Source organism: Melospiza georgiana, chromosome 1 (assembly GCF_028018845.1).
Source record: "Melospiza georgiana isolate bMelGeo1 chromosome 1, bMelGeo1.pri, whole genome shotgun sequence".
In the NCBI taxonomy this organism is placed as follows: domain Eukaryota; kingdom Metazoa; phylum Chordata; class Aves; order Passeriformes; family Passerellidae; genus Melospiza; species Melospiza georgiana.
The window spans coordinates 4,894,853-4,955,800 of record NC_080430.1 but is presented as its reverse complement, the minus strand read 5'-3'; the positions used below and the strand labels follow the sequence as shown (position 1 = coordinate 4,955,800).

At 43.3% G+C, this 60,948-nt stretch overlaps 2 protein-coding genes across 2 annotated transcripts; one reads left to right on the top strand and one right to left on the bottom strand.

The window, feature by feature from the left end:
* The first annotated feature begins 252 nt into the window (after window positions 1-252).
* On the top strand, window positions 253-11,065 carry ACAA1 (acetyl-CoA acyltransferase 1). The gene is made up of 12 exons (XM_058037810.1): window positions 253-441; window positions 1,253-1,346; window positions 1,595-1,652; window positions 2,456-2,535; window positions 2,982-3,024; window positions 4,500-4,598; window positions 5,093-5,173; window positions 7,172-7,362; window positions 7,452-7,631; window positions 8,382-8,437; window positions 8,908-9,053; window positions 9,956-11,065. The coding sequence occupies exons 1-12, from the start codon at window positions 253-255 to the stop codon at window positions 10,029-10,031; spliced, it is 1,293 nt and encodes a 430-aa protein (XP_057893793.1). The 3' UTR covers window positions 10,032-11,065.
* Window positions 11,066-11,354: 289 nt separating this feature from the next.
* DLEC1 (DLEC1 cilia and flagella associated protein) lies at window positions 11,355-44,836 on the bottom strand. Its single transcript, XM_058037798.1, has 38 exons — window positions 44,579-44,836; window positions 43,610-43,750; window positions 42,902-43,058; window positions 42,169-42,279; window positions 41,110-41,261; window positions 40,643-40,860; window positions 40,321-40,402; window positions 39,840-39,927; window positions 38,872-39,045; window positions 37,981-38,117; window positions 36,988-37,080; window positions 36,646-36,736; window positions 35,602-35,764; window positions 33,732-33,924; window positions 32,369-32,427; window positions 31,707-31,881; window positions 30,364-30,457; window positions 30,010-30,140; window positions 29,543-29,701; window positions 28,597-28,736; window positions 28,200-28,353; window positions 26,983-27,093; window positions 25,800-25,930; window positions 25,274-25,459; window positions 25,115-25,173; window positions 23,530-23,681; window positions 22,920-23,023; window positions 21,781-21,851; window positions 21,002-21,147; window positions 19,840-19,974; window positions 18,507-18,629; window positions 17,370-17,464; window positions 17,190-17,274; window positions 16,454-16,663; window positions 15,405-15,566; window positions 14,316-14,469; window positions 13,605-13,725; window positions 11,355-12,035 (listed from the first exon to the last, which is right to left on the bottom strand). Exons 1-38 carry the CDS (start codon window positions 44,834-44,836, stop codon window positions 11,927-11,929), a joined length of 5,124 nt encoding a protein of 1,707 aa, XP_057893781.1. The 3' UTR covers window positions 11,355-11,926.
* Window positions 44,837-60,948: the final 16,112 nt, after the last annotated feature.

Below are 60,948 nucleotides of genomic sequence, written 5' to 3'. Positions count from 1 at the left end.
CACCTCTTTTTCCCCTCCTCTATTTTTCTTGTTTCCATTTTTTCCCTTTTCCCCTCCTTTTTTCCTTCATTTCCCCCTTTTTATTTTTTGTTTCTCTTGGGCCGTTTTGCGGACGGAGCTCGGTTTGACCGGGGGGCGGTGCCATGTAAATGAGGTGGGCGGGGAATGCAAATGAGCAGGAGGATTGTCCCAGCCCCGTATGTAAATGAGGGGGCGGGCTCATGCAAAGCAGCGAGGCGCTCCCGTGACAAGATGGCGGCGGCGGCGCGGCGGGCTCAGCTGGTGCTGGGGCACTTGGCCGGGGCCGCGCCGGGCCCGGTGGCCGCCCCCAGGGCCGTGCCGTGCTCCGGGGGCCCCCCGCGGGCCGCCAGCCCCGACGATGTGGTGGTGGTGCACGGCCGCAGGACCGCCATCGGCCGCGCCCGCCGCGGCGGCTTCAAGGTACGGCCCGGGGGATCCCGCCCTGCCCGCCGGGTGCCCTCAGGGGCTTGGCATCCCTGCTGGGAAAGGGCTGCTCCCTTCTCCGCCTCCCCTCCTGGGTGCTGGGCCCCTGTTTGGCCCCCAGACACCGCTGCTGTGCTGTGGGAGAGTCTGAATCCCAGCGCTGTGTGATGGTTTTAATGCTGGGGGTGGCGGCGCCAGTGGCATCCCCCGAAGGAGCCGGGCGTTGTGTCCCCCCAGCTCCCCTGGCAGCGGTCACAGCCCGCTGTCACCTGCCCTGCCACGGTGTCCCTCACCTGCACGGCTTGGCACGGACCTGCCACCCTTCTGGAACCTGCTTCTCCCAGGGTGACATTCACAGGGTGCTGGGGAAGAACACGGTGCCAGGCTGAGCCCAGAGGGTGCTGCTCGTTCCTTGTCACCCTCCCGAACAGGTCTCCTCATGCTGGCAGTGCTCCCCAGCAGCTGAGGGGTCAGCCCTGCTTCTTTCACAAAACAAATGGAACTTCCATTCACTGGGTCTTGCCACATAAATCTCTGTAGCTGTGTGATTTTGAAGGCCCTGCAGAGCATGCTCCTATAAATCCAAGAAAGGTGAGAAAGCAGCCTCTGTGTTGCAGTGCCTGAAGGAAACCTGGGGTAAAGCCATGCAAATAATTGTGCTGTGGTAGGGAAACAACCACAGTGAGCTAAGGAGTGGAGTAAAGCTGCCTTAGCACCGCAGGCCAGCCCTCTGAAGTGCTCTGAAGCTGAACTGGTGACAGGGCACTTACTGGTGGTCACTGGTGGTGCTGATGCCCTGTGCTTTTAGGACACAACACCTGATGAGCTGCTGGCTGCTGTGATGACAGCTGTCCTTCAGGATGTCAACCTCCGTCCTGAGGTGCTGGGAGACATCTGTGTGGGTGAGTGCCAGCCTCTGCCTGGTGAAACCCCTGCTCTGGGCAGCTCTGTGGGACAGGCTCCCCATGTGGGATACTCACACGTCTCATGAAGCTGGGTTAGTGTGTAACATTAGGTTTTCATGCCTGTCCTGTTGGTGTGGGGCTCTGACCTGGTGCTGGGCAGTACTGAGCTGTGGTGATGGGAGCATCCCTTCAGTGCCTGTGAGGGGAGTGCAGCCAATTGACTGGAATTGTGTCTTTGCACTCAGGGAATGTGCTGCAGCCTGGAGCTGGTGCCTTGATTGCAAGAGTTGCACAGTTTCTAAGGTAAGCTCTCAGCCAGACTGAAGTTCTTGCTCTCCTCAGTGAGCCATGGAGCAGCACAGGTCAGAGATTGCAGTGGGGCTCATGCACTCTCAGGAGTTACAGCAAATCCCCTTTTGCCTAGAAACTGGACTTTGCTCGAGCTCTGAGTGCTGATGGCAAAGAGACAGGGAGGCAGGTGAAGCTGTTTGATCTGTTTGTGCTGCCTGTGTTGGGCTTCTCAGAGGCACACGATGTTCTGTGGGCTCCCAGCTGCACTCTGAGGCTGCACCTCTCTCTGCTGGTCCCCAAACCATGGATGGGCTCAGACCTTTCTGTCTTTGCTCAGTGCTGGTCAGTGGCTTGTACTGAGCTGGATCCCAGATATTTCTGCTGGATCCCAGATTCCAAATATTTCAGTCAATTTCTGTTGCCAGTGTTTGCTTCAATCACTGCACAACTACCACTTTAGAGAGGTGCAGGCACAGCTTGCCATAATTTATGAATATTACAGAACTTTTTAGGGTTTCTGGCCTGGGTCAGAGCTCAGGATCTCCAGGGCAGGGTCTTGCTTACTGAGCACCTTCTGAAGACAGACCCATGGGGAAACAGCACTTGGAGCCACTTGGAATTGAAGTGAGGAAATTATCTTTGCACTTTGCTTTCCCTTGGTGCAGGACCAAATAGATCAAGAGCTGGATAAAGGGATCTGCCTGGAACTTGAGGGTTAAAGTTTAATCAGGTGGATAAATGCACTCTTTAGAGCTTTGGGTTGTTGTTGTTTGTTTTTATCACTGAGTCTTTGCCAACATTGCCTTGTTTTCCAGTGGCATTCCAGAGACAGTGCCGTGCTCCAGTGTGAACAGGCAGTGCTCCTCCGGGCTGCAGGCCATTATCAACATAGCTGGTAGGTGTTGTGGGCACTGCATCAGACTCAATCCACCCAGAGCCTGTCCCACCCCAAGGGCTCATTCCTCCTGTCCTCCAGTGTCTCTGAGCAGTAAAACACTGATAATGTCTTGTGCTGTAGGGAGTTTGCAGTGTGGTGTTGTTTAAATACTTCTATATCCTCGAGTGGCCAAGTTTATCCCTAGAGAAGGGACTTGGTTTTCTGGGGATAAGTTCCACCATCACTTCCATATCAGGCAGCTCCCAGAAGAATCCTTCCAGCTCTCTCTGGCCCCATGTTAGCCTTCAGCCCCATCAGCTCCTTGGCTGTCCCTCTGGCAGGCAGGAGGGTGAGGAAATGCCCATTTGGCTGTTGTGGGTGCTCAGGTGTTTGGAAGCTGCAGCTGGGCTGGAAATACTTTTGCTGCTGCTGCCAGTAAGAACATTTATGCACTGCTGTTACAGGTGGCATCCGAAACGGAGCGTATGACATTGGCTTGGCCTGTGGGTAAGGAAGGATTTTCACAGTGCTTGCTTAGCCTGAAGGTAACACTGTCCCTGTGCAATAGCCTGCCAAAAAATTAGCTTTATAGCTAATCTGCAATTAACTAGCCTCTTGAAAGACCAGCAGCTCTCTTGGATGAAGAAATTAATATCCTATGTGTGCTAATCAGTGTTCTGCAGACTTACAGGATCTGTCCTGTGCTGGACAGATGAGCTGTTCTGTGCTTCAGTCCTAACATCACAAGCTGTGTTCATTTTTTGGAGGATTATGTAAACTTTAGGTTGGTTTTGGGGAAATACTAGTGACCACATACACATTGACTTAGAAGGAGGAGTGAAAAAAAACTATTCAGTAATCTTGAGGCCAAAATACTGGGTTTCTCTTTTTTTATAACTTGATGACTCTAATCTTTCATTAATTATTACTGCACACAGTAATGTCCACCAAGATGTTGTGCTTAAAGGGACTGATGGCCTTTGCACCCCTGGCTGTGCCAGACACTGGGTTTGGCTGGGGGAAGCTCTCTGGCCTCTGCCCTGCAGAAGACATACAATCCATAAATTACAAATAGCTTTTGGGAGCTGGGTTTATCCCAAGTCTTACTCTTCCACAGAGTGGAGAAACCCTGGATTCAAGCACAAAAAACAGTAGCTGGGGTTTCCCTTACTTAAAACCCAGTCCTGTGCCTTCCTTCAGGAGCAGATGCAGCTGAAGTCAGTGATGGAGTCTCCCATCTTAGAGCTAGTTTAAATTGCTGATAGCACTTAGTACAAGCTGCCTTACTTTCTGCTTGCCTTTCATTTTCCAGGAGTAGTTTCTTTGTTATTTATTCTTCATGAAGGTATTTGTGTGGTGCAGAGTAGAATTCAAACTCTCTTCCCATTGTGGGCTTCATGATCTAGACTGACCTTACAAAAGCTCATGAGTCTTAACTGATGGCTTTGTATTTCTGCAGTAAATTTGAGTATCTTCAATGTGTTAATTCATTTGTGGGTCAAAGATTGCACCCTGTGGGATCCATGTCTGAAATTCTTTCTATTGCAAAACACAAATGGTGCAACTCACTGAAATCTCTTTGCCATGGTTTGCTCAATACTTCTTTTTCTACTGCCAACCTGTTCTTAAGATCTGAATGGTATTTTTATGTCTGTTGGCAATCTCACTGAAAACTCCAGCCTTTGAACCTCATTATGTTTCAGGACAAATGTGCCAGAATCATAGCAATTCCTTCCTAACTGTGGAAACACAAAAAATTAACTGCTGACATTGATATCCCGTTCTAGTGAAACAAGAACCAATTGAATCTCACAATCTGTTTTCATTTCATAATAATTCTTAAATTGATGATTAAAGAGCTTCTGCCTCAGCCAGTTCCTAATTAGCAGCTGTGTTTCTGTGGGATAATGGGAAAGCATGTTGTCAGGATACTGAGTTTTGATCAGTCTTAATGGAGCATTTCAAATTTTTCTTGTGTTTAGAGTGGAAACAATGTCCCTCAGAAGTGCAAATAACCCTGGTGATATCAGTTCCAACATGATGGATAACCCCAAAGCTCGAGATTGCCTTATTCCTATGGGGTAAGTATTTCCCCTTGCCACAGTTTAAGAGTTTTATAGATGCTCTGTCTCCTCAGTGACACCACAGTTACAAATCAGCCTGAAGGTGGTGAGCTTGGAGCTGTGTGTGTTGGCATCCTTGGCTGTGGTGGAAGATTAATGATGTGAAATGGAGGTGAATCAACAACTCTGATCAAAGATTTTCTTGTCTTAAGCTCAGTGGCTTGTTGAGCAAGGAGAACAGATTTGAACCTTGTTCTGGTCCTAGATTGGATTCAGGATTAATTTCTGCCAGCAGTTCTGAGTTGAGAAGGCAGCAGTTGGCTTTCAATGTGGCCATTCCTGCTTTTACAAGTGTGAGTGTCAGTTTGTATGACTCCAAGGACAATATTGTGTTTAATCCTATTTTGGCTTTCAAGCTAAAGCCATTGCTTATACCTCGTGTGATCTCAGTAGAAGCCAGTGCAGCTCCATGAGAGGGGTCCTTGCATTAACTCTGTGATGTTTTTCCCCAGAATCACCTCAGAAAATGTGGCAGAGAAGTTTGGAGTTTCCCGGAAGAAGCAAGATGCCTTTGCCTTGGCTTCCCAACAGAAGTAAATGCTGGTTTTGTTAGTCTTTTGGGGTTTTTTAACCTTTTAGTTAAGAAATAAGAACAGCTAGAAAACACACTGCTACTTCCTGGTGAAGTGCAGCCTTTGTGTTGCCTTCCAGTCCTTAACAGTGAGCAAAGAGGCCTGAGGGATCCAACTGAAATGCAGAGCAGGGTTGTGGGTGATGGGGGAACTGGAGTCCAGAGCTGTGCTGGGATTGTGGGACTGATCTCACAGACCCTGAACAGTGAGTGCCCTGCTTGTTCCAGCATCCAAAGGTCCCTGCTCATGGCAGTAAGGGTGGAACTGGATGATCTTTAAGGTCCCTTCCAACCCAGACCATTCTGTTTCTGTGACAAACCTCAGGGAGGTTTCTGGAACCAGTGCCTGGTGAGGTATTTTCACAGTGGCTTTGGCTCAGGATCACTGGAACCTGAACGTGGGAGCAGCAGGAGGAGGAGCCTTTCCCATGAGGGAATATTTGAGTGTGGCTGTTGGTAGGGAACTGCTGAGCTTGTGAGAAGAGTGGCTTGTCCTCAGTGCAGGTGTTTGGCTCTGAGGGAGTCCAGTCCTAGCTCTGATAACCTTCCCCTGGGTTAAATCACTGCCAAAATCAACTGACCCCAGAATCCACGGGGCTGTGCTGCCAGAGCAGTGGCAGGTGATAAAGTTCCTGCCATCAAAGAGTTAAACTTGCTTTCAGAGCTCTGTTCAAGCATCAGCCTGGTCCAGTTATTTATCTAACACAGGAAGCCACTGCACAGGGTAGTTAACCTTTAAATTCCGGCCCTGCTGCTCAGGGAACTTGGCATGCCAGCCTTTCTCACTGCCATGGAGCTGATAACCAGCAGGGTTTGTGAATGTGATCCTCAGCTCACATGAGGCAAGGGGTGACTTTCTGGCCTTGGTCTCAGGATATCTGTGGAGTTACTGACCTGTCCTTCAGCACTTTGCTACAACTCTCACTTACCTGGGAGCATTGAATATTTTCATTTTTTATGGGTAAAAGTGCAAAGTGATAAGGAGGTAAAACAAGCTTTTAGTCTCCAATTTGTATTCTCTGAAGTATTTACCTCTGGAAGGTAAATCTAAATAAGCTCTGCTTTGAAGAGGTTATTTAGATTTTTAAAATATCTTGGTGATAGGAAAGATTAAATCTACATGGCTTGAGCTAATTCAGGTTTAGTTAATTGTTGACTGCTGCTAGTTTAGGGCTCATTTGTTCTCTTACAGTTGTGGTGTGGCTGTACCCCTGAAAAAAATAAAACTTCATGTTGGGCGGTGGTGCTGGTCAGTCAGGCACAGATGTTGATGGGAACAGAATGGGGATATTGCTCTGAAATGAGGGATCCTGTGACCCAGATTTAGGGACAATGCCCATAATGTTGATGCAGAGGTAAAAAGTTTGTCTTTCCATGAATGGAAGTAAGAATTTGCCTGTTGTCTTCACCACCACTAAGGGACAAGGTACCAAATCCTCTTGTATTTGTGGGGTTCCCAGAGGAAGGAAGGAATGATGAATCTAACTTTATGTTTTTAGAAGGCTAATTTATTATTTTATGATACTAGAATATATTAAAGAATATTGTACTAAACCATACTAAAGAATATAAAAGGATACAGACAGAGGGCTAAAAGATATTAATGAAAACTCCTGACTCTTTCCAGAGCCCTGACACAGCCTGACTGTGATTGGTCATTAAGTCAAAACAATTCACATGAAATCAATGAAACAACCACCTGTTGATAAACAATGCCTAAACACATTCCAAAGGAGCAAAACACGGGAGAAACAAATGAAATAATATTGTTTTCCTTTTTCTCTGAAGCTTCTCAGCTTCCCGGAGAAGAATCCCAGGCAAGGAGATTTTTCTAAAAAATATGACAGTAACAAAATCCCACCTTAGTTCATTCTCTGTCTAACTGCTTTCCTTCACTTTAGTTCTCTTGCACTTCACCCCCAAAATATTTTAACCTTTCATACTCTTTTTGTTTTACCAGAGCAGCAAAAGCTCAGCAGATGGGACTGTTTAAAACAGAGATTGTTCCAGTGAAGACCACTGTTGCAGATAGTGATGGCAACAAAAAAACAATCACTGTGCACCAAGATGAAGGGATCAGACCCTCCACAACACTGGAAGGCTTGGCAAAGCTGAAACCTGCCTTCAAAGAGGATGGAAGCACTACAGCAGGTGAGCTCAGCTGTTCCATTTGTGCTGTTGCTCTGGTTTAGCTGCCTTTTTCTGGAACAAAAAGCATGTTAACAGGTCTGTTCCCACAGGGAATGCCAGCCAGGTCAGCGATGGAGCAGCTGCTGTTCTCCTGGCAAAACGCTCCAAGGCAGCACAGCTGGGCCTGCCAGTGCTGGGGGTGCTGAGGTCCTTTGCTGTGGTGGGAGTGCCACCTGATGTGATGGGCATAGGGCCAGCCTATGCCATCCCTGTTGCTGTGGAAAAGGCAGGTGAGAACCAGCTGCTGTTCAGGCAAAGCAGATCAGACTCCTTGCACTGAGATTTAAGCTTATATTATTCAAGCTTGTGCAGCTGTTGGCCCCAGGAACAGTGAAGTTAAATCTGAAAGTGTAAAAAAGGTCCTGCCTCAGATTGTTGGAATGCCTTTCCCTTGTACTGGTGTGTAAATTGTCATTCAGTCACCTTTGAGGAGCTCAGGAGTAAATCCCTGCACAGACTCAACAAGAGCTGACATGTGGCAAGGGATTCAGTGCTCAGTGCTGTTTTCTCTATTATGGCCAATGTGTAGGGGGTGGTTTTGTGTTTGGTTTTTGATGGATTTTTCTCTGTACAGTTTTGTCATCTCACTTAGGTTTTTTACCACACTCATTGGATTAAAGAGCTTTATTGGCTGATGGGCTGATTTAGCCTGGCCTGGCTACAGTCCCATGCCTGCCTGGAGCTTTATCTTTCACTCTCCAAACCCTTCAATCCTTAATCCCTCTGCAGAGAAACCACACTTAATCTGAGGAAACCTGGCAGACTCAGTGGCACAGTGCCATGAGCTGGGATGTTTTGCAGTCTTTAGACACTGCTGTACATAAACTTGTTCAAGTGCAGATACCCCACATGGAGCTGAGCTCTTTCTTAGATGGAGTAGAACTGGAATTCATAGAGGAGGCTGTCAGGCAGTTGCTCTCTTTGATATAGTCATGAGGCAAAAATATCTCCTTTTAACTCCTGGCTTTTCTGGCCCATAGGTCTGACTCTGAATGACATTGATATATATGAAATTAATGAAGCCTTTGCAAGCCAGGTGAGTGAGCATCATGTTTGTGTTGCTGCATTGCTTGGCAACTGAATGTATTTCAGCTCGGTCTCCAGGTTAAGATTATTAACTTGTTCCACATATTACATCTTCAGCCAAATGTAATAACATGTGCAGACTATTTTCCTTTTCCTTCAAATAAAAATGACCAGGACATTGCTTATACAGCTTAATCTTGGGGAAAAAAAAGTCCACTAAGTAAGAATTGGCTATTGTGCTCTCATACCAACTTGCAACATCTGTTTCATCAGGTCTGTGATTTATTGTCAGGTTGTCTGAATGTGTGTGGGCTCAGTTTGAGATGAGTGAACAGTTTTAGCTCACTTGTCTGCCTTGGATCAGTTCCCCTCCTGAGAACGATGGTCTGGCTGGGCTCAGGCCTCTGACCTGCAGGAGCAGAGCTGAGAACTAAGGAAGACAAGAGCACCTCCATGAAATCACTCCCTGTGTCTTTGCAGGCTGTGTACTGTGTGGAGAAGCTGGGCATCCCCATGGAGAAGGTGAACCCCCTGGGAGGAGCCATAGCCCTGGGACACCCCCTGGGCTGCACCGGCGCCCGCCAGGTCGTCACTCTGCTCAATGAACTGAAGCGCAGAGGGAAGAGGTGAGTGCTCACACCAGCACTGGCCTCACCTGCTGCCTCTGCAGCTCCCACAGGCTCAGGGCTCACCAGTTTGTATTGGAATAAGGCTCCCAATATTCCCAGTTAGATTGTGCCTGGGCCAGTCTGACCCTCGCTGCTGGGCCAAAGGCAGCAGCTGTGGTGTATCACCCCAGAGATACCTTGGCTTGCTGGAGATTGCAGCTGGGCACTGAACAAGTCCAGGCTTGTTAGGAACCCCGTTTACCTCAGGAGGAAGGGCTTCAGGCGATGGTGAAGAGAAAAAGGAGAGGATTCTGCTGGAGGGTTTAATGTCCAGAGGTTTATTCCATGGTTCCAGAGGTCTGAACGTGAGCAACTGCTCCAACAGAACCCCAGACCGCATGGTCTGATCACCTTTTAAGCTCAGGGACAGGGGAGGGGAGGTACAGGTGAGCACCAACCAGGTGAGAGGGGCAGGGTCTCAGGGGAAGATGACACCAGACAGGCCAATGACCCCTGGGCATGGGGGCATCCTTTGAACTTGACCAACCACACGACGCCCTGCTGGAATGTTCAGCCTGATTGACAGGACTCACTCAGCATGGGGGCAAGGGGGAAGGGAGAGAGGCACAGGCACACCTGGGGAAATGACCTGGAAGGCCAAAATGGGACATTACAGCACACCACAACAAGTTTGGGTTAAGCTTTCTCCATCCCCTGGATGAGGTAACTGTCCCTTTGGGTTAAGCTTTCTCCATCCCGTCGTTGGCTTCGAACCTGAATTCCCCAGGGCTCTCCTAGCAAAACAGGAGAGCAGTAGACAGCTCATATTTATTGTATTCTTTATTTTTATTTTTTCCTTGGATGATGTAAAGCTGAGCTGTGTTTTTCTTTCCCTTAATTCCACGTGCTCTTTGTTTCAGAGCCTATGGAGTCGTGTCCATGTGCATTGGAACTGGCATGGGAGCTGCAGCCGTGTTCGAGTACCCGGGGAAGTGAAGTGAAGTGAGCTCCAGGGCTGACACAACACCACCACAGCTCCCTCTCTGCCTTCCCCAGGCATGGCAAGTGATTGCCACTGAAATCAAGTGGGTTCTGGGATTTGTTACTAGATCTACACATTTTAGGCAGAAATTGTGAAGTAGAATTAATGGTGCAGTTCTGCAAAGAAGGTGAGGAAATGCAAAACTGGCACGTGGCTTCCTGACATAACTAATTAGCTCAGCTGAAATTCAACTACAGCCTGTGGTGAGATGATTATGAATGATGTGGTGATTATTTTAAATTTAATTGATCTTTTTACTCTGTGAATATTACCAAAGGGTAATAGTTCATGGGACAGTATTTTTGTATGACAAATTGGCAAAAAGAGTCACTCAAAACGAAGACATCAGTCCAGGTGGAAAGACTTTTCCAGCATTTCCTTAAAAGGTTTCACCATTTTGTAAGAAGTTTAAAAGAGCTTGTTTTGAAGCAAAGACTTGACATCCTTGCCTTTACAACTGTGTCAGAAGTTGTCTGTGTCTGAAATTGTCCCTACACTGGAGGATGGGCTGTAGCTCACTGCTGGTGCAGCTGCTCTGAAGCCTCTCTCCAGTGGGAGAAAGTGGAAGGACTGAACATAATTTCCACAGGAAATGCCTGAATGGAAAGGTTCTGGTGAATTGCTAGAAGACAGGATTTGGCTGTGGCCATTCCTTCTTTTACATGTCTGAGTGTCAGTTTGTGTGACTCCAAGGACAATCTTGTGCTTAATCATATTTACCTACCTAACATAAAGCAAAGAGCAGCATTACATTTACTGCAGGCACATGAACATCAGTGACAGCTCAGTCCTTCAGTGCTAATACAAACATGTTCTATCTTGTGTCTTTTGTCATCCCTTATTTCTTCTCCTATCTGCACAGAAAGATCACTGAAACTCAGCTTGAAAAAGAAATGTACTCGTTGCTGCTTTGAATTTGTAACAAACTGAAGTTCTTTGTCCTGACTTTTGTTTTTGCACTTAATAATACAATTGGGTTCTTGCAATACAATTGTTTCCTTTTTATGATGATTTTTAGTTGAAGGTCATCATGAGTTAGAGCTCTCTGATATTTTCACAATCCCATGCTGTAACCTGTCTCACCCAGCAATCACACAGGTCCTGTCTTAGAGCCAAAACATTGAATTATTTAGAGGGAATAATGAGCCATTTATAAAAGCCTTTTATTTCATGGAAGTGGAAAATTTAACAAACTCAGAAGTGGGAATTCCAGTGACCTTTAGCTAAAATAATACTAAAATAGTTTAAAGAGAAGTGAGAGTAAATGGGAACCATGTGGGGGGAAAGAATGAAAATGAAGAAGGGTTCCTCCCTCTGTTGCTGAAGGGGATGTTCTCAAGGCCCAAGCATGATGAAACACACAGGTTGGTAATTTTCCAAGGAGACCAGGGAAAGTTCTCTCTTCCCTTTTTCATGTAAGGCACTGAGAAAATAGCCTGGGAAATGCTGGCCTATTCACCAATTCTTGTTTTATTATGTGTCAATGTCCATTTTAATGTCAAACAAATAAATGAGGCAAAACAAAAGCTACTTTAAGGTATGAATAGTCTTTAGCTGTGATTCAAGGTATGCTGGGCTCTGCAGAGGGCTTTGGCCTGACTTACACAGCTGCTTTGCAATTTAAAACCTTGTGCTGTGCCTAAAGCTGAGCTTATCACAGCAATAAAAGTAAAAGTACAGAGTGTGATTATGACTGGTTAAGGTACCAGGAGAATTTCTTTCCTCATAACCTGAATTTTCATTCTGCTAAAATGAAATTTTAGTCCCTACTAAAAACAGAAGTAGATGAAAATACAGGCTCAGCTGCTGGCACATCTGCATCCAACCTGTTACCTTGACATTGTCCTGCTTAATGCACCTTCCCACAGTGCACTCCCCTCCCTCTGAGGTGCAGCTTGCAAGGCTTCTCTTCCAGCATTCCAGAAATGGTCACAATTGCTTCATAGTCAGTGTTGCTCCTACAATGCACAGCAAAAAGTTCAGTTACAGCTACATGCAGCCCTGTGTTTAGGGATGAGAAGAAAAGGGGACAGTGGTGTCCTAAGAATGCTCAGGTCACTAATGTTAGTGCCAAGTGCACAGGGCTGTGTTCCATGGGTACAAGGTGTTGGAAAAGGATCTTCAGCTCTGTGCCTGAAGACATTGGATTCATGTTTTGCAAGAATGAGAATATCATCCTACTTGGGAAATTCTGGTTTAGGTGAATAAATGAAATGAAGCTCTGCTGGGAGCAAACACCTGCACTGCCTTGATGGGACAACTCCTCCCTGTGACAAAGTTTGAAGGGAAAAGTTTCTGTCACTCCTCTTGAGACAAGGGGCAGGCAGTGGAGTCCAAACTGTAAATTAACATCAAAAAGGTTACAACAACTCTAGTTTTGCACTAAGTTGAAGAGCATTATTTGCCCAAGGCTAATGCCACTCAGTGCTCCTGTGGAGGATTTCTCTGTGCCCAAGTGCCAGCTGTTGTAAGGGCCTGAAGCAAATGCCTGTTCTACCAGTCTTTGTTTTTTCCTTCTCATAAAACAATTCCCCTGCAGAAAGACCACTGAAGTGGGGAGGTGAATTATTAAAATCACCTCACACCTTGCATATAATTATCTCCTACTGCCACATTGATCCCACACTCTGCTGTGTTGGGAATTCTTCCTATGGAGCCCCACAGATGAGCTGGTTGCTAAACAGAAACATCTTTGCTTTCTGGTATTTCCAGGCATTTTCAGCCATGCTGGTTAGTGTATTTGTCAGACAAAAAGAAATGCTTCAGGCATATTCAGCAGAATTCCAGAAAAATTTAGGCAGCCAGGACCCTGGGGAGGCTTCTGGACCACCATGCTCCTCTAAGTAGGGACAGTTTAGTGCAGCTGCTCAAGGCTCCATCCCACTGCAGCATCAGTGGCTCCAGTGATGGAAAACACTGGGTTGTGTTCCAAGGAGATGGGAGTTATGGCAATAACTCACCTACAGCTTGCTTGAAATTTCCCTGTCAGCAGTTTTCAGAGCTCACTGAAATCACTAGGATAGACTTACTCTAACTTGCTGCCACCCTGTGATAACCTCCAAAAATACTTTGTAATGAAAAATTATTTTTTTAAATGAGTTGCATCTCCCTAATCAGAACAAAGAAATTTAAATCTTTTGGTCATCATATAATCATGGAATGTTTTGAGTTGGAAAAGACAGCAAACCTCATCTTGTTCCAAGCCCCTGCCCTGGGCAGGAAAACCTTCCACAAGAACAGGTTGCCCAAAGCCTCATCCAGCCTGGCCTTAATTCCAGAGATGGGGCAGCCACAGCTTCCCTGGGCAGCCTTCACCACCCCCACAGGGCAAAGTTCTTTCTCATCTAACCCTGCCCTCTGGCAGTGTGCAGCCACTCCCCCTTTCCCATCACTTTGTCCCAGGTCCCTCTCCAGCTCTCCTGGAGCCCCTTTAGGGGCTCTGAGGCTCCCCAGAGCCTTCTCCAGGCTGAGCAAGCCCAGCTCTCTGTGAAGAGCACAATTTCAGTCACAATTACAGTTAACTGTACCTTGCAGCAAAGCTGATCTGCAGAATCTCTCTGGTAGGTGCCTCCCCTTCACGTGCCTCCAAAATGCCTTTGGTTGGGAAGATGGAAAATACCTGCATGGCCTTAGGGCTTTTCTGTTCATCTGCAGTGGAAGGGGCAAATGTCAAACAAAGCCATCCAACACCCTCTAACTGTACAGCAAGCAGCACTCATGGCAATGCTCCTCTTTGCTGAGCAACTAACACATCATGTCTCACACTGTCAGGGTTTCTGTGCATGTGCCCAGACTCTGCTTTCATCTTCTCATCAAGGGCAGTGATCAGTGGTCTCCACACTGAAATAATAAGGCCCTGATCTTCTTTCCTCTGGAATCTGTTATTAACATCTATTATTAACAGCATTAGGCTCATGCTGAAACAACCCATGAGGAGCTGCTGGTTCTTGTTGCCCCTCAGGACTGATTTATAAATGAGCAGAGCATGTCCAAGCATTGTGAGGGCTGAGACTCAGTCTTTTGGTTAGATGTGGAGTAACTGCTGAAATCAGTAGTGGTACTGATAATATTGTGAAAAAAAGGAGGGGAAAGAGAGGAAGGAAAAAGGCCACATCAGTGAGAACAAAAGCAAACCATGTTTGCACCCAGGATCATCACATTTTGCCCCTATATTGAGTGAGTGCATGCAGTCTTAGTGAAACTCTGTAACAAGGAAATCAATTGCAAAACCAGAATACCCAGGAAAGCAGTCCAGTAGCTCCTGCAGCCACTCCTGTTATACAGGAAGACATGTTCTGTCTTGGTCTGTGCAACAAAGCAGCTCTGGAAATCAACCCTGTCACAGGAGAGCTCCAGGACTGGAACAGTGAGGTAGGCAGTCACTGGGACCAGCTGCAAAACAGGGGAAAGGGAAAAGAGAATAAAACCCACCTGAGTTTTACAGAGCTTTAGTAATTCCTGCTCTAGCTGGATCATTCTTAACCCCAACCACTGAATCAAGAATGATTGTTCTGTGTTCTTTCACAATAGAGTCAATTCCCATTCTACAGCCTTGAGTGAATGAAGTTGTTGCTTGTGTGTTACTTTTTTGGGACAGGTTTTCAAACCAGACTCTGTGGTCTTAATGAAGTAACACAGAGTGAACATTCTCATTTGTTTTTAGGGTTTTCTGTGGAGTTGCAGACATTACAGCATCTCCTGGTCCCTCAGGACTGTGTATGGCCCACTGTGAGTCATTCAGTTTGTGCAGATTGCCCAAGGTTATGATTCACTTGACTGTATCTTAGGTATGGTGCTCAGTCTCACACAGGTCCTGCCTCAGAGATACCTGGTGTGAAAGGAACACAGGAGTGCCTGCAGTGTGCTGGGTGTTGCAGGCTGGGAAGGGGTTACAGATTTCTGACTGGAAGGGATCAGTTTTTACATGCACCTGGCCTTTGACCACACTGCAGGAGCTCAATGGACTCAGGAGCCTTTCCAGAAGCCCTTGGTTGCTGCAGGAGGCATTGCCTGGTGACTCAGGCATGGCTTGTTCCCTGAGACAGCCCTGACTGCTGTCTCAGAGTCATCCTGAGACTGGGTGTGTGGTGCTTTGAGTGTCACCCGGGCTGCCATGCAGAGCTGGGGTACCAGGGTGTGACCCCAACCTGCACAGCCCACCTGGGAATCACCTGCAGAATCAGCAGAGAGCAGCCCCACAGCCATTTACCTCCCTGGATGACCCCATTTACTCCAGAGTAATTCAAGGCTGAGTAAATCCTAATCCCAGTCAGAGATGCTGCTGAAACAGCCCTTTCCCAGGCCCCAGAGCCCTGTCCTGACCTCACCTGGGTAGTGCAGTTACTGTGCTCAATGACCAGATTTTGATGAAACTTCAGCTTTCTCTCTCCACTCTCCAGCTGGAGCACTTGGCATCCAGGAAGCAGCTGGGTCTCTGGCAAATGCTGATACCTGAGTAACTCCAGACTTGTGTGGAATGACACTTGCACCTGTGGGAAGAGAAATCCTGATGACCATCACATAAGATGACAACTGTGGGCAGGAAATCCAAAGTACACAAAGGCCCAGGCACACATTTTCCCACTGGAACCCAAAGGTGTCATGCCAGCAGCCAAATTCCCACTGGAACAAAGCAATACAATTAAAGAAAAAAACCACAGCTATTTCCTGTGAATGCAGTACACAGAGATGGAGTGTAAAGGGGAACAGCTGATCTCTGAACCACAGGGGAGAAACAGCCTCTAGCAAGCCAAAGGTTTTGAGTTCCTGAGGGTACAAATACCACATTCCCAAAGCTGTCAGACATCTAAATTCTCTTTCTTCCCCCACAAGCAGAATTGAGATGTGTGTGTCAAAATGAACACAGCAAAATGAGAAGCACACTTCAAAAATGGAACAGTTACTCATTCTTTGCAGGTTACCTAATTCTCTACTCTGGGACTTCATTTCCTTTAATGTAATTTGTACACCCAAAACTAATCAAATTTTCCTCTCCTTGCACTGCCCACATCCAATTTAAGGAAATGAGGGAAGACTGCAGTCCTTGGAAATCTTTTAATTTGTCCAACATATATATGGCTATTGATTTAAGTGAGCTGCAAACCCACAGGGTTTTCTGCAAGAGTTTGCAACAGGTCAGAGTTGATGGGAAAAGCACATCAGGAACAGAAAAAAGATTATTTGCAGAAAAAAAACCTGCACCTGCAATGTAGGAGGCAAAATGGCAGTAATTAGCATTTGCTAATACAGCACTATTTCCCCTGAAACTGGGAGATTTCTATACCAGTTGTGTTTTTCTGTGGTTCCTCCAGGCCACACTAACACACCAATTACTAAACTCTCTAATCTGGCACAGGATTATTATTTTTGAGCCTACCAGCATGTTTTGCTGTGGATAAAGTACATGTTGCAGTTGCTGTTTCCTTTCCTCCTTCTTGCTGTGGGATGTTTCTGTGCTCTTTTTGGGATCTGAGCTGCAGAGGCTGAAGGGCATAGAGGGTGTAGACAGAAAGAGCCTGAAGTACAGCCGGACCTTGGTACAATTCATGAGTTTCAAACTCTGAGTAATTACTGCATCTGTCAAAACCTGGGGGAGAAATGATTCAGAACTGGTCAGTTTTAACTCCCTGGAGAGGTCTGTGTTGCTCTGTTTGGTAATGGTAAAATCTGAAGGATTTTACCCCAAAGCAACCCACTATTTTCTACCTGCGTTACTCAACATTTCTTGAGTGAAAAGCCAAAATAAAAGTAACATAATAAAGTCTAAGTTTTCAAATGCCAAGGGTCACCCAACTGAAGTGACTCATTTTGCTTTTTGGACTTTCATGTCCTGAAAATCAGAACTTATTTTTCTACTTAAAAACTCCCTTACAATGAAAAAAAAATTTGAATAAAACAGGCATTGTCTGAGATCAGCTTTTCTTATTCCTGGCTAATAAGTGCTTGTATGCTTTTTTTTGTTGTTGTTGTTCCTTTCTTGTTATGTGCAATACAGAAAATGAGGCTACTGGTGATTAGGAAGCATTTTCACATCCATGTGCACACAGCTCTGAATTCTCCCAGCAGCACAACAATAAAAAGCAGCCAAATCCATCAGTGTGGGAAATACTCACTCCAGAGAAAGGCTTGGCAGGTAGGAGATCACTCGCCACTGAATAAAACACCATTCCTCTCTCGTGATCCATCTCCACTTCCAACCTGAGTGTAAAGAAGCAGGGCTGGTCACATCCCTGTCACATCCCTGTCCCAGCTGAGCCTGCCATGAGGGTGGCAGCTGTGACTGTGGCACTCACAGGGGATGTCTCAGGACAGCCTCCACGTGCACTCGGAGCGGGGGAGCGTCGTAGACGTGGCTGCGCCGCACCTTGCTGGGCACCCCCCTGGCCAGCTGCCAACAAGATGGGAACAGAAATCCTGTGAGAAATGGCAGCACTGAACCTGAAATGCTGCTTGGAGCTGGCAGCCAAAATAGGGCTCTGCTTGGCAATGATGGAACAGCAGAGGCCAAGCAGTAGCTGGACTCTGAATGGCTGTGGGTGATAATACAGGTGCAGGGAAGGTTTAGGTCAGATGTTGGGAAGAAATTCTTCACTCTGGGGGTGGTGAGACTCTGGAACAGGTTCCCCAGAGAATCTGTGGATGCCCCATCCCTGGAAACATTCAAGGCTAGGTTGGATGGAGTGTGGAGTAACTTTTTCTGGTTAAAGATGTTGCTGCCCATGGCAGGGTTGGAGCTAGATGGTCCTTTCCAACTCATACCATTCCAGGACTCTATTATTCTACTCCTGGCTTTTCTGGCCCATAGGTCTGACTCTGAGTGACATTGATATATATGAAATTAATGAAGCCTTTGCAAGCCAGGTGAGTGAGCATCATGCATTCCCTTTCTTCAGGAATAAGGATTATTAGGGTTGTTTTTATTGAACATTCTATTAGCATTCATTCAGGTCACCTTGCACCTTTGCAACAATTCATGTCAGGGAATCACTGAGCCATTCATAAAACCCTGATCAAGCCTCACATCAGCAGTTGTTGAAGAGGAAGCTTCCCAGAGGAGATATATGCTGTCCAAATTCACACAGGAAGGTGGATTCAGAGCCAGGAACAGGACTCAGCAGTCCTGAGTCTCACTTCCATTGTTAATTATTGTTAGCAATAAAACCTGATGTTGTGACAGCATTTCAAACCCCTGGGCTTTTGTCTGGGGTTTGCTGCCCCAGACAATGCAAGGAGATGGTGACATTCCCACCCCAGAACGCTTCCAAGCTCCAAGAGAAATGCAACAGATGAACAACCCTGGTTAAGGAAGGATGTACAGGATGGCAGGAACTGGACTGTTTACACAGACTGGCCAGGTAACAGCAGCCTGTACATAAATACAGGAAGGGAAATGACATTCCCCTTTGGCCTTGCGGTGACAGCCAGTTTACCTTGCTGTCCAGGCTCATGAAGCCCAGCAGCAGCGCGGCACAGCACAGCTCCGCCTCGGTGTCGGGGATGACGAGCGGGGTGAAGGAGATGTAAATGTCGCTGCTGCCACCTCCTGGAACCACCTGCGGCCGGGAGAGAGCGTTCAGGGCACGGAGCCGTCGGGGATTGCACAAGAACCTCGGGACTCGGCTGCCAAAACGGAGTTGCACAAGCAGCACGCAATCCCCCGGGCACGGGCTCAGGCTTGCACGGAAATGCCAACATGTGACAGCCAAACTGACAATTACCTCAACTGCAAATATCACTGTGGCCACTTTTCAGCATCAGCAGAGTTTAAGCACGGTCACAAACCAACTCTCTAAGTGCACAAACATGTACACATCTGTTTGTTTTTAAAAATACCCAGTTCTGCCCACTCTTACTGCTTGGCTACCTTAGGTGATTATTCCACAACTTTCATATATGAAACATTTTTTGAAGAGTTACAAGTGTGAACTAAAAGTATTTTACAGCTCAGTTTAGTCTTGGCTATTTTTTAATTTTACATGACAGCCGGGAATATAATCACATGCACTAGCCAGCTGCAGTGGATTTTCTGGGATTTACAGGCTGGCTAGATTATACTTTCTTTAGGTGAATTGTGCAGGTTAAATGCTGATATTGCTGCTGGCTACACCCCACAAAAGCTGCCTCCACAGTGAGGCAGTTGTTTGTCTGACCTTTCTCAGCCTCAGCCACCTCAGAGCTGACTGCAGCTTCATTTCTATCATCATTCCTTTTATGTAATCTTTAGCTCATTTTAACTTGTAACTGAAACCCTTTGGCAAAAAATATTTAAAAATAAAACTGGCACACTGATGTTTTGGGCAGCCCTGTCACTCACAGCTAGATCTTTCTAGTGCTGACTTGATTTTATGATATTCCTAAGGGATTGTGACCCTGTGTATTTGCAGATCTCACTTGTGAAGCACTGTGGTTACAATGGTTTATTCACCAGTTATCTACAGAGCACCCCTTTCCAGCTCTGCATGCTTCCACAGCTTCAGGCTGGATGGCTCCCACATTTCACCATGCCAGCCCAAGTGAGAAGACCAGAGATGTCACTCTGGTGTACAACACTTAAGTCCAGTCATCAGGTCACTGCTCAGATATAGATAGGACACTTTCTGTTGACCTTGCAAACTCCTCTCATGATCATCTCCAAAGCCTTCCTTTCACTGCTTAATAGTCTACCTCAAACCAAACTCAAAGCCACCTCCTTCTCCTTCTCTGTATTCTCTGCCCTGCAGAAAATGTGCTAAAACTAAGCCCAAAGAAAATGTAAAAGCTTACTATCTGCCTTGGAGCAACGGAGTAGGGGCTGTCTGCAAGCACCCCCTCATGAGGTCGGATGAGTACAGAGATATTTTTCTCTCCTGCAGACTCCTGGCTGCTGATTTCCATCTCTTTGCTGTCAGAACCTGGAGGCTGCAGAGACACAGGGGTGGGGAATGGTTAAAACTGTTACACTGCAAGGGAGGAATGTGAGTGATGTGCACAGGGAACTGCTCAGGAAGCATGGCCAGCTCCAGTTTCTTTCTGGCACAAGGGCTGGACATGTGGATGTGTCCTGTACATTAAATTTCTCATCCACAGAGTAGCTCTCCTGAATTCCTTGGAAAATGTGCATGCTTGGGTCCAGTTCTACCCAATCTTGACACCTCTGATTATACAAACCAGCACTCTGGGGCAGTGCTGTTCCTTTTGTGCACAAGAAAGGTTAGAGCTCTGTTCAAAATAACTGGGCATGCTGAGCTGAAGCAGAGAAAATGTGATTTTAATATTTTTTCTGTGAAGCTTTTGCCAGAGAAATATAGAATATCCTGGGGGATACCTTCTCCCTGTCACTGCCAGCCCCCCAAGACACTAAATTGCCACATTATAATCAAACTTCATGTGTAATAGATGTTACCATATTCTAAAAGAATCAATCTAATTTTAGCACTGGGATAATACCTCCATATCATTAGGTGCAATTTGAAATTTGCAGGGTAGGTTCTGCTCCCTGACTACAGCACTTGTTGACACCAGAAAGCACCCATGAGAAAAGCAGAGCCAAATTAAGGAGGTTTAGTTATTTTAATTCTTTCATGTAATAATGACAATAGTTTGTCACTGACAGTATTTTAAATAGTATTTCTTTAGCTTTTTAAATATTTTTAAAGAGAGCTAATTGCTTATAGCTCACTCTGGAAACAGATTGTTGATCCCCAAAGCCACTTACCCACAATATTGCATGTTTAACTGGGAGAGGAGCTGACATTCCTTTTAACAATCCAGCTCTTAGTTACAAGTTCTATCTCCTGTTATTGTTTTCAACCCTTCATGCCAAAATCCCATCATGTATCTCAGCAGCAGTACAAGAAACAGCCTAAGAGCTGACCTCATCTGTGCTTTCCAGAGCTGGATTAATGCTCCCACAGGGAATGGCAGCTGGATCCAGCTTTAACACTACCTTTGACTCTGAGGGGCTACCACTTGATGCAGCCTCCTTTCCAGCCATGTCCAAAGGAGGAAAAGGGTCTCCAAAGAGCACCAACAGGTCCACCAGCTTCTCATCATCTGGCTCTTGGTTGTAAACTTCCAAGTCCAGCCGGATGTCTGAATGGGAAAGGAAAAAAGGACAATTACTTCCAGTCAGTGAGGGCTCATGGCTTAGTTGGTACCAGAATATCAAATTTGTGTCTGGCAACAGGATTTGTATTAAAATGTATCTCTTAGGTTTCCCATGTTTGCTGTAAATTAAAATTATTTTAGAGCTTGCTACAGTTTGGCCACTTTCTATGTCCTAAACTATAATCAAAATAAACGATGAATATTTTGTTTAAGCAAATGGATCTAGTAGAATTAAAATTTTAAAAAATGTTATTGACTTATTTTGATCTGAAAAGCTAAAAAGATAGAACAGAAGAGCCAGATGATGCCAGTAAAAAGCAGGTAGCACACCTGACTGACCAGGCTTAGTGTTGTAAGAAATCCATAAAAACAGGATGGAAAATCCTGAATTCCCACCATTTTAATGAGGGGAAACCCAGCTACATCAGGATGGGATGTGCAATTGCATAGTGGCAACACATTGAGTCACCCTCTATTTTTTTTTTTTTTTTGCTAAAAACATCTTCATTAGGGAACAAGTATGCCTGTCAATTAACAGGTTAATAGGTCCTTCTACTTTTATTTCTATAAGGAACACAATGAAGGCATCAATGTTTGCTGTTCAAAAGCCATCCTTACCAAAGGGAGTGGGATTGTTGAGCTGGACCCTCCGAAGCACAGGGGACCCTCCTGAGATCTGAGTGCCAAACCTGGACAGGGAAGCTTGCTGTCAGTGCATGCAGAGAACAGAAGTGTCTGAAATCACTGCAGAGTTGTTTAAAAGTGGAAATGATCTGGCTGCACTGGAGTGGCTCTCAGGTAAGGCATGGCTGCCACAGACATCTTTTATGAAAAATCCTTTCCTTAGGATTTTTCCTCCTGAGAAGCTGAAAGGCCTCAGGAACAAAATGTAAACATTGATTATCTGCTGCTGTGGAATGCAACAGGTGCATCTGTGATTGGCTCACGTGGTTGTTTCTAATTAATGGCCAATCACAGCCCAGCTGTCCAGACTGTCTTGGTCAGTCACAAACCTTTGTTATCATTCCTTTTCTATTCTTAGCCAGCCTTCTGATGAAATCCTTTGTTGTATTCTTTTTGTATAGTCTTAATATAATATATATCATAAAATAATAAATCAGCCTTCTGAAACATGGAGTCAACATTCTTGTCTCTTCCCTCATCCTGGGACCCCTGTGAACACCACCACACATGGCCTACACTGTGAAGTACAATATTGGTTTATTTTATCTGTCTCTTTTCTTTATTCCCCAATTTTTTTCAGTTGTCTCAGACATTTCAGAGTAACCATGTGCAGTGCTGGGGCTCCCCAAAAACCAGCCCTTACCCCTCATCCCAAGGTGCAGATGCCATTTGCTGCATGAGAAGGTTTAAACCTTCCCCTGCTGACCTCAGGGCTGCATTTCTCCTGGTGCAGGTAAAGGGCCAGGGAGAAATGAGCTGTGGGTGATGAGAATTGCCACCATGTGCCAGCTGCCATCTCCACAGAGCCAGATGAGGCTGCACTGGGTGAAATTCTACAGCTGCAAGCCCAGAACAGAGACAGCTGGCACACTTCAGCAGACTTGTAGTGCAGATTATATTCTAATTGTGTTGGCAGAAAAAAAATGTATTGATGTTCTAGAAGCAGATACTGTGCTTTGACTGACACTTTGCTGACCTTCTCATTATATCACAAGATGGAACAGGTGTGTGTGTTGGCTGCAGCCCATTGGCATTTCATTCACTGATTTGTCTGACAGTATTTTGCACTATACCTGACAATGGGTGGCTCTGGTTTTGGTCCTGTCACCTGCAGGAAGATTGGACAGCCTTTCACAGTCATTTGCATAGGAATTAATTTAGGTTGTAAGTGTCCAACCTGTTAAAGGAATTTTTGCTATTAGAATCAAGATAACACCTTAGTTCTCTGTGTTATGAAATTATGTTTTGCAAACTGATTGGATTTTCAAATAATTTTGACTAGTTTCCTTTGACAACCTCTAATTTATATGCTAACAACAACTCTTCTCAGCAGGAGAATGCAATACCTCATGCATTTATCAGCTTTCCTGCTGCTTTTCTACACAACACAATCTATGGTACTGGTAGAGCAGAGCAGTGCACTGGCCAGCTCCCAAACAGATGTTATAAATCAAAACTACTCCAGTCATTTTCAAGGCACATGAAAACCTCCCAAAGAATAAACATGTCCCCCTAAAACCAAACAATTGCTCCTTACATGTCATTGAAAGTAGTGGTATAGCAAGATCCATCCTGAATTTTTACTGAAGGCTTAAAAGACTGATAAAGTATTTCTAACAGAAAGGCATCTGGGAAATATAATTAGTGTAAAATCTGCAATGGTAAAACCAAAACCTCACCTACCTTACAGACAAGGTAATCCTGGTACTCTCCCCACATGTTGTTGTAAGCTGCTATTTCTATGGTGAGCTGCTGGAAAGCCTCCAGAGTTCCTGAGGAAGGTTGGATATGGAAAGCTGCTCCCTTCCCCTGGGACAGCAACGCTGCTGCAAACTCTGAAGGAGCAGAGCAAAGAAGAATTTCATGAATTCTGAGGAAATGGAACAAAGTTAGTCTTTCAAAGAATACACAGGACCACAATTTTAGTTGCCTTTAATCAGCTTAACCTCACTGACTTAGAAACCCTGGGATCATTTGCACAGCTCACATTTGTACCACTTTACCCAAGCTCCCTTTTGCAGTGGGTCTTACTTTGTTTTTAGAGTTAGTGCTTGCCCAGAATATTTTACAGCAGGACAACCCTTCCAGAAACCTGATCCAGAACTCTTTGGGATATACAAGGCACTAGCTGGTTACCTGAAAAAAAACTGAGAAAAATTGGCTGGGATTTGTGTTGACTGATTCTTGTTCACTAGCAGCTGCCTGTTTACCTCTGTGTGCTCTTCCATGCAAAGAATTAATTACAAAGAGCAAAGCCTTTCCACATTCTGAGTTACCTAGGCCTGCATGGAATCTGTCAGAACAGCATTTTTCTAATCTTAAGCACTAACTCAACAGCTGAAAAGCTCTGCCTGTGGAACAGATACCAAACTCTATGGCAAGGTACCAATATGTGCAAGTTTTATTTTGGATACAGAAAACACATCCACACTTCACAGCTTTTTGCTCCCATTTCCTCCCTCCCTCAGTCTCATGTGGCTGTAAATATTATCATTTTTCAGTACAACACATCAGAAATGACAGATGGGGCTGTGCTGTAGCTTTCCACAGTGGGGAAGGTATGGTAAAGGGTTTGAGGGAGAAAAACTTGCTGCACTGGTGCTGGAAAACTGTGTGGGAGAGAAAGAGCCAAACATTCTGCATGTCATCCATCCCATGTGCTGGGAGTGTTCTGGGAGTGGACTGTCACCAGAATCACCAACTTTGTTTCATACTGTTGTTTGCAAGAAAACGATGAAGAAAAGGAAGGAAGGGAAGGAAGGAAGAGAGAGAGAAGGAAAGAGGGAAAGGAAAGAGGGAAAGGAAAGGAAAGAGGGAAAGGAAAGGGGAAAAGGAAAGGAAAGAGGGAAAGGAAAGGGGAAAAGGAAAGGAAAGAGGGAAAGGAAAGGGGAAAAGGAAAGGAAAGAGGGAAAGGAAAGGGGAAAAGGAAAGGAAAGAGGGAAAGGAAAGGGGAAAAGAAAAGGAAAAAGGAAAAAGGAAAAAGGAAAAAGGAAAAAGGAAAAAGGAAAAAGGAAAAAGGAAAAAGGAAAAAGGAAAAAGGAAAAAGGAAAAAGGAAAAAGGAAAAAGGAAAAAGGAAAAAGGAGAGATTGACCTAATGCTTATACCAGCTGGGCTTTCAAACTCAGGAATGAACAGAGGAATTAAGTAATTTAACAGTTTAGACTTCACCAAATACTCCAACAATGAGAAGATGTGCCTGACTGGCACATTGAGTGCTGGCATTCAGCTGGCTTTCACTTTCTCTCCACAGAAGAAATATTTTCATACCTGACTTTACTTTTCTGGCTGCATGCTCTGTGACAGGCCCCCTTTTTTTCACCAGGTAGCTTGGAGAGCATGAAAAAAAAGAAAAAAATTAATCTGATTTCAGGTTTAAACCAGACCTAAATTAGTATTTGAATCATTATGCAGAACAGCAAGACTCACGGGCAGGCTCCTTGTTCTGGAGGGACCAAACAGGCACTGAAATACTCAGCTTCCAGTGTGAATGGAGCTCTGATTCCTGAGAGATTTGTAAGAATCAGCTGATGCTTTACAACATCTTTGACTGCAACTTCAGACCCAAAGTCCAAAAGAAGCTCACATGGGCTTTGTGGCATTTGTCCTTCATCACTGCCAGAAAAATAACAGTAGTATTTAGACATGGGTCTTATGTTCTTATGCCGCAGATGATTTCAGGACATTTAAAAATGTGCAATGTGGTTGTGATGCACAGTGTAAAAGGACCATGCAGTCTATGATTTTTGCCATCAGCATTTTCTGCTTTTCATTTTTTCATTTCTACCCATATAAGGATTCATCTGGGGTCAGATTTTTATCCTGTATAACATGCCAGTCTACCAAATTAGAGACATACTTACTTATATGAAAAGATATAAAGATGAGCATGTTCCAAAATACAGTCATCATTCTGTGTATCAGAAAAATGAAATAATATTCAGTTAGATATTACCTGTCAGCTCCACTGGCAGAAGCTACTGAGTATGTGACATGAAGTCCCTTCACTTCTCCAGAAATGCTCAGGAAGAGGGGTTCAGCCATGTCTTCTATGCTACAGCAAAGTGTGAGGTCTTTCAGCTCCCCCTGTAAAGCAAAGAATCAAGTTTCCTTGGGAATGAAGCATCTATCACAGAAGAAAGGCAAGGTATTTATTTTTAAAACTGTGTAAACTTCCCTGGATTAAACCCAGAACAACAGAATTGTGAGAGGTTTTACTGAATTGTTTTCAGTGCATTTTCTGCAGCATCAGAGCTGCTTAGAAGGCAGCGCTGAGGTAAAAAATTAGTGGCTGTTTCTCAGCTTTGTACCTGCAGCTGTCTGTGAGCCTAAAACTGCTCCATTACTGATTTCTGACATAATTCCTATGCTCCAAGTATTGAATCATAGAATCATTTAGGTTGGAAAGACTTCTAAGATGACTGAGTCTAAACATTAATCCAGCACTGCCAAGGCCACCACTAAACCATGTTCCCAAGTGCCACAGATACATAATTTTAAATAATAACTCTGATAGTACAGAACACCTACTTTTAAGCAAATAAATGAAACCCAAGTCTCCAGTGACTGTAATGGGAACTAAGACACCATATCTATAGGAAGATCCTGTATTTAGCTGCTTTAGCTCAGGTATTTCAATGCCCTTGTAAAGTATTTTTCTGAATTCCTAGAGTTTGTAAGCTCTGCTCCTGTATTTTGCAGATTCTCAGTCCCATCAGCCCCTTTTAAGTTTTCAAATATCAAAATGTTATGAACCTAGCTGCATTCAGAAAACCAAATATACACTGTATATGCCACTCTGCTCCTTATCATTCCAGATAATCCAAAGTGAGGATCTGTATGCTCCAAGAAGAGTGATAAGCATTAAGAGCAATTGTACAGGACTTCAAGAAAGGAAGAAAACAGGAACAGCTGAGATATAAAGAAACAGGGCAGAAATTGCACACCATGTACACTTCTTTAATTCTTGCTTTCAACTGTGGTATCCCTAAAGCAAAGTCATTTCAGAGATATTTTCTGGGAAAAAGAGCACGTGGTTTTGTACACAGAATTTCTTCCTTTTGCCAGATGGAGGTGAGATGAAAAAGCCAGTGTTGCTGTTTTTATAAAAGTGCATCATATAAAACTTGCGAACTTACCACAGTGTCAGCTGACAGCTCTATGCAGAATTCCCTCTCTTCATTTGGGCCTAAGGTGCCACTGGCAGGGGACACCACGACGGAGCAGGAGCCTGCCTGGCTTCCAATGGGCTGCCAACAGAAAGGACACTCAGCTCATGCTGATTCCCTCACATTGTCTCTTTTGAAAACACCAAGCTATTCTCAGGGTTAGGACACTTCCAGGCAGCAGCACCTACATTTTGTCAAGACTGGCTTTACAATTCCCCATGGGTGGTAAGATCCTCATACCTACACTCACTCCAAGTAACTTCAGGTGCCCCTGAGGCTGCTGGGCTGGGAGCAGAGCCACTCCCATCCCTCTCACAGTCTCAGGCCTTTCCAGGGTGCACCCAATCTATCTGATACCAGAGCAGGTCCCAGATGTGCCCCACCTCTCTCCACTACAGATGTGGGGGAGACACAATCCTGGTGTTGGCACCTTCCCTAAGTGACCAGCATGGAATGTACCCAGGGCTTCCACTCATTTCTTCACACATCAACATCACACATCAGGAAAAATGCTCTAGATATTCCTCCCAGGCTCCAGATGCTCCAAAGTGTTTTCCTGTAAGTCCTATACCATGTACATGCTCTGGTAGGATCCCTTGGGCACCTGAGGACATCTGGAGGGGCACTGAGTGCTTTTATGTAGAAAATTGAGCTAAACTTTGGATGTCATATGTGATGGATGCCAGATCTGAATGACCAAGGCACTGACCAATTTCCATTGACTGAAAAGAGATTTCAGACACAGCTTAAAAACTGACACTAAATTTAGGTCTCCTACTCTGTAAGCTGAATCCCAGCCAGAATGTGAATTCAGACACAATTCAGAATTCAGACACAATCCAAAAGCACTAAAATTTCTTTGTTTTACTAAATTAAGTGCAAACCCTAAACTACTATGGTACTTTGTTTAACACCCTGGTAGCTTTACATCCTATGACCCTTCACATCTGCTCATCCATTTTCCCAGGCATCCACAGACAGTAAGAACATAATGAAATCAGCTGGTAATTAATCTTTTAATAAACGTTGGTCTAAAGCTGAAATTCTGCTTCCAAGCCAATAAAACAGCAATGACTACTCAAAAGACACATCAGAAAAGCTTTTAAGAATAGTCATTATTTGTATTTCCTACAGAAATTGCAATTTCCATCCCTGCTGTATTCTTCACCCATGAGAAGAGCATTTACCTTTCCCCATAAGTATTTTGCTGGCAGCAGTGTCTGGTTAAAAAGTTTATTGGTTGCTTTGACAGGAACTCCAGTATAAATTTCATTGAATACTAGATGACTAGATATCAGGCACACTTGGGGGGTCTGAACTTCAACAAAAACAGGAAGATGACTGGAAATAAACACACAGATGGTCTATTGTTATTGTTAATGAAACGTGCTAGACATAAAACAGCATGCTGGGAAGAATGATGTTTATGTTTATTTAGCAATATTAGAAATTTGATAGTTCATTGATAGGTTACACAACCCCACTGTGAGTTCATAGTTTTGTTGCAGGAGGGAAAACTACCTGAAGTGAAAACCAGATGTGAACCTCAGGGAAAACAAAACAAATGCTGCTTTTCCTCCTTACCTTCCTTCTCCATTCTCCACCTCCAGTTCCAGCACTGTCTGGAGACGCTGGCACTGCAGTGATGTGAAGTGAACTGAAACTGTGCACAGACCCAAAGGAGGAATTTCTCCAGCTGATGGCTGGATGGTGAAGGTGGATACCTGGGAGACGAGAGAGGGAACAGAAATTTTTCTGACATGTGCAAAGCAAGGGTAAAATGCTGAAGCCACAGAATCTAATTAAGGCTTCCAAGTGTCTAATTTTTCCTCAGATGTTTCCTTTCTCTCTACCCCTCGAGTCCCACCTGGGTTGATGTCAGGAAGCACAGTGGCAGCTTTGTGAAAGCCTGGCTACACAAGGAGGCAGGGCTTTGCTTCAGTCAGAGCCAAGGGCACAGCAGGGTCAGCTGTGCATGGACGGACAGGGATAATGAAGGAGAAGCAATGGACTGACAGGGAACATGAAGGAGAAGCAATCAGCCTCAGCAGCACCACCTGCTCCCAGGCAGCAGCAAGGTGCCACAAGGGGAAAGGTTCTTGGACAGAAGGGTGAGGAAGGAGGGTTGGGAGAGTGGCACAGGAAGAGCATCAGCAAGGAGTGGGGCTCAGATTCTGGTCCAAGATGCTGATGTGGGTGTGTGGGAGGAGTGTTCAGCAGTCTCAGCTCTGTTAAAGCCTTGAACTCTTACTTACAGCAGCAGCAGCTGAAATAATTGTCAGTCAAGAAATACTCTGTGTCTCTGTGGATCAGGCTGGCAGAGGATTTGTAATAAAGGGAAATGGAGAAAAATTGTAAAGAAACATTCAATCTCAAAAGCACTCATGCACTTATGAAACTGTGCAGGACTAGTTTTGTAAAAAGTTACAACAATAAGAACTTCTGATAGCTGGAATGAATAATACAACTCCTAAGCAGAAGAAATAAAATATCTAAGGAGGGACTACAGGCAGCTGCAGCAGTGACTTACCTCTTCATTCCTTTGAGCTAGAAAAACCTGGCTTTCTTGCATCCTCCACTGTGCTGGCACCTGAGACAGATTATTAATCTCAAAGGTTCTTGACACAGTCTCACCCTGCTTAGTCAAACCAAACTGGAGTGATGGAACATCAATACAAAGAGATGGACCCTAGGACAGCAGGAAGCAGACTTTAGAATGGACACCTCTGCCAAAACTGCTTCATTAAGAAACATGTCATTATCTAGGATTAACATTTGATTTCACAGAGAATATCAGAAACCAAATGCACTGTGTAATGCAGAAAAATTCTGTGTGTCATGGGAATATCAACATTGACTCAATAGTCACTATAGCAAAAGTAACTCCTGTTTGTCACCACTTCAGATTTCTCAAGCCATTGAGAGGCATAAAAGCTTTATTTGGACAATGGCCAGGCCACACAGCTCATCCTCCTGCAAGACTGAACTGCTCCTTACCTTAAAGGCAGCCTCAATATGCAGCATAACTGGCTCTGGACACAGCTCAACATGACACGGCAGCTTACGGCTGATGACCCCAGGTTTGCTCCCAGAAATTGCCAGCAGAAATTCACAGCAGAAATTCACATCTAGAAGAGAGAACACCAGGCTCCTGTCTCGCTTTTATGTAAGAAACCACCTGCTTCAAGCATGAAGCTACTGGAATCAAGTTAAGTCTCCTGCTGGCTCCACAGGGCTGGAGATCAGGTAATTTTTCAGTTTGCACTGTAGTGCTCTGTGACTGTCATAAATTGATATAATCAATTACTGTCTCTTTCATTAATTACTGCTTGCAAGTCACAGAAACTTTACCTATGACACCAGTACGAGGCTCAACTTCAATGATCTCACAGTCTGTGATTCTCTCCCATGTGTACTTGATCAATGTTTTGCTGTTGTTCCACAGCTGAAACAATTAAAATTAATGAGACAATTAATGCACTTTAAGCTTTCAGAGCAGCAAGTCAGTTTGCTGAGAGCACTGATACACTGCAAACTGGGTTTTGAGTCATCATTTATTTAACAGTGTCTCCTTCACATAGGTGAAGGTGTTCCCTCAAACCTGAAGAGACTCCATTAACAATTCATTCCAAGAGCATGATCATATTTGGGACTCTTAAACTTCCCCCCCATTTTTTAAAAATGTAACAGAATTTCTAAGCATAAACTGAAAATCTTTTGAGTGCAGCTTTTTTTTTGCCAAAAGTTCTATTTGTGAAGGAGATACAAGCTCTTGAAATGTTTGGCCTGCTCTTCAGATCTAGTCAAAACATTATTTCTTAACTACAGCAAATAACTTTGTTCTCTGAAGTACAATTATCTCTAAGCATAGTTCAAATTCTTATCTTTTTAAGACTAAAAAACACCAATTGGAAACTGCAAAGGATGTTGTTATATCATCAGTAAGTGGCTTAATTACATCTACCACATGTGTAGTTATACTGGGTTACTGGGAAGTATAAATTGAAAAAAAAAAGTTCTAGGGAGAGAAATCTTAAAACCAAAAGCTGATTAGCAGGATCTCTAAGAAAAAATGGGAAAACCATTAACTGGGAAATGTCTTCCTGCCTGGCTCTTGCCAACAGGCCTGTTTTTCCTAAGTGAGTCTAAGATCAAAATTATCCTGATCTATAGTGAAGGGGCTGCTGTGTGAGGGACAATTGCAGCAGCATTCTGTCCCAGAATGGCCAAAGAGAAATTACCAGAACCTGCAGGAAAGAATAATATATAGGAAGCTGCAGCATGTGTGATTTTTGTAGCTCTTCTGTGCTTCCTGTATTCTTTGCATGAACAGTGCCTCAGTTATGAACTAATTTAATCATCCATTGACTATTCCTCCCAGCTGGAAAACTTTTACACTACAGGAGTGACAAAGTGATAAGCAAGAGGTTAGGGACCCAGAAAAACATTGAGTAGGGTCAAACTCTGTGGTATCAAAGTAGAGAGATGAAAAAGGAACAAAGGCTCTGCCTGGAGTGAAGGGGTGAGCAGGCTGGGTAGGGCATTTCAGTGCAGACCCTTCTGGATTCATGGCCTCCTTTAAAAACATTTCAGGAAAACTAAAACAACAATGTCTGTCTGATATCTTCTAATAACACCCATGACATCCAGTGACACAAACCACGTGACAACAGTGAAGTGAAAAGCACACAAACCTTAAATTTTTTCTTGACATTTACACCAATGAAATTTTCTCCAGGGATAATAATGGCATATGGTTCCAGAAGAAGATTGTATGGTTCTGTTGAGCCTTTAACTTCTATTTTCAGTGCTATTACATCCTCTACTCTGCATTCTGGGATGTTCTGAAGCATCCTCTCTTCTACTAAACTTTGGGAGGAAATATGGTAGAATCATTAAATATGTTAAACCTGTGTTAAATTGGATCCTGTCTTTTAATTGCCAGATCAAAACTGATAACCATCACAAGTTTCTCAAGTACAGACTGCCTGTGGGCAATTAGCTCAGCCAATTAAAAACTTCATTATACTTTAAGGTATTCTAGCTGTCCCAGTCTGTCCATGAACAAGTATATAAGTGACATACTGCTGTGACAAAGAGTAACAGCAGGAAACCCTGGAAAATAAGCAGACAAAATGACAGTATTATCTTTTTCCAAGAGAGGAAAAGCTTGGGCCAGGCATGTGTCCAGGCATGGGGGAGGATATCAGAGATGCTCTTTGTACCACAGCTACTTGTGCAGATAATATTCTTTATACTTGTCAATCCATCATCACCAGAAAGAAGAAAAATCCCAATAACTTAACATAATAGCACAGATAAATTGTGGCCATATGGGAGATGTTTCTCAGCTTACCAAGGTGAGTCTGGGGTGTTCCTCACTATCATCTGCAGCACACTGTGATAACTCTTCAGCTGCACAGATGAAGGAGAAAAAGATTTTAGTGTCAAGTAATCATTTATGCTGAAGATCAAAAAAAGATTGAAGAGTGGTTTACATGTAAAGGATAAATGATCACCATCAGAGTACTAAGTTCTGATAAACAATATTCAAACTCTGGAGTTACTAAAAGAAAACATATTTGACTGCAAAACATTAAGCCAGATTCTGATCTCATGGTATAGGGTTCCAAGAAAAATACTCATTTTTGACATGCCTGTTATTATTTCCCCTGTATATTGCATACTACACACAAGCATCTGCAAAGGCTCCCCACAGTAAGCTCAATACTGCTGTACTAATTAAGAAGTTTCTTCCAACTGCTCCAGAATATTCAGCTGATTGACCATCAATCTGATCTGGAGTAAGAAACATGACTTTTCCATCATGGGAAGAGAATGCCCTCTGTATTTTAATGGAGGAGGGAAAAAAGAAACACAGAAAAAGGCCTTAAATCTGATAGGCTATACAAAAGCTTCATTTGTTTGTAGACTAATTTTGATGAATATTTTAATTCAATATATATTCTAGGAACTATTTATTTTTAAAAAGCCAATTAATTTCTCTTCCATACAAATTGGAGGTATTTATTATGTCTGTCAATCAACACTGCATGGGACATTCCCACTCTTGGGCTTTCTTTGGATCAGGTTTCTCTAGATACAGTGAGCTCATGCTCCTTATTTACAGGGGAGCAGAAACTGAGAGAACAGCATTCTCTGGGCTAACTGCATTCCTACATCCCTGCACCCCTCTTACCCACAGCTGCACACAGCATTTCTCTGCTAAAGGCTCCCACTATCCCCTTAATTCACCACTCAGCTGTTCACAGAACCCATTTCAAGCCTAAAAAACTACAGCTGGAAACAGTTTAAATCATCAGTGTTTGTTAACCAACTTATTTAGGCTGGAGTAGGTACAAGGCACATCCCCCAAGAAGAGGGGGAAGGCTCAGGAGCTGGTGGAGGAGCTCACAGAGGGTGAGGGTGGTAACTTCACCAGCCAGCACAGCTGCAGTGTGGGGATGTGTCCACAATTTCAGTGTAAAATGAACTGTGACCAGTCAGTCCCCAAAATGACATGAGATCAGAAACTGTCTCAAATTTTGCAGTCAAAACATGTTTTCTTTCAGTAACTTTCTACATTTTGAACGCTGTTTATCAGAGCATAGTACCAGCTAATTAAATTTAATTTAGAAAAGTTGCACAGCAAGGATTTTATGACTTGAATAAAAATACACAGCTGGAGGTTGTAGATAGGAAGGAATCACAAGCCATACCTCCTGTGGAGCATAAGTGAGAATAAACTCATGATCTGCATAGGGAAGCAAAACGCCCTGCTCAGGATTTAGGGAGAAGGCTGACTCTGGGTCTTGACTATTTTTGACCTCTGTACAGTCTGCAGTTTCTTCTGGTATTAATGGTTTCAGATTAGGCTTTGTTATCTGCCAGAAGAAGGGAAGCTCTAAATTGCTGCAAAGAAGTCAATGAACAACAGAAAAGCTATGATTAAAAAGTCAGATATGTTTGAGTAAAATATATTAAGAAAATGTTCAGATTCTTTTTCCAGGTAGGAAATTCCTCTCTTTACAGATTACAGGGGTTTGACTTCCCAGTTTTTGTGAGTCACAAAGTTGCTGAGGCATCATAGAGTCAGAGTATGTAAATCATACAAATATGTGAAAGTAAATTCCATAAATGTATAAGATATCTTAACACTTTCTTGCCTTATTTGAACTTGTCATGCAATCCAGGTTTCAGAAACTCTGCAATTCTTTTTTCAAAGATCTGGGATGAACAAGACTATTCCTGCTGACAACAGTACATTTGCCTTGAATCACTGCTGATGACCTACATCATATTCTGAATTTAATCCAAATGCAAGATGTGGTCTTAACATGTCAGCAAACACAATGGCTCCATCTAAAATTATAGCCATGGCTCTGCCCCACTCTGTAATCCAGAAAAGGTTGCTTAACTAGGTTGTTTCAGCAGAAGTGTTTTCCATGGAATGTCTTCATGGGTTTGAGAATTTTGCTCATGCTGACCTCAAAAATTCTGCCTTAGTAAGGGGGAGGAATTTGAAAGTATCACTGATAAAACTGGACATTTACAATTTCTTGTATCACTTTCTGTAGCAGAAAGAACGTTTCTTCTTCCTGCTTCCATGGAGTTTACTCTCAGCCTGGCCAGCTTTGTTTTATACAAATGCTGACACCAGATGTGCAGGGAGTGCTGTGGTGAGTACAGCACAGAGAAAATGTGGAAATTGGCTCAGTCACATCCTTTGTCAGTTTACAATATCCAGTTCACCAATCACACTTTCTTTACTCAAACATCAGCCTGTTCTGGCATTATGCATGTGTGATTTCCAGGCCACAAAATAAACTTCCAGATATTAACTGCTTGCAAACAGCAATTTAGATTAATGGTCCTAAACCCAGCACTGACCTGCTCACTGCTTTGACAGTGTACAGCCTCTATCTGCTGCAATCATGCACAAGTGTATTTCTGATTAAATAAAGTCTGATTGATTCTGAGCAAAATCAGGATGCCACTATGTTCAGTATGGTGTAATTGTCCATAAGGAAACATTAGCTGACTTCAAACTGAATATGTATTTAAATCTGTAAGGACTCAATAGCAAGAACCATGTGAGAGTTTTAATGTGAGTTAATTACACACTGGGCTCCCATTTTGATCCAGTGGAGTCCAGGATGTATTATGATTTTTCTTTAGGAGATGTTCCAGTCAGAATTGTATGCTTGGAAGCATCTGTTCCCTGCACTAAAGGAAAAGAGCGCTCATCTCAGTTGCACAAGTGTATACAGCAGACATTTAAAATTAAATTAAATCTCACCTGGATCACTCTGTATTTCCTGCAACCATGTATATTTATGATCTTTTGTAGATTTATCTCTATCAAAGCAAATATATTGACCTTGGCTAATGGTTGCCACAACACCTGAACAATGTACAACATTCCCTGAACTTTAATTACCAAATAAGGAGAAAAAAGAAGCAAAGATTCTGCAAGAAGTTTATCAAGGGCATGAAAATTTCTCCAGCTTGAGAGAGCAGAGTGTGACAAATGAGATCCCTGGCAGCATGCCCACACTGCAGAGTATTACTCTGACAGCAGCTACCTACGTGGAGTTCCTTATGACCAGGATCTTGTCCTTAGTGCTCCGGGGGTTTTGGGGCTCAAAGCGTATGAGGTGCTGTGCTGTGGCATCAGTGACTTCACCCAGCAGAGCTTTGCTTTCTCCTCCTGTGACAAACAAAAGCTCCAGAGCAATCATCTCTCCAAGCCCTGGAAGAAATAATTAGGTTTTGCTGTTTACCATCTGACTATTAAGATAGTTCACATCATGTAATTAATGTTCTTTATTGATTATATCTGGTGTTTCCTCAAGTTTCAGAACTCCAATGTGTTAATTGTACAATCCTGATGTTGTGTTTATCAATAAGTATTAACAGAGACCTTCTGTTCATGAATTTCATAGACAGGGATTTCAGGGCCACAGCCTCAGCTCACTTACATCAGCATGGTTTCACTGAAGAGAGCAGGGTGTTTACAGGGGTTGACAATGTGGCTCCCAGATGTTTTGAGCAACAGATTAAAATTAAAATAAGCAGCAAATGAAGTATTAAAAAAATCCAAAGTAAATACATGTGACAAAGTGATTCATTAGATGACAAACCAAGCCTCATGTTATAGCACTCACAGTTATATTACAGTACAAGCACCAACATTTACATGAATTTGAACTGGTTTCATTAGTTAATCCAAAGACTGCCTGCCTCAAAAGGTCCAAATGAGGTTCATTTCTGCCCTGTAACACCTCGTGTTTCATAGCTTGTCAAGTTATCTTACTGACAGAAAAGTAAAAGAGATGAGTTGCACCTGGCAGCTGGTGTTCTTTTCTGTGACTTGGTGATATTTTACATTTGGATTTTTGCCTACTGAAGGTTAAGAGCTCAATGTTTTCTGAATCCAGTGTATTCCATGCACTGGGAAGGAGCAGCAATAACAATACCAAAAAAAAAAAAAAAAAAAAAAAAAAACCAGCAGGGGACACATAAGGTATTTGCTTAATCCAATTACATAAAATGTTACCATCACTTCATGCCAACAATTACCACTCACATTATCTGAATATCTACAGAATTAGAAAAGTGCTAGGAACAAACCTGTGACTGTTACAAATTTGGTTGGATAATTGTCACACAAAATGGTGAATGTTTGCTGCGAGGCTTCTGGCAAAGAGGGGAAAAACACAACCTGAAAGAGAGAAGGGAAATAGCAAGGTCTGTAACTGTTTTCTCTCCCCTAAGCAATACACTTCAATTGCAAATATTCCCTGAAGGACAGTTTCAGTAATTAGAAATTAAAAGCAACACTTGCAAGAAACAGAATCAACTTTTGCTCACATAAACCCAAACTTGCAAGGTCCAGCCAGGTCTTCTAAAATTATCTTGCTTGTTAATTTATTTTGTGAAGCAAAAAACTTTTCTACAGCAGTTGGCACTAACCTGTACTGTTGCATTCTGCCCTGGAGCTAGCTCCAAACCAGCAGGCTGGATCCCAAAAGGATCCTGTACCACAAAATCAGCAGTGGCAGCCACCTAAGGTATCAAAACAAACGAACAAACAGATTAATAAACTTAATGGATCAGATTGCTGTGTTTAAAACTCAGATTTACCGAAAACAGGCATTACTCTACAACATCACTGTTCTCCCTGATACCATACATTTTTTCCACACATCTCAAAAGAGTCTGGCTCATAAATATGGTTTAATTAAAAAATAAAATTCTCCCTGCTTTATAATGACTTTGGTGAAAGCAGAAGGGAAAGTGCAGTCTCTGAAGACAAATGACAGTGTCAGAAGCCCTAATATTCATGTTCACAGCAGAACAGCTCCACCTGAGAGAGGGGCTCTGTCTGTTTCTACATACCTAAAACTCACTTTGAGTTGGAACTGTAAAGTCTCTGGAGGGACAACCTGGCTCATCTTCTCTTTCTCCAGCACCAAAAATGCCAGTCTGCCTGTCCCATTTTATCTCCTTTGCCCATCCCTGGTTTGTGATGGGCAGCTACAGACAGAACAGGACTGGATTGGATTGCTGTGTCTACAGGTGCAGCAAGGTCAGTAAGGGATGGTTTTGTTGAGGAAGGAGAGGAAATTACCTCAAGCAATGCTAGAGCTGACAGCATTTCTATTTGCTTCAAGGGCAAGGGTAAAGTTTGAGCCAGTTTTCCTTCCCCTCATCTATGCCTCAGTTTACCCCTCACCTGAGCAAGGCAAGCTCTCCCACAGGAAAACCAGAGCACAAGAAGGATGTACAGCCATCCAGGGAGACTGGTTTCCAGGATAAAGTGAATTCCTGAAGGAATGGCACAATGCAGACATCCCCAGCAAGGCCTTATGACTTCTGTGCTAACACAACATGATTGCTTAAAAAGCCTTCACACCAGGGCACCCACACCATGCTGGGTCCAGCACTGCCCTTCTGATCACTCACCCCGGAATCAGGAGCTGGCCAAGCTTTCCCTGGCATTATGGAGAACTTCCCAGTCCTAACTCCCTCATTTCTGCACAAAATTGTTGTTGTTTTTATTCCTCCAACAAGGCAGGAACCACAGTTTATACAGTCAGGCACTGCAAGGAGTAACACAGAAAATCAGACTCCAGAGAGAGCAAAGGCTGCTGATTAAAAAACTCTTTACAGACATTACTGCATGAGACCACACCAGGTTTTGCAATCCTAAACCCCCTCAAACTCCTTCCATTTCAAAGTTGGACAGTGCGAGATGTGTATTTTTACATTCATCTTACATTTTAATGATGTAAGATGATCTTTCCTCCTTAAAGATTATTGAATGATAAAATGATGATATTTTTAGAAAACCTCAGTATAACAGGTAAGGTGAATTTACAAAAAAATCAAAACAAATTTTTGCAAAAGTAATCCTGTTTATTATAGTTGAGCTTAGATATCTGAGAGGTGCAGGTATACCAATCCATTAATTGCACATTCAATGAACATTAATTAATAGCATTAATTAAAAACTAAATCATAATTCCATAATATTTATAATTAGTAATTACAATTGGGAGTTCGGGAATCAACAAAACACAAACCTAGAAATGTGGCCCCTACTCACTTCTCTAATATAGTGAGCAAGAAGAGCCTAAGATGGCAAGAACAAATCACTGAGGAAAAATCCAACAAGATTACATCTCAATAACTAATAAATCTGGATAAATGAAAATGAGATAGATATCAAAATGCAGAAACTGCACTGTCAATTTTTTCCACATTTGTTTTGTGACACAAAATTGAAGACAGTCACATAAAAAAACCCCAAGTCTGCTTAACTTTAGAGAAATTTAGTATTTGGACACCACTGACATGTTAATACTGGAAGTGATACTTTAGCTTGGACTGGGATGACAAAAGATTCTGATACTTGACTCTCCACTAATATATGATCTTCATACTCTCCCAGACATTCAGGAATAAACTGGACTGTGTACTGGCATGCCATCCCAGGAGCAATCATTCCTCCCTTTCCTGGATATTTTCCTTGGGGGTAAAAATAAAAACAAAAAAAAAAAGGCAGAAAATTAAAACAAAAATTAAAACCTCCCCAGATTGGCAGTAGTATTTATGATCACATCTTCCTCTGGAAAGATGCCTGTAAACTCCCCCCATTTATTGCCTAAATCAAGCTGATAAAAAGGGATGAGCACAAGAAGCCTGGCAGTGCAATCTGAGAATGTGCACATGTTCCAGGGAGCTCAAAGATTGCTTTGTCTGAAATATACTCCTCAGAAACACAGAAAATAGTGAGGAGAAACTTAGAGACATTTCCCAGCTTTGCTTTACCACAAGACAAAAGGGCTTCCATGGAGGCACCTAACTTCTAAATATTCCTCCAATTCTTGGGGTGTCACAATCTCCCCAGGCAATTTATCCCAGTGCCTGGTTATCCTACTGTGGGAAAGAGAATTTTCTTAACTTTCTAACCTATCCCTCTGCATTGCAGTGTGTTATTTCTTGCCCTCTTCTCATAATTTTTTTAAGTGGAAACTCCATCTGTTCCTAGATAAATTTTGGATAAGACTCAATCTAGGTAGTCCATGGACACAATTCAATCTAACATCAAACATTTTAATTAAGTCTTCTTGAATTCCTCATTAGACCACCTCAATCTGCTTCTGAGTTGCATGTGAATGGCCCCAAGTCAGCTTTCAGTTTCTAAAGAAGTGAGCACTATGGCTAACAGAACCAAACAGAACTTCTCTGGAAAATCTTTGTTAGAGCAGGTAAATTAGATTTTGTATGTTAACATTTTAAAGGTAGAAAAGAACCCTTACCTGGCCAAATGAAAAATACTGAAGAAGAGGGAGGGATAAGTCTCACATGTTGACCTGTTGAAGTGATGTTCCGTACCTCTACAGTCATCTTCATTAAAAAAAAAAAATAAAAAATGCTCCATTTTAATTATCATCACTCATTAAAATATTTGCAATTCCCTGGTGCTACTGCTAGGAGTAACTACTTCATCATCACAACCAACCCCAAAATCCCAGTTTATTCAAAGAGGCTGAATCAGACAGTACCAAAACAAAGCAGAGACTGAGAAGAGCCCATTTAGTCTTCACTGGTTTGTGTGTCAGTGGCAGGTGTGGTGGAAAATCTTCAAGGAAGTTAGAGGGTCATAAATTCAATATACAGAAGAAACTCAGATTTTTATTAAAATTCAGACAGGCCAAACTTTGGGTGAAATATGTAGATCATAATAGGATATAATTCTTTAGGGAGGCAGAATTAACTCTCTACAAAGAACCTTCTCACCTCATAAACCTGCCCAGCTTTATCATACAAAAACAGGACAGAAGGTGGACTGGCAAGAAACACAGGAACAAATGAGGTATCACTGAAAGATTAAAAAAAAAAGGAGACATTATCTTACTGCCTGGTTCTCGAAATACTGATAAAACAAGAAATTGCAAAATGTCTCCTTTGGCAAAACTAAAATATCATACAACATACTTTGTTATTAAGAAACCATATTAAAAATTTAGCTCAAAATATCTCTGGGTAAATCCACAGCAATTTCTATAGAGGAGCTCTGTTCATTGCAGCCCAGAATCCAGAAACTGTACACACTGCATACCCTTTGGCATCTTCTGCTTTTCTTCTGGCTATGATTTCTTCCACTTTGTCTTGAGAAATTACAAGAGATTTGCCTCCATCCAGAGTATTTGGTGGGAAAAAGCGTGGATTCTTCAAGTAATTCTGTCTTTTCTCAAGTCTGGAGAGGTACTCACTCAATTCCTCTGCTTTCCAAGACTTACTCTCTTTCCTGGCTCGTTTCTGTGAGTCTTTAGTTTTCTTTGAAAAACAAGAGTGCACAATGAAACGCAGTGATCTTGAGGATGAGGAAAAAGGGAGCTGCATGTGTGTAATTAAAGCTACACAGCAATGAAAATTTATTTGGAAAATACAGTATTTCTCCTTCTTTAACAGAGTAAATATAAGTACTGGAGTCAAATCAACAATGGGTTGATATTCACCATTTGTTGCAGGAAGAGCAACAGGCCTTACAAATCAGGCAGACTAAAAGTAAATTGTAAAATGTACCTTACTGATGGTTTTAGCCTCAAGGCTGGAGTCTTGGACAGAGGACAGAGCTGAAGACTCACTTGTCACACTGTCAGGTAAGTAGATAGTCTCATCCAGTGAGAAAGCACGTTGTCTATGTGTCCCTTTCAGGTATCCAGGCTCTGATTCTCCTGCAATTCAAAGAAAAAGAAATTCTGTAAGAGGGAAATATGAATAGCAAACATTTAGTCTAAGCATAGGTGTATGGGTTTATTTTAAGGCTTGTTGCTGGCAAAAATCCTCTAGAATTCAATGTATTTTTAGAACTTATTTTGTACAACCAAAGCTTAGTACTTTAATAAGAAAGCTTTCAGAAGCACTAATTAAACAGGCTGTGTACACTTATATTACTCTCAGAAAGATATGTTAACCTTGTAAGGGAAGTGAGATTTTTATTTTTTGTTTGGAATTAGAATGGAAAAAAACAAAACACAAATCTTGAAATCTGTGACTAAGTTGATTGCCCTGAAAGGTTTGTTTTGGCTTGACTGAAAAACTTCATTTCAATGATCCTAAAACCTTTCATCTTGGCTCACATATAAATAAAAGAAGTAATCTTGACATTGCCCAAAATATTTTCCTTACTGACCTGCATGTGCAAATAAAACCAATGTATTTCCAGAACTGGAAAATTTTAAACCCTAAATAAGGAATACAATTTTATCTCATTGAAAATAGTTTTTACTTTAATGCAACTACTTCCATTCTTTAGATACAATATGTAGATGCAGCTTTTGTGTAATGAAATTGGATGGGGACAGAACAGTAATGCAGTTTTTGTGTGAGATGGGAAGAACTGTAAATAAATGTGCAATAATGATCAAATATCATATTTAAGAACATCTAAACTCAGTAGCTTTGAATTTATCAATTATACTTTGAAAATATGTTCTTAGTGGAATCTTATGCTTAAAATACTTGAGTCCCTTCTGCTTTGGCAGAAAACTATAAAAATATACTCAGATCTGCTACATACTCCAATACTTCAATTACAGAGTGTTCTAAAAAGTCAAAATTACTTTCTGCTTCAAAAGTTACCTTTTGGTGCTTTGGCAAGAGGTAATTTCTCAGTGATGTAATCCTCAGGACAGATTAAATTATTTTTTCTGAGAAGTTCATTATTCACAATCCACCGAAAAGAGGATGCCACTGCACAGTAAAGCCAACAAACAAACAAACAAACAAAAAAATCAAAAAAGCAAAATAATAGCCCCTTAATACAGACAATCTTGATCAATCCAAAGTAATGTTTTTACACCTCATCCCTATTATATTATATTATATTATATTATATTATATTATATTATATTATATTATATTATATTATATTATATTATATTATACATATCTCATATATATTATATATACATTATAATATATATGTTATATTGTATTATACAGAATTCAATACATATTATATTTTATAGAAAATAATCTGGTATTTTAATCCCAAGACTTGGACATGCATCTCCACAATTCTAAATTCAGTTCAAACCCAGCTAAGCACCCTCTGGAGAAATATTTAATCTGTTTGTTGCTGCTACATATCAAGGTATGTATTCTTGTAATATTTAGGTGGTAACCCCTGAATCCAAATTAAATACCTTGAACATGAGCTGGTTGTTTAGTTTCTCAGTGTTAAACACGTGTTACTCTACTTGAACCTCTGCACAAAATCTTTCAAAGTTGCTCTGTTGATGTAAAGCCAACCCCAAACTGGTGTCCAGGAACCATAAGCATGTACTGGGGAGCAACACTGCAGAACCCTCACCTGGAGGCAGCCCCAGTTTAGGGAAATCTTTCCCTGCATGAATCTTCATCTGCTTTAGAACCCTTGCCTCCTCACGTTTTGCTCGGGCCTGGGCCCGAATGATCTCCTTTTCTGCTCTGTCAGCTTCTGTCAGTCGGCTCCTGTACTCAGCCAGAAGCTGCCACGGGCATGGGTGAATAAAGAGAAATTTGAGTTGTTACAGGCAGATGTTTTCTGTTTGTCTTTGAGAGGTAAACACAGACATATTTGTAAAACATCACCACTTTACAAGCATCAACTGGCCTGCTAAAACACTGTCATTCCATGATGACACAAACCAGAAAAAAAAACAACAGTGGCTCAAATCATCCAGCATCAGCCTCTACTTTTATCCACAGACAACATCTTTTGGACTGATGACAAGATAAGAAACCTGGGCCACTGATCAGCAGGTACAGGGGAAAGTTTTCAGCCAGTACAACAGGCATTTAAAGGGCTACTGCTTTCACTGCTTGTACTCTGTGTCTGAAAAGCCAACTAGAGATAATATCATGAAGGATCATGTGAGTATTACCTTACTTGAATGGTTCTGTGGGAAACTGTGCTCAACTAAATTTCCATTAAAATGTCAATTGTAGGATCAACACCTGCCTTTAAATTTTTTTTTTTTACAGAAGATCTAAGTAGGGACTAAAGAGCTCCAAACTCTGACTTGGTTTGGACTTGTACCTTCTCTAGCTCATCTGTATAACTGTCTTGATAAACACTGTCTCCTCCTTGGGACTCAATCCAGTTTGTTGCCATATCCTCCTCCAAAACACCTTCAGTGTACAGGTCCTTAAAGGCACTAGCCAGCACATGGGAGATATCCTGGGGGAAAGAAAAAGAGGATGTTTAGAGCTTAAAGCAAGAGATAACATGGAAAGAGACCACTGGGTGCATACAAACAGCTGTAATTAGCAAATGGGAAAAAGTACCCGGAAAGGGGATGTGTGTGCACATGAACACTGAGGTGTGGATGTCTGTGTGTGTGTGCTGTGGGACTGTGTGTCTGTGCTGGCTGGAAGTGTAGGAGATGGTGATGGACACAGTTCTCTGTGTGCAAGTGTGTGTGATGGTTTGTGCAGGGATGGGGCTGTGGGAGTGGGGAGAGTGCGTGGGAGGGAGATATGAGTGTTGTACAGGTGATATGTGTGTGTGTCAGTCCTTGTGCAGGGCATGTGTTTGTGCCCCAGGGTGTGTGAGGCTGTTTGTATGGGGGTTTGTGTGTGCAGGGCTCTGTGTGTATGAGGCTGTTTGTATGAGGGATCTGTATGAGCAGGGATGTGAGAGGTTGTTTGCAGTGGGGTCTGTCTGAGGCTTTGTGTGTTTGTCAGGCTGTTCATGGTGGGGTCTGTGTGTGATGCTGTTTACACGCGGCTCTGTGTGTGTGCAGGGATATGTGTGTGTGTGTGTGTGTGTGTGTGTGTGTGTGTGTGTGTGTGTGTGTGTGTGTGTGAGGCTGTTTGCAGTGGGGATCTCCGTGTGTGAAGCTGATTGCAGGGGGAGTCTCTATGTGCAGGAGGTCCGTGAATGTGTCTGTGTGTCCCAACGGGACAGGTCTCTGTTTGTGGCTGTTTTCAGGCTCTGTGTACAGGGCTGAGTTGCTGCTGGGGGCTACGCTATTTGTGCCCGTGCTGCCCGGCCCCACTGCGTTACCTGGGGGTCGCCGCTACGGCTCCCCTCATCCATGCCCAGCCCGGCGTCGGAGTCCGGCGCTGGAGCTGCTCCAGATTTGGGGCTCCCCTCAGCCATGCCCGGCCTGGCGCCGTGATCCTCTGTGCCGATATTCGGGCTGCCCTCAGCCATGCCCGGCCCGGCGCTGTGATCCGCTGTGTCGATACTCGGGCTCCCCTCAGTCATGCCCAGCCCGGTGCCGGAATCCTGTGTGTGTGAACTGGGGCTCTCCTCAGCCATGCCCAGCCCGGCGCTGTGATCCGCTGTGCTGATATTCGGGCCCTTCTCAGCCATGCCCGGCCCGGCCCTTCCTCAGCCTCCCGGCCCCGCCGTTGCCGAGTGACCGTGCGGGCGGGCAGGGCACGGGCGGGCAGGGCACGGCCTGGCGGGGTAATGGCGGTGCCTCCCCTTCCCTGTCCCCGGTGCCATCGCCCCTCACAGCCCCGCCGGCGCTCGGGGGGCTGAGTGCGGGATCCCGGGACTCTGAGGGGCTCGTAGCCCCTCTCTTCCCTGCCATGTACTCGTGAACTTTAAAGGACCAGTAGCCTCGTGACTTAAATAAAATACTGGCTTGAAACCTGCGAAGGGGATTTGGCCATGGCGGGGATTGTTCGGCCCTCCGCCGCTGTGCAGGTCGCGGGTGGGAGCTGAGGGAAGAGGCTGAATCCTGCCCTGATTGCCCACACATGGGACGGGGAGGTTGGGCTCATCCCTGCGGCTGGAACCGGGCTGGGGGATGGAACATTCATCATCAACTCCAACCCATGCATGGCGCTCTCTGCCTGCGGCGCCCTGGCTGTATACACTGGTTGCTAACAACAGGCTCCGCTGAATCCGCTGATATTTTCCATAGAAACCATCCCGGTGTAGATTTTCTCCTTGTCCTGCTTCTTTCTTTTCTTTCTTTTCTTTCTTTTCTTTCTTTTCTTTCTTTTCTTTCTTTTCTTTCTTTTCTTTCTTTTCTTTCTTTTCTTTCTTTCTCTTCCTCTCCTCTCCTCTCCTCTCCTCTCCTCTCCTCTCCTCTCCTCTCCTCTCCTCTCCTCTCCTCTCCTCTCCTCTCCTCTCCTCTCCTCTCCTCTCCTCTCCTCTCCTCTCCTCTCCTCTCCTCTCCTCTCCTCTCCTCTCCTCTCCTCTCCTCTCCTCTCCTCTCCTCTCCTCTCCTCTCCTCTCCTCTCCTCTCCTCTCCTCTCCTCTCCTCTCCTCTCCTCTCCTCTCCTCTCCTCTCCTCTCCTCTCCCCCTGCTCCACTCTTTTTGCTCAGTATGAAGGAACCTAACTGTGGCCCCGGGCTGCTCCATCACTTATGGGGTCATTTGGCTCTGTTGGTGAAGTTGGGCAATGTTATACCCTGAACGGAAAATAACTATGGCAAAAATAATTGGAATTTACCAACAGGTGTTTTTCCACCAGCAGATAAGCCAAAGGCTGTGGGTGTAAATCCCACAGCAGCCATGGGGGTGGTTGAAATTCAACTTGGTTTTTTTTTAGGTATATGGCACATGGGCTTGAGACTACAGTGTGTCACAAGCTTCAGGTCCTCAGCTCTCCAGAGTCTGCATTTGGAATAAACCACCAAATTAAAGCCAGAGACACTGATGTGGTTTTAATTTCCCTGTGAAAAAGGAAAGCTTGCCCAAGAGAAGGCTTGGCAAATCTGCAATATCCTGTTCCAAAGATTAAGGCAGAGAAATCACAGATGTCTGACAAGGATAGGACCAGATTAATAGAAAAGGTTCACAGCTTTCATAGAATCACAGAATCACTAAGGGTGAAAAGATCTCTAAGATCATTGACTCCTACCATTACTCCACCTTTGCTGAGATCACCACTAAAGCCTGTCACCACGTGCCACATCTACACGCTTTTTCAAGTGGGTTTTGAAGTCTTCCAAGGGATGGTGACTCCTCCACTAGCATGAGCAGCCTATTCCAATGCTCGATAAACCCTTCAGCAGAGATATTTTCCCGAATATTCAACCTAAACCTTCCCTGGTGCAATTCAAGACCATTTCCTCTGGTCCTGCCCTTATTCCCTGGGACCAGAGCCTGACACCCCGGCTGTCGCCTCCTGTCAGGAGTTGTGCAGAACCAAAAGGTCCTCCCTGAACCTCCTTTTCTCCAGGCTTAGCCCCTTTCCCAGCTCCCTCAGCTGCTCCTTGTTCCAGCTTGTCTTCTCAAACAATTTTGTTTCTGTACAGGCTTGTAGGTTCTCGCCTTCAAAATTCACTGCATGCACATTTTAACACATTTCCATATTAGAAGTCCAACTTTTCTCATCATGTGCTATTACAGTTGATTTTAACATCTGTTTGCTAACTGGAACATTAGTAAAATCCAGCATTTTAAAAAAGAATTCTTTCCCAGCCTTTAAAATGGTGACAGTAAAGCAGATGTTTTTGTTTAAAACAGTATATAGAAGCACATGAAAACTGACTGTGGAAAAAACTTTCTGTACTTTCATCTTTACTGTCTTTCAGTAACTTGCCAAGCACATCATCTCAGCTTAGAGGCTGGATTTTGTTTTTCTAACTACAGTCTATAAAATCTGGAAGTGAAGGTGAGATCCATCTGCCCAGAAGCCAACTTTAGGATCAGAAGGAGGGGTGTAAACCACTGTTCCAGAGCAATGCACAATTGTTTCCCATATGACAATGGGATATTTTCCCTTGGATTTCCATTTTTATGCCATCATCATTTACTCAGATAAACTTAAAAAATAAATGCCACAGTTCCTATTGTAAACCTGTTTAATTCACATATCTATATGTCACAGACACACATTTTCATAAAAATATGATGAACATTAAGAACAATTTGCATCTATTTTTATCTATATCATCATTATAAAATATTTAAGTTCCAAAGGCTGAAGAGAGACTCGTGCATGAAGGGAATGGAAAAAAAAAAACAACTCAAACAACAACTTTATAGGTACAACATGTATAGGTATAAATATTTATATGTGTAAATGTACACACCTTCTCTAACTGCTATGTATGACTTCTAACAGGTGTTTCACCTTGGATTTCCCCTCTGTACCATGTAAGGCTGAATTTTATGGTGGGTTTTAGGTTTGGATTGGGTATGTGGATCTGAACAGACTCCAAAGGCCCCACCTTGATGTTTGTTGCAGCGTGGAGCACAGGGGGATTTTTCTTGGAGGAAATTAATCTGAAACTGAACTGTCCAGGATCACCTGACCTGCTCCATCAGCAAATGGGCTCAGTCTACAGGACCAGGAACAAGCTAATTTGAAATAAAATATGCCCAAATGCCTGCCACAGACCTTAGAGAAATCATAAATTTTGCTAAAATACAGATTATTCCACTTTTTAAGTGGAATCAGACTTTTGTCTTGTCAAGATCATATTGCTTTTCTGTATTTATTTTCACACTCCCCAGGTGGTCCCTGCAAATTCTTTGTTCTCCCATGGGGACTGTTCAAAGTTCCTCTGTTGTCCAAACTCCTTCTTTCTTCTGGTAGCCACATGATCATAAAAAGTCATTCCAGTTGTAATGTAACAAAATCAGAGTCCAGGAGGTGATTTGTTCAGGCACCCAGGTACCAAATGACACCATGATAGGACAAGCCCAGCTCCTTCTTTCTCCTGGTTCTAAGACTGAAAATAACATAACATTTTTGCATATAAAATAGCTAGGTGTGATTTAAATACAAACTGGGAGCTCAGTTACTGAGCAAGAGGTTATGTGTACATAACAGAATTGCAGAGTAGAACTGTAGCTTACATTTTTTACAAAAATATCAAGTTTTATTTACCTTACTCCTCTTTTATCAAAAATATAGATAGGTGTTATGTCCTGGATCTGTAAGTCAGCCAGTACATTTCTTATTATTTCTGTATTTATAACCAATGGACTACTATGTCTAACTAGAATCTTAAATTATTGTGAACATGTATTCCTTAAATGTACAAACACTGGACTAATAATAACATTCTTTCTATGCTTGGGGAAGAGTTCATACATTTATTTTCCTAGTGATCCCAAAATCTTCACTAATATCAGTGGACCTCTTTAGAGAGGGACCACTCATTATACTGATTCCACTCAGTGTTTGAAAGGTTTCTTTGAAATGATTAAATTTATGACACTTAAAAATAAAAATCAAATATTTGCCCCCTTTGTGTTAATACAACAGTATGGATTAATTTAGAAATATGTACCTATATCAAATGTAAACATAATTCAAATTTATTTATATATATATATTTATACATATATACGTATATACAAAGATATAAAAAATAGCCTTCGCTTGTATATTGATTTTTTTTAAAAAACACAAATTCTTGGAGTTCAGAATGCATCAAGACTCCACTTTTTTTTTTTTTAATATATTTTTAGCATTTTCTGGCATCAAGACGAGTCCTGTAGGCTTCAGGTGGCATTCTTTAGAAGTGAAAAATCAAAGGAACTGACACTGCAGTGCTGCCTTTTGCTCTGCAGGCATTGCCCTGATTTGCATACTTGCATCTGGGCAGCAGAAAATAATTATTCCTAATTATTTATATTTTTTTGCCAAGGTTTTTTTTTTGGGGGGGTGGTTCACGAAGTAATTCCTAAAAGTGCAATGATGAATGATTTACTTTGACATTGCTGCCCTCCAGTGGTCCTGTTAAGGTTTCCATGTTTTCAGGAAAGCCTTTAAAAACAAACATTGCATTAAATCTTTGTTTTGCTCAGGCTACTGAGCAGGCATTAATATTTCCATCTATGCAATCTGGCACATTCTCTTACAGGGTATTGAGTAAAATGCTTTTCACTGGCAGAACTATGTATTAACTTGTAATTACTGCAGATGCAGCCAAACAGGTATCACTGGAATGCAGTTCTCCTTTGCATGTTACCCTGGAAGTCACTCCTTCTTCCTTCTTCTTGAAGAAGAGCTAAAGCCAACATCCACAGAATGACTTTAAAACCCAAGTAAAATTTGCAGATAAGGAAAATGGAGAAATAACCTTTCACTTTTAGGTGAAAAGTGATAAAGAGCTCAGTTTCTAAAAGCTAGCTTCTCCCAATGCACTGTTTTCCTGTCCTGCTAAAGTTGTTTTTTTTCTTCACATGTCCTGGTTTGGAGACAGTCTGTACCTTACAGATGTGACCTTGCTGGATGTGCTGTGGTCATTACCAGTTCTTCTGGAGGCAGTCTGAAGTAACCTGCAACTGGAAGTTCCCCCTGGATATTTTTCATTATTTTGTCACTCTTTCCTGACATAAGCCAACCATATCACTTGCTTCCAGTTTACATTTCCTGATTTTAAGCATTTCTGTATTTCCTGCACTTCTTTCCTGTACCTAGAAGTCAGTCCCTCTCTAAAACATGTCAGTGGATATTGCTGTGCTTCTGCTGAAATACTTATGCTGTAATTTCACTCAGGCCTCATGGGATTTACAAGCCAGACACACCCAGCAAGTAGGAGAAGCATGTGGAAAATGCATACACAAAGGGGCCAGTCATCCCTTTTTGGCAGTGTCTGGGCAGATACATCACTCTAATTAAACTGGAAATGGGCTACGCCTCCACACAGAGATCCTGGGATCCTGCATGAAACCTCTCCACACAGAGATCCTGGGATCCTCCTTGAAACCTCTCCACACAGAGATCCTGGGATCCTCCATGAAACCTCTCCACAGAGAGATCCTGGATCCTCCATGAAACCTCTCCACAGAGAGATCCTGGGATCCTCCATGAAACCTCTCCATGCAGAGATCCTGGAATCCTCCATGAAACTTCTCCTTGCACAGATCCTGGGATCCTTCACACTCCCCTCCACAGAGAGATCCTGGATCCTCCATGAAACCACTGCATGCAGAGATCCTGGGATCCTCTGTGAAACCTCTCCATGCAGAGATCCTGGATCCTCTATGAAACCTCTCCACGCAGAGATCCTGGAATCCTCCTTGAAACCACTCCACACAGAGATCCTGGGGTCCTCCACACTCCCCTCCACACAAAGATCCTGTGATCCTCCATGAAGCCTCTCCACACAGAGATCCTGGGATCCTCTATAAAACCTCTCCACACAGAGATCCTGGATCCTCCATGAAACAATTTCACATAGAGATCCTGGATCCTCCATGAAACCTCCCCACACAGAGATCCTGAGATCCTCCATGAAACCTCTCCATGCAGAGATCCTGGGATCCTCCATGAAACCACTCCATGCAGAGATCCTGGAATCCTTCATGAAACCTCTCCACACAGAGATCCTGGGATCCTCTATGAAACCACTGCATGCAGAGTCCCTGGATCCTCCATGAAACCTCCCCACACAGAGATCCTGAGATCCTCCATGAAACCACTCCATGCAGAGATCCTGGGATCCTCTATGAAACCACTCCACACAGAGATCCTGGGGTCCTCCACACTCCCCTTCACACAAAGATCCTGTGATCCTCCATGAAACCTCTCCACACAGAGATCCTGGATCCTCCATGAAACCTCTCCACACAGAGATCCTGGGATCCTCCTTGAAACCACTCCACACAGAGATCCTGGGGTCCTCCACACTCCCCTCCACACAAAGATCCTGTGATCCTCCATGAAGCCTCTCCACACAGAGATCCTGGGATCCTCTATAAAACCTCTCCACACAGAGATCCTGGATCCTCCATGAAACCTCTCCATGCAGAGATCCTGGATCCTCCATGAAACCTCCCCACACAGAGATCCTGAGATCCTCCATGAAACCTCTCCATGCAGAGATCCTGGATCCTCCATGAAACCTCCCCACACAGAGATCCTGAGATCCTCCATGAAACCTCTCCATGCAGAGATCCTGGATCCTCCATGAAACCTCCCCACACAGAGATCCTGAGATCCTCCATGAAACCTCTCCATGCAGAGATCCTGAGATCCTCCATGAAACCACTCCATGCAGAGATCCTGGGATCCTCTGTGAAACCTCTCCATGCAGAGATCCTGGAATCCTTCATGAAACCTCTCCACACAGAGATCCTGGGATCCTCAATGAAACCACTGCATGCAGAGTCCCTGGATCCTCCATGAAGCCTCTCCACACAGAGATCCTGGGGTGCGTCACACTCCCCTCCACACAGAGATCCTGAGATCCTCCAAGAAACCACTCCTTGCAGAGATCCTGGGATCCTTCACACTGCCCTCCACACAAGGGTCCAGCTGGAGGATGCAGTGCAGGTGTGACACTGTTGGTTTCAGGCAGAGCAGAACAAGGGGTTCCCACTCCACTGACACGTCCCCCAGATCCCTGGGTCAGAGAGGGTTATTGGATTACACAGTCTAACCTCCTTTTCTCAAAAGTTATTACCTCTAACCCGAGACAATTTAACCCAGTGACATCTTTTGTTAAAATTAGAGATTTTCATCTTGTGGTCCCATGACAAATATTGAGTTCCATCAATTATTTATAAGGAGTCATGAAAACTAACAAGGAAATAGATTTAAAAGCTAGTATTTGGCTTCTTCTTACAGATACACCTTTTGTCCCCAAATTGAAGAATAAGGTTAGCATTTTCACACTCCAAAAAATTTTCCCCTGTGATCATAGAGGCTCTACTCAGTGCTAGTTTTGATAGAAATCAATTTCTTGGCACCTGGTGTGGTGGATCACAGCCTTTATCCAGATCTTAAAGATTTTGCTGTAGAAAAATGTTTAACTGATACTTAATAGTGTTCATCCACCCTTCAGGGGCATCCCTGGGGAGCTGTATGTTCCCAGATTCCAGGTTTGCACACACACACACACATATATATATATATATATATACACATACACACATATACATGGATTAGGTTTGTATGAAGCTCTTCTGTCCTCGAAGCAATCTGACATGCCATGGCAGAACTCCACAGGAGCTAATTTATGCTGCTGGGAATAACCCAATGATTGACACTTTTTAGTAGGAAATATGGTCCTTTCTGGGTTTCAGTTCTTTTGGAAGTTCTTTCTACACAGCAGCCAGGATTTCTATAAACGCAAAAATAAACCTTGGAAGAGGAGAAACTTGCAGTCTGTTCCTTCTGCTTTTCTCATCACCCTTGGGAGCTTCTGTCTGAAATCACTCTGCTACTTACTTTTTATCCTCTTGTGATTTACCTGTCTGGGCTCATTCATCCAAGCTGTGGCTGTCACAAAACCATGGCTTGGGCCTGTCTTGTGCTGTGCCAGTGCCTCAGTACTTTACCAGATTTCCCCTCTTGTCTTGTCATCTTGTGCACAAGGAATTAAACTTCTTTTTTCTTACCTTTATCTGGCAAGTGTTTTCTCAGCAAACTGTCAGACACAATTGATTTGCAGATATTCCCCTGCTCTACTGGTTTGGGTAAGTGAATCAGGTGAATTAGAGGGAAAAATGCAAATCATTCTTCTATGCCTGATTGTGCTCCAGGTGTCTGTAATGTGCCCCTCAGTTGGTAAAGGATGGGTTGAGGTCTGAATATTTGGAGTAGGAGATGGAGAAAACTCAAAATCTGCCTCCTGTAAAGTGCAGAGCAACGAGGAACTGCCACTTAACTCAAAAGGGAAAGGAATCCCAATCCCTCTAAGAACATCTGGAATAAAGCTTTTTACATTTTACCTTGAGTTATTTTCAGCTCCCAGAAAACTGCTAATTTAGGCAAAACTCCAAACAATATCTTTCCTGGTGATGTTGTTTCAGGGTGATGAATAGGGTAGATTTAAATGGATTTTTATCCCTTTATCCCCAGGAACTTGGGCACAGATGAGTGACCCAGAAGGCCAGCTGAGTTAGGGCTGCACAACTGATCAAGAACATCTTGCTCTATTTCAAAACATCATCTCAAGGAGGCTTTTTATTCACTTTTGGACAACATGGGTATGGCTTGCTAGGGCTATTTCTAAAAGCCCTTGCAAGGGTAGGTTGAAGCATAAGTAAATTCATCCCAGGAAACACAATGTCATCTGCTGCAAAGGGTTGGAGTGCAAGGAGAGGACAAGGGGAAGGTATGAATCTGTTGCAACCTGGAATTGGTGACAGGAATGAAAAGGAAGGGATTTGAATTTGCCAAAGAGGCCTGGTTTCATTTTTAATTTCTCCAAACTGTGCCGTAGCTCCTGTGGATTGGGAGGAATCTCACTGGAAAGTGTTTGTAGCAGTCAAGATAACTCTGTATGACAGAAAGAAAATCCATCCCACTGGGATGGGAGAGAGTGAGAGGTGGTGATGTCCTGAGGGCAGGCAGAGCCTGTCATCAGCAGAATGCACAGCTGTGTTATCACCTTGCTTTCCCAGTGTATTATTTCATTTTTGCTGGTAGGGGAAGATAAGGCTGGCTCAGCCAAACCTCCAGGCTTGTATGTGCTTTTCCACGTGGGCCCTGCAGCAGATCAAAGGCAGTGAGTTCACCAGCCAGAGGAACTGGGGCCTGCCTAGAAAATCAGCATCTTCTTTCCTGCCCAGGATAGCAGGACACAATCAGTGGTACCCTTTTACCATGCCCAGGAAATCATGAACAAGGTATATGTAGATGTCATTTTCCTTAATTTTTTGCCACCTAATTGGCCTTCACTGCAGGCACTGGGACAAGGAACAACCCCGGTGTGGAGGTCCCAAAATGACTGATTTTCTCCCCATTATGCTTTGCCCACACCTAACAACCCATCTGTTAAGCTGATTATGTTTGTATCATAACATATCTCTGGGCAGGCTACTCTAGGAGATACTTACATCATATTTTAACATTTTAAGGCTTATTTCTAACACAGGAGTTCCCTTAGGGGTCTGAGTAAGGAAAGGTCTCCCAAGGGAAGGTTTTGCTCTTGGGACAGTGCCGTCTACAGTTGCCCCCATGTCATGTGAGGTGCCCAAAGATACAGATACATGTACCAGGGTCTGGCACGATCCATACATTGATCCAGCCTCTGTAGGGATTGGCAGCCTTGAGGAATAAAATCAGGTGGCCAGCTGGGACAACCTGCAGCACTTGAAATGACACAGAGACTTTTGTGTTTACACAGCCAAGTACTGTTTTTACAGTTGTTAAGTTTGAGGATCAGCACTTTTCCCCCCTCCAGGAGCACTCAGAAACTGTCAGCAACTGATTAAAATCAAAGTATGACCTAAAGTTCTACACTTTCACGTTAAATTCACTACAGTGTTGATTTTCACCTGGAAAGAGCCAGTTACCTAATACAAGACGAAATTTTTGCATTTGGAGGCTCCTCCATTTTTTTTATTATTCGATAGAATGGACAAATTCTTTTTTGATAGCACTTGGCCTTAAAAATACAAACTCCTGCATCCCCCCAGCAGCACAGAATTATGCCTGATGTATTAGAAAGGGTGAAAAACCCTTCAAAAGCTCATTTTAACCCAAACTGCAGCTGGCACCTTGGAATGAAATGCATCAGGTCTTCATCCTGATTGGAGTTGAAGAATACAAGGCACAAACCAGTGAGAGCAGGTCCCATCACGTCCTCCTGGCATGGTGGTGTGCTGAAACTCCACAGGCTTTCAACACTTTAAAGTGAAACTGTTCATTAAGCAGCCAAAGCTGGTTTGTTGGGTTGTCTTATGCTTTGGCAGGGCAGCCCTTTTTACCTTTCATCCAAAGGAGATCCAACACTGATAAAAAGCAGGAGTCTGTCTGCTGTCACCATCATATTCTCTGAAAAATCCCCTTGCCCAGGATTCTTCTCCTGGGAAGCTGAGAAGCCTCAGAGAAAAAGGAAAACAATATAATCTCATTTGCTTCTCCTGTGTTTTGCTGCTTTAGAATGTGGTTGGAGATTGTTTACCCAGCAGGTGGTTGTTTGATTGGTTTCATATGATTTGTTTCAACTTAAGGACCAATCACAATTAGGCTCTGTCAGGACTCTGGAAGGAGTCACGACTTTTTTATTATTACCTTTTAGCCTTCTGTCTGTATCCTTTCTCTATTCTTTAGTATAGTTTAGTATAGTATTCCATAATATGATGTGATATGATGTGATATGATATGATATGATATAATATAATATAGTATAATATAATATAATATAATATAATATAATATAATATAATATAATATAATATAAGCCTTCTAAGAACATGGAGTCAGATTCATCATTCCTCCCAACGATGGGGGACTCAGAAAGTACCACACAAACTATTTCTATAGAAAAATAGATGTCTGATGGGGATCCTCCCCTTCTGCTCCACCAAGCAAGTGGCCAGAGACAGCAAGGAGGGTGAAGTTTTCCCAATTCAAGCATCACATGGTGGGCATAAGGGTAGGTAAGAGCATAATTCATACTAGGTGGATGAGGGAAGCCCTGAGGAGCTTAGGGAGGTGCCTGAGGTGCCACAAACTCAAAGGCAAAGCCCAGACAGCAGTTCCAGGGTTGTATCCTCTGGTTCTTGTGCAGCCCAGGGGCTCAGAGCTGGGATCCCACAGCAATGCTCCCAGCAGTGGGGCAGCTCTGAGTGTGACTTTCCGGGAATTGTTTCCGAGGCACGTCCGCGTGCGTTGCACAAACCAGGGCTCCTCCAGCCACAGGGGGGACGTGTCTGTGGGAAGGCTTCGATGGTTGAGGTGCCTGACAACAGGAGCAGGAAGGAAATGAGTCATTCAACCTTTCTGCTTTGGCTGCACCGGGCTTGCAAAACTGATGAGGAGGCACCAAAAGCCAATAAAATACTTCCTCAGTGGGCAACTTGTGTGGTTCTTTCTATATCCTGATATCCCCTCAGTGTTTTCTTTTCCAAAACCCAAATAACACCACTGGCCAGAGGAATGAGGCTGCATTTCACTCTAGCAGGTGTATGAATGTGTGATTTTGGAAGTGGCAGTTGTACTTTTATATATAAACTTGAGTTCTACTTTGCCTTTAAAGCAAAGGTTCATTATTCCCTTTGTAAGAAAGATACAGAGTGTGATCTCAGACTTAAATCACCACCTTTCTGAAGGGTATTCACTCTATTTTGAGATACTTCATCATCTTAATTTGGTCTGCTTCATCCTTTTCAAAGGCTCCTCTCTCTTCAGTGACAGTTTATTGAACTGTGCTCCTAACCTTCATCTTATGAAATGAAACTAGATCCAATAAGAAGTTAAATCAGAGGTGATGAATACTCTTTTTGAATGCACTTGATGAGATTTTACAAGTCCATCCTTTTATTAATTTAGAAAATATCTTAATTGAAAAATTAATCTAGCAATAAAATACCATCTAGTCTGGGTTGTTGGATTTTTTGGGCTGAAGTTTCAGTTTGTGTTGTTCTCTTCATCTCATGTTTGGCTGTTCAAAGAGCATGGCTGATTATAAATTAACACCAAAAATGCTGGCTGACAATTAGGACCAGGGAGACACAGGAATTCCTTGCATACCTTCTGCATAGGCATCTGCTCTTGAGATGTTAGGAGCTCAAGAACATTTTCTGATTCTGTATGACTTATTCAGATGGAGGTGGAGGCAAGTCTGATGTCACTGTGTTTTTATGTCATGCATAGTTTTAACTCTTTAGAATCAGAAATAAAAGTGCATTACTTGTAACATCCCTGATTACCCATATTGCACGCTCTGCAATCACAAGACCCTCATGTGCAGTTTAAACTTGTGGGGCATTCTTATATCTCGTAGAATTTTCCATAATATAGGTGTAATTCAGACTTCCCATCTTTTCTGCACATTTAAAAGTCACATGAACCGGTTACAGGGAAAAAAGCTGCAATTAGGTAATGATCTGAACAATTGCATCTAATTATTGTGATTATCCCAGTTGCAGGGAATTAAGCTGACAGATGAAGTATATTAAAAGGAGCCATTATGACATTAATCATCAGCCCTCCCCTATAGTTAACCTGTATACCCCAGTGCTGTGGGCTGGAAAGAGGCCATGGTACAAGAAAGAAGAGACACATGTCAAGCATTCCTGACAGCAGATGTTTGGCCTAAGGACTGTGATCTTTAAAGGTCAGAAATCAGTTTGCTGACCTGGATATCAGTGGCTGTGGAGCTTGGGGTCTGTGCTCAGGTGTGATCTGGGATCAGAGAATCAAAGAATCACTAAGGGTGGAAAAGCCTCCAAGATCATTGAGCCCAACACTGTGTCCACCCCTAAACCCTCTCCCTGCCCCCTGCTGCACATCCACATGGCTTTTGAACACTTGCAGGAATGCTGATTGCACAGCTTCCCTGGGGAGTCTGCTCCACTGCCTCACCACCCTTTAAGTGAAGGATTTTTTCCTTATATCTAATCTGAACCTCCCCTGGTGGAACCTGAGGCCATTTCCTCTCATCCTGTCAAACACCAGAATCAGACATTAATGGATAAAAGTGGCAGGACCCTGGGGCCCATCTCCTGCTGTTCTTTCCAAACAAGAGATAATCACTCCATGTCATGTTTTCATTGCAGCAAGTCTGGTACATCATTAGTTTCCCCAATTAGGTTATTGTTTCTCGTTCATGCAACAATAACTTCATGTTAATGGTCAGATTCACACGCTCATCCTCACAGTTATAAATGATAGCATTGTGGGGCTGATCCGTGGTGTTTACTGATGCACTGAACTGAGAGGCTGATGAAGTGAATGCACCATGTTTGCTTTGAGCTTCTCATTCACTGTTCATAGATGAGCTTTTCAGAGCTTTAAAAGAAGTCTCTGGGGTTCCCTTCCCCCAAAAAGTCTTCCTATAAGTGTTTTAGACTAAATGTACTTTTCTGTACAACTCTCTGGTAAAGACATTTTTGTTCTCCCAGAATCAAAATATTTAAAGCCAGGGAATTTAACATAAGAGAGTCTACTTAAACCTACATTTGTTAAAGCATGGAAATGCATAACTATTACTCTCAGAGACTCAAAATCTGTTCTGTAGTGGGAGAAATGAGGTAAACAAATGTGAAATAAAACTTTCAGCACAAAATTAGTCTGAAGACAAAATTGGAGAGATGTCCAAATACCAAGCACTGGCAAACTGATGTAAAATTTTTTAACTGTCTCCTTTCTACTGAAATTCCAAGAGTTATAATGAACTCCTTGGAATAAGCAGAGGAACCTAGGGCTTTAATTTGTAAATCTTATGCATAATTGTGCTTTTAATTCTATTTTCCTATAATTTTTTAACCTGAAGTCAATGTGAGACTTGTTGAACTGGCAACTCTCTAAGTCTTTAATTGTGACCATACAGCAATAAATGACTCCTTTGATTGTTTTATTGCTTTATTTGGTGGTTAGAACTGCTCTTGATTACTTAGTCTAAGTGGAGGGAAAACCCTTTGAGATACTTGAGATACAGTAAGTCAGGTAGGTGTATTTCTGGCTTAGCAAGTCAAATTTATCTTCTGCTCAAGCAGAAATACCTCATTAATTTTAATGGGGCTTGTACCGGATTCTGCCAGCAGCAGGTTTAGCTTTGCACATCCCGGCATCTGTTGCTTCCTTTTCCTGTGGCCATGTAGAGCTCTCCTAAATGGGAGTAACTGCTGCAATAAATGGTTTAAATGCAGATGTATACATCAATATCATTTATTCTGAAGGTACTTTGGCACAGCAGTGCATGGTGATAAACAAGGCATCTGCCTGCCCTTGCCATTCCCTGAGCTGCATGGTACTGCTGGTAATTCCATTCCAGCTTAGTTTATAAACTACAGTGAATTAATCTGTCCCGTGACTTGTCCATAAACCAAATCATCTCACTGTTCTTACAGTCATGAATCCCATTCATGAGCTTTTTTTCAATTTATCTCCTAAGGGAAGCTGATTTGCGGAGGTGCTGATCTCCACCAGCTCCTGCAGACCCACCAGGCTGCTCTTATCCACAATTCCGTGTGTTCCCTGCAAGTGAGAGACCTGCAGCTGCTGCAAACTGGGAGTGCTGGGAAAATGTACAGACAAGTAAATATTGGGTGGAGCAGACTCAGGGGCAGGATCAGTCCTAGGAACCCCAGGTCTTGCATGGGCAGAGAAGTTTTAGCAGCAAGAGCTGTGTCCACCTAATGAAAGACAGCGCTGATAACCAAAGAGTAATGATTGCCTTTGTGGCAGGTGAGTCACCAGGGCTCTGGAGCTGCCTCCATAGGGGTGTTCAGGCTCCTTGGTGAGAGTTCTGGCTGTTCCCAAAATGTAAAAGGCAATTGACAATTTGATATTTTGCTGTCTATCCATTATAGACTCATTTATTCAGCCTAGTGGGAGGTGTCCCTGCCCATGACCAGAGGTTGGAATGAGATGAGCTTTAAGGTCTCTTCCAACCCAAACTACTCTGTGATTCTGTTAATCTATTTATATGACAGTAGGATTTAGAGAGACCTGATGATCTGAGGATAGTAGCACACCTCATCTAAACCAGTAAACAGACTGGGAAAAGACATAAAAACCTCAATTTCAGTGAACAGCCAGACCATAAGTAAAGTGTTTGAGAATTCCTGTCCCACTTCTGCATTGACATGAACTCTATCTAATATGACATTTTCTTTTGTGTTGGTTTTTGTAGTTCTCCTGCTGACAAAAACAGCCCCACGTGGCTGCCAAATCTCCCTGCTGGCCCTACAACCCCCAAATGCTTCTCACACTGTGTAACCATGGCAGGAATCCTGAGTCCTTTCTGCAGAGCAAACAAAGACCTTTGCTGTTATCCTTTAGAGAGGTGCTTGGGAACATTTCAGTGGGGTGAGGAGGGTGTGTGTGAGATTCTGAAGGGCAGAGGGAGCCAGGAGGCATCTTCTCCATTGGAAACACTCGGTGTTGGGGCGGTGCAGCATTCCTCTGAGATGAAAAGCTGCTCCTTCCACTGTGTGCAATTAAGTCAACACTTGAGTCATGCTTTCAGAGTGGAGACAGGTAAACTGCTGTGCTTTAGTTTTGCTGTGATTTGTGGTTCACTGTGGAATTGAACCCTGCAAACATTTTTGCCTCTGAGCTCTGTAACTGCTCTTTGCTGCCTGGGCTGGGCTGTGTGTGCAAAACAGAGAATGAAAAGGGGTGTAGGAGTGTGAGAAATGGGAGCGCTCCTTGACTTTGCAGGGCTCCAGCTCAGCTGATGATCTTGGCACCTTTGCATATGGACATCTGTGTTGGAGGGTGTGTTACAGAGGCTCCTCACCCAGCCTGCCTGACATTTAACTCCTTCCAGCCTCACCTCTCTGGCTGGAGAGCAAAGGGGATAGTCAGGATGTGTCCTGGCTTTAGGCCTTGTCCCTCAGTGAAATATCACAGCTCTGACCCTGTACTTTTGGGAAGGCAATGCCAACCCCCAGCCCATCTCCTGGCCTAGAAAAGCCTTGACTTTGCTTCTCTGTGAGCATAGTAGTGATGGTGTGGACAAGAAAAAAATGCAGATTCACATGACATTCTTAAATTGCTATATTATTCTTAGAATATTTTTAATTAGTAGGATTTCTGCAGCTCACAGAA

Bases quoted from the DNA above. Each gene is read 5' to 3' on its own strand.
- DLEC1 (XM_058037798.1), bottom strand. From the start codon at position 44,836: ATGGCTGAGGAGAGCCCCAGTTCACACACACAGGATTCCGGCACCGGG. The intron at 25,460-25,799 runs GTAATATCTAAC...TTTTTCTGGCAG, and splicing joins TCTGCCAGTGGAGCTGACAG to TGATGAAGGACAAATGCCAC. The intron at 19,975-21,001 runs GTAGTGTTAAAG...GTGTCTCTGCAG, and splicing joins GTAGCCCCTCAGAGTCAAAG to CCTCCAGGTTCTGACAGCAA.
- ACAA1 (XM_058037810.1), top strand. From the start codon at position 253: ATGGCGGCGGCGGCGCGGCGGGCTCAGCTGGTGCTGGGGCACTTGGCC. The intron at 1,347-1,594 runs GTGAGTGCCAGC...CTTTGCACTCAG, and splicing joins GCTGGGAGACATCTGTGTGG to GGAATGTGCTGCAGCCTGGA. The intron at 1,653-2,455 runs GTAAGCTCTCAG...CTTGTTTTCCAG, and splicing joins AGAGTTGCACAGTTTCTAAG to TGGCATTCCAGAGACAGTGC.